Source organism: Spermophilus citellus (genome assembly GCF_964194105.1).
Source record: "Spermophilus citellus genome assembly, chromosome: 4".
Taxonomy (NCBI): Eukaryota; Metazoa; Chordata; class Mammalia; order Rodentia; family Sciuridae; genus Spermophilus; species Spermophilus citellus.
Genome location: NC_138185.1, coordinates 120,084,035 through 120,156,123, shown reverse-complemented (window position 1 = coordinate 120,156,123; position 72,089 = coordinate 120,084,035). Strand labels below are relative to the sequence as shown.

Genomic DNA, 72,089 nt, shown 5'->3' with positions numbered 1-72,089 from the left:
TGGGGTACAAATATTCCTCCCCCCGATAGTGTTGGGAAAGATGGAGCCCAGTTTTGTAACCCACAAGGCCAGAGTTGATATAGGGATGCTACAGGAGGACATGGGAAATTAGAGTAGAGCTGAGTTTCATACCAAGGAAAGAGAGAAGGGCACTATGACCTGTCAAAAAGTCTAAAGAACAAGGGCAGATTCAAAACTGGCAATGAAACTAAGACTCTGAAGCTGGAAGAACACAGAAACCAAGAGTTGAAAGGTAAAAAGGCTGAGTCCTCTGCCTCCATGCAGGCGTGGTTGGAGGGAATAGCTGGTGTGGATACTAAATCATCTCTGCCACTTCTTCAAACAACAATGCCAAAAGAGAAAAACAGGAGGAGGAGGAAGGGGAGGGGAAGGGAAGACAACAGTGGTAGAGAGGGTCAGGAGGACTGATGCTGTCAGATTATGATTTAGAGGGAAAAGGACAGAGAAAGTCCACATTCCCAACCTCAGTCCTTCTGGAACTTTTTACAACTGGATGTTTTGGTCCAAATCCTATAAGTTTCTTGTTAGCTCTTAAGTTTGGAAGATAACTGCTAAAACAGAATCTCATATATTATAGGACTTTATTAAACAAACACTGAAAGATTTATAATCCATTGTTATTACTCAGGCAGCATGTCTCATTTTACCTCCTTACCACATAGGCATCTAGGTTTCCTGGGTGCGTCCCTGATTGCTTTCTAATACGGTGGTCTCAGGGTTGTACTGGGAGCAAAAGGCAAACAGTTGGGGTTGCCCTAGATGCAATTTTTTCTATTTTCTCTTAAAACCAGTTCAGTCTTCCCCAAATCCCAGGGTTCCACTCCCTAATTTGGAGATGAACCAGATGATTTCACTGGTCTTTCCCTTCTCTGGTTTCTATGATTCATCAGCTATAGCAACAAGGGTGGGGCAAAAAACATAGTTCAATCTTCAGGTTCTTTCTCAGCTCAAAAGGAAGGAATCAGAAAAACTATTAGGACTGTTAAAGAATGAGAAAAGGGGGCTGGGGATGTAGCTCGGGGTGGTATACCAGCCTAGCAAGGCCAAGGCTCTGGGTTCCATCCCCAGCACTACAGCAAACCGACCAACCATGAGAAAAGCTAAATAAATAATAATGCACCTAACTCAAGAAATATTTCCTTGGTATATCTCATATCCCCTATTTTCCTCTTTAATTATCAATTATATGAACTTCCATATTTATCAATTGTTTCACAAAATTTTTAATGAAATATGGAGGGAAATGCTTATTCTGATACAGATGGAAGCTTAGTTGGTTTTGATCATCCACGTATCTAAAAAAGCTGCTAGGATCTACCTGAGTATAACAATCAAGGAAGTCTCAAGACAAATTCATTCAATTTAGCAAACAGTAAGTTTCCACTAAGGGCCAGAATGTTGTCAGGGCTGTACAGCAGATACAAAATAGGAAAAAAAACACCACAATTCACCCTTCAGGTCTCATGGAATTAAATAAGTGAGTATAATTTGACAAAGGTATTGGAAACGAAGTCAGAGTGCAAGGGGAGCACAATAGGAGAGAAACTAATTCTGTTAGGATAGTTAATCATTAGAGAGAGAGGAAGTGGCCAACGCACCCGGTTACTCAGAATTATTTGAAGTCATTGTGCAACCATAAAAGAGGAAATGTAACATATACCAATTTATTATGTATGGGTAGGGAGTGGCAATATAGAGAGGTATGACCGTTGATTTTTAAACACACCATTTGGTATAAGAACTAGTAAAGATTGTTAATTAAAGATATGATTTATGCCACCATTGTGTGAACATTTTTGGAACTCCTTTACTTAAGTATTTCCCTCAAAGTCAAAGACAAATCCTAGTGACTGAATAGGAGTTTTGAGGAAAAGTTAACAGTGGCTGGGAATGGGGTACACACAATCATAGCTACCTGGAAGGCAAGTTGGAGGACAGCCTGGGTAACTTAGTGAGATCTTGTCTTAAAATAAAAAGGGGTAGGACTGTGGCTCAGTAGTAGAGAACTTGCCTAGCACGGACATGGGTAAGGCCCTAGGTTTAATCCCCAGTACTACAAAAAAAAAAAAAAAAAGGAAAAGGAAAGCTAACGGTCATTCTGAGCTAAGGCTGGTGACTAATAGGGCAAAGGTTAGTAGGAAGACAGAATACCGTCCAACTGGGGTTAAAGATAGCTACATAAAGCCACCACTAGGCCCTTACTTGATAACGTTATTCCATGAACTCAGCAGGAATTTTCTAGTTTCAAGAAAATTTGATTATTCTGGTATGAGGTTTGAAGTAGAAATCTATCAATCTGATGAAACTTTTAGAATTTTTGAGATACTAAATATTCAAAACACTATCTAAAAGTTAATTTGTTTGGAAGGGAAGAAAATGTTCAAAAATGTAGTGGAGAAATGGAATCTTTGATGATGACACGTCTATGAAAATGAACATTACCAACAAGGGTCTCAAAACAGCACTTTTTGGAGCAAGGGAATAGCCAAGTGTGTTGCAGTTTCCAATGAAGACATCAGCCCCAGGTACTTGTTCTTTAGAAAGGGGTTAACCCAAGGGCGTAGCGCAGTGGTAGAGCACTTGCCTTAAAAAAAAAAAAAAAAAAAAAAAAAAAAGCAAGAGCAAAACAAAACAAAAGCCAGACATAGTATGCCTGTGGTCTCAGGCACTTGTATAGCTGAGGTGGGAAAATGGCTTGAATCCAGGTGTTGGAGGCCAGTCTGTCTCTTTTAAAAAAATGGTTGGGGAAGTTTTTCTTTCACTGCTGCAAGTATCTTTCAACTGAAAGTGAGAAATGATTGGTCAATAGGTACTAAGTTATGTGTGGATAGAAGAAAAAAAAATGCACCATAGTGTTATAATGATAAAAAACAATAATATACCACATACTTCAAAAAAGCTCTAAGAAAATTTCTCTCTCCCAAGTTTCCCTTTGAAGGCTGCAGCATGTACTATGAACATTTAACCAACAACATAAATATAAAATAAATGCTGAAGTCCCCTGAGGAGCTCAGGTCAGGACTCTGATCTTGAGCCCCTCAGGGAAGGCAGTTTGGGTTTTAGGTTTAGGCATCTGGGCTCAGTTGCTTGACTCAATTTCAGTTTTCTTTCCTCTATACTAGAGTCCAAGTTTTAAAAGATTGGGAAAAAGACCAAGTTGGTAAAAGAGTGTATCACAGAGTCAACTACTATTTTTTAAGCAACTTTCTTGTGTGGTCAATGATCCTTTTCCAGATTCAATATTCCCTTCTAAATTGGAATTTTATTCTCCAAAGAAAAATTTCTGAAAGGAACCCGGAATCCATTTAGGTCTGGGGCCTCAAGGGAGGAGAGACATCTGACCCATCTGCGTGAGGATCTGCAGGACTCACCACCCTGTTACACAACCCACTCCAACGTGCTTGCCATCTGTGCTGTCAGCCTCATTGGCCTAGCTGCATTCTCTCAAATATGTCAGGCTCATTAGGCATCAAAGAGACAAGAGTGAGCAACTTGCCAGTTAAGAGTGGTCACTGTGCCTTTAGGTTTAAATGGAAAAACAGCCTTTCCTGACCTCTCTGCCCTCAGACTTTCCCCATTTCCACTCTGTCCCCTACCTACCTCTCCCTATTACATACGGCCCTACTCCTTGCTATTGTAGATTCACCATGTTTCCACCCCTACTCCCACCTCCTAACCAGCTTTTGATCACTCTCCATCTCAGGATAATGTCCACCATCTTTACCAAGACCCCAAGACCTCTCATTCACAAGTTCTCCCCAGCATTATGGCAGTTCCTTTTGTTCTCCTTGCCACAGGCACCTGGCTGGGCCTGAACCTCCCCGGAAGACTTGCCGTTGTCTACTAACATGCCCTGTGTGTTCCCTTCACTGCAATGTTGATCCTACTTTGTCTCTCAGCTTGAAATTTCCTCTCCAGTCTGGCAAACTCCTTTCAACTTTTAGCCCAAATGGCATCTCTCATTGATTTGATCTGATAATTCTCCACATTTCTACAGTGACTTATAACCTAAAAGAAGCTTTTATATCCATTTTCTATTGGGTATCTACTATAGTCTGTAGAATAGACCAGGAAGGCCTTACTATTCATTCCAACGTTACAGATGAGAAGACCAAGGAAGGATAACGCCTTAGCAAATGGTGGAGTTGGCAGCCTACCTCAGTGCTCTTCCCCTCACTCCTCGTACTTCCTCTTCCAGCAAAGTCCAGCGCTGGGATGGCTACTTCTAAGACTCCACTTTTCACACTTGTTTTCTTCTGGAAGTTGCAGCTGACGGTCTTAACATTCTGAAGATGTCTCCACTGCCAGATGCCCCTGGGAGGCAGAAGGCTTGGCTGACAGCAAATTCAGCACTCCCCTGTATGCAAAATGACATTTTGGCCTTAGGCACTGACTAAGTTACATAGTCCTTGCTCCTTAAGAAAAAAAGTTTTCAGGCACTAGAATGTAGCATTAAAAAGAGCCAAACTGAATTAGGGGCTGACCTACTACTTTATTAGGCACCTAACATGCACATATAGAGAGACCTTTAAGCCTAATGTACTATGATTTCACAATTTACCTCACCACCCTTTCTGAACTCAAAAGAAACTAACTCATTGTGCAATTTCATGAGACTGAAGATTGGAGCAGGACAGAAACTATTTCCAGCTGCCTAATGTGGCACTTGGGAATTAAAACTCACATCACTTTCAGTGGGGCAGAGGGCAGACATTATACTTGCAAAATGTGTTCAATTATTTATTTTTCACAATAGTGAAAGTGATGTTTGTATATTATTGGGACCAAGACTAAATAGTTAAAGGTAAAACACAAATTCCATGAGATACAAACTGGACATACAATACATACTACTTCTTAGTTATATAGAATATTAACTTTCTCAGAAACAAATCTCAATCACTTGATTTTTTATTCTGGATCCATTTCTTTCTTTTTAAAAAAATTTCTAGCTTCTTAAATTTTTGAAGATTTTTCTAATCAAGAAACATAATTTTGGTGCCACTATGGCCTCATGCCTTTTTTCCCCCTCTACCACTTATTGTTTAAATTGACATATTATGTATTATGTATTGTATAACACAAATTGTATTATGGAGTACGATATAATATTTTGATTCCTGTATACATTCGGTAAAGTACAAATCAAAGCAAGCATATCTATCATCTTTAGCATTTATAATTTCTTTATGGTAAGAACATTCAAAATCCTTTCTTCCAGCTGGATGTGGCAATACCAGCTGCTTAGAAGCCTGAGGCAGGAGGATGGCACGTTGGAGGTCAACCTGGGCAACTTAGTGAGACCCTGTCTCAAAATAAAAAATAAAAATGGTTGGGGATGTAACTCAGTGGCAGAACACCCCAGGATTTAATCCCCATTACTGAAAAACAGAACAAAACAAAAACTTTCTTCTAGCTTCTCTGAGGTCTATGGTACATTACTGTTTTCTATTATAACACTACTGTGCAACAGAACACCAAAATTTAGTTCTTCTATCTACCTGTAACTTTGTACCCATTGACCAACCATTTTTCACTTTCAGTTGAAAACTTTAGGAACAAATGTAAATACTATCTCAAGAAATGATTATAGTTAGTGGAACTCTTACTAGTAAGACAACATTCTCTTTGTTTATTTGGAATCCCATCTAACAGGTTAAACTAGAAAACTTTATGGTTCAGTTTCAGCAGTTTAAGCTGGATAGAGGTCTTTTTGAAAGACCTGTTAGTAAAACTGTGGATGACTGATGAGTACTTGGCATTAGAAAATATTATCTGCAGAAGGTGAGGCTTCAAGAGTTGAATAAAAGAACGGGTTCTTCTTTTCAGCACACCAGTGATTAGAGATAAGCTTTTTGCTGTTATTGATGTTGTTTCCCAGGGAAGAATAGGAAACTAATATTCAGGTCTAGACAAGTTTTGCTGCCAGACAGAATGTTTTTAAGAGCTTTTGAAACTTTGTATCTTCCAAACTGTTTACTGTGAGTTTGTATGTTTTCATTGCTCTTAAATGAGCTGGAGTAACATTAAATGAGTTAGTATTATAAAAATGTGTCTAAAATAAGAAACTTTTTTCTTTCTTGGGGGATGACTTCTGTGGCCTTCATTAAATGCAGGGGTTTGTTTGTTTGCTTTTAATTTAGTGTTCTATAACTTGGAATGGTCCTAGAATGCTTTCCTGTCTTTCATGGGAAAGAGAATTTTTGAAGATCACTGACCATTTGTTTTATAGACTGTCTTTTAGTTTGGTTTCTCTGGTATTTCCTCATGATTTGTTTATTTGCCAAGAATCTATCACACAAGTGATACTGTGTTCTTCGTGGTATATATTGGGAAACACTCCATTGACTTGTCTCATTGCTGGTGATACAAAGTTTTTTCTCTCTTGGTTAAGACACTTTCTTCCAGGTTCTGTTAGCACTCAGTAAACTAGTAGGTTATGTTATTCTAATTAAATAAATAATGAATTATGTAAAGCTATGCAAATTATGTTGTCAAATTTTTACTCATTACATTGGGCATCTACTGATTACTAAACTATGACTCTAATGGTTGAAAATTGGTGATTTCTCTATATCTATCATTCCATTTATTGGTTGGCAGTGTACTCTAGAAAAGACTGTTTCCTTCTTCCCTAATTATTTATTCATTTTTATCAATATGGACTCAAGGATTCCTATTTTATTCAAAAGATTCCAAACTCTTTCTATAGTATATGATGCTCTAATTTTCTCTGACCTGGGACTCCCTTAAGCTAGCTCCTGTGTTCTTCTGATATGCCCCATCATTCTTTGGATACTTTCTGGTGCAGCATGAGTTCCCAGTTAATCTTATACTTTCCCTGACCCAATCTTGAGAATTAGTAATTTCTTCAAGCACTTCTTGTTTCTTTTAGTGATGAATGGGATTTAGAAACCAAGATCTAGATGCTAGGTGTGCTAATTGCCTCAGCCCCTCTGCTGCTTCCAGATCTTTTCTGTGAATTATGGAATATGCATACCTATAACACGAACAGCTGTAACTGTTTTTCCATCTCTCTTGATGTATGAAGTACCATGCACTCACTCTGATATTTCCAATTCCAATCCAATATGATGAGGTTAATTCTTGTCTTTCCCTTTCCCAATATTCTCAATGTATTTATCTAGCCCAAACAAAGGCAAGGTGAGAGTCTTATCTGTTTTGTGCTGTTTTAACAGTATACTACTGACTAGGTGATTTATAAAGAACAGAAATTTAGTTCTCATGGTTCTGGAGTCTGAGAAGTCCAAGATCAAGGTGCAGGTACCTAGAATTGAAAGGAAAGTGACCACAACACTCGGAGCGACCAAGAGATCTTTTTGCAGCAGTGCAACAGAGGAGAAAGAGAGAGAGAGAGAGAGAGAGAGAGAGAGAGAGAGAGAGAGAGAGGAGAGCATGCACGCAAGGGAGACAGAGAGATCAAGAGAGAGAGACAGAGCAAGAGAACAAGAGAGCAAGAGAGCAAGAGAGAGAGGGGCCCAGCAGGAGGGAGTTTTTATAGCCCAAATCTAACGGGGCCTCTGGGTCTGCAAGCTGCCTTGTTGGCACAAGCAGGGATTGAGTGTTCAGCCTTGAGTGGGGGTTGAATGTTCAGCTTTGATGCAAACAGGTGATAAAGGACCAGACAGAGGGGGGTTTGAGTGCATGGGCCATCCTGCAGCTAACATTTGTTCAGCCTGCCCTGCAGATAACATAGTTCAGCCTGTTCTGCACCTAATATTCCTTCCTTTTTGTTTTTCTAAGTGACATGGGGGACATCATAAAGTCCTCTAGCTACTTCCTGCTTAATGGTGGGCGGTGTAAAATCTAGAAGGGAAAGTGGAGGAGAGGATTCCAACATGGCGGCGGGCATGGAGAGATCAAGTCTCTGACCTCTTCAGCTGTGCGGGCATAGGGAGTCGTAAACAACCTAAATCTGTTTGCTCAGGATCACTAGGCAATGCTGAGCTGACGTGGATCTGGGGCGAACAGTCTGGGCCTCTCAGAACACACACTGAGCCCGGATCGGCTGAATTCAAACTCCCGTTCGCCTGCTTCCCGCAGACAAACAGCTGTGACTCAGCATTAATCCATCCGGCTGAAACAACTGGTCATCCCTTCTCATCTTACGGAGGTAAATGCCTACCGAGCCTTCATAAGTAGTGGCCACAGGTTTGAAACGGGGCTTGGGAGAGACAGTAAGGACCCACCCGTTGCATTGGTCGCCCGGCAAAGGGAATCGAACTGTCGCCATTTGCAAGAGACACCACTATGGCAGAGAACTGACGTCATCAGACTGCGGCGGAGGAGATAACTTCATTGAAACCTGCGGCTACAGGTGTGTAATCCCCTAGCCTTCCCTCTCCACACATCGGGGAAATCTTAAGGGCCCCTCCCAGCTCTCCCGTAAGGGCCCCTCCCAGCTCTCCCGTGAGTGCGACAGCCAGCCCAAGGGAATCAGAGGTGGCGTGGGACCCTCAGCGCGGAACTACCACTCCCACCAGGGCTGACTGCTGAGGTCTCTTGCACCAGCTACCGGGAGAGTGGCTACCGGAGGGCAAGTAAAATTCGCTGAGGATTCTCAGCCCCAAGCTCTACAAACTTAGGGTCTGAGGGAATGGCAAACAGGGAGAGTGTGCCCACTCGTTCATGAAAACAGGGCTCCCGGGAGCAGCAGACCTAGCGTGTAGCCAGCATTGTGATGAGTGGCACCATGAGAGGGGCCTGGCTAGAGGAAAAGTGGGAAGTGACTAGACACAAGAGGAGGCCCTAGACACTCAGGATTGGAGACTCGCCCAGTCTGGGAGGAGCTGCTGCACAGTGATTGGTTCCCGTGTATTGACAGGAGAAACTTGGCCTGGTGGGCACAGCGCCACCTACTGGAAGAGAAGTTAATCAAACTCTAAGACTGCATTTACTATTTTTTTTTCTTTTTTTCTTTTCTCTTTTTTTTGATTTGGGTTTTTCTTTCATTTTCATTTTTCTTTATTGTTGTTTTTTTAAATTTTTTTTACAAATTTAAAAAATTTTTTTTCTTCTAATTTTAATTTTAATTTTTTAAATTATTTTTAAATTTTTTTTTCTTTTCTTATTTCCTATTTTTTTCTTCTTTTGTCTTTTCATTTCTTTTCAATTATCTTATCCCCCCATCCTTGAATTCTACCTGCCTACTCTCATTCTCTTTAGTGACTTCTTCCCTTCCCTTCTAATACCTTTCCTCCCAAGCATCAAATAAATTTATAGGAGTAAACAGTAACTCAGCAGTCAAACAGAACAAGAAGTAACATGAGCAGCTTTAAAAAGCAAGGAAGAAAAGGAGTACAAACAATGCAGGACAGCCTAAATATTCAGGAGGACCTGGAGTCATCAGAAAAATGGTCATATAAAGAACTCAAGGAACACCTTAGACAGATGGAATGGAACCTTAAAGAGGATACAAGACAGCAAATTCAAGCAGCGAAAGAACACATTGAGAATGAATTACATAAACAGATAAAAGAAGAAGTTAAGCATCTTTATCAGGAGATAGAGATTATAAAAAATAATCAAACAATAATTCTAGAAATGAAGGAAACGATAAACCAAATTAAAAACTCAATTGAGAGTATCACTAACAGAGTGGAGCAAGTAGAAGTCAGAACATCAGATAATGAAGACAAAATATATCATCTTGAAAAGAGTCTAGCCAACTCAGAAAGGCTGGTAAAAAATCACGAGAAAAACATCCAAGAGTTATGGGATAACATAAAAAAACCAAACTTATGAGTCATCGGGATAGAAGAAGGTACAGAGATTCAAACCAAGGGAATGAGTAACCTTCTGAATGAAATAATTAAAGAAAACTTTCCAGAAATAAAAAAGGAAACAGATATACAAATTGAAGATGCATACAGGACACCGAGCACACAAAATCACAGTAGACCAACGCCAAGACACATTGTTATGAAGATATCCAATATACAGAACAAAGAGAAAATATTAAAAGCTACAAGAGAAAGGAGACAGATTACATTCAGGGGTAAACCAATAAGGTTAACAACGGATTTTTCATCACAGACACTGAAAGCAAGAAGGTCATGGAACAATGTATTTCAAACACTGAAAGACAATGGATGCCAACCAAGAATTCTGTATCCAGCAAAATTAAGCTTCAGGTATGACAACGAAATAAAAATATTTCGTGATAAACAAAAGTTAAAAGAATTTGCAGCCAGAAAACCAGCATTGCAAAGCATTTTGAGCAAAACACTACACGAAGAAGAAATGAAAAACAATAACCAAAACCATCAGTGGGAAGTGCCTCAGTAAAGACAGAGGGCGAGGGGAAAGACAATCATGGAGAAACAAACTAATTTTTTTTTAAAAAAAGGATAAACAATCAAACATGGATGGAAGTACAAACCATATATCAATAGTAACTCTGAATGTTAATGGCTTAAACTCTCCAATAAAGCGACATAGGTTGGTATCATGGATTAAAAAAACAAATCCAACAATATGCTGCCTCCAGGAGACACATCTGATTGGAAAAGACATACACAGGCTGAAGGTGAAAGGATGGGAAAAAATATACCACGCACACGGTCCTCGTAAGCAAGCAGGGGTGGCCATCCTCATATCGAATAAAATCGACTTCAAGACTAAGTTAATCAAAAGGGATAAAGAAGGTCATTATATTCTGTTAAAAGGAACCATTCACCAACAAGACATAACAATTATCAATATTTATGCACCAAATAATGGTGCTGCGACATTCATAAAACAAATTCTCCTCAAGTTCAAGAATCAAATAGACCACAACACAATAATTATGGGTGACTTCAACACACCTCTCTCACCATTGGACAGATTCTCCAAACAAAAGTTGAATAAAGAAACTATAGAACTCAATATCACAATCAATAACCTAGACTTAACTGACATATATAGAATATATCAACCATCATCAAATGGATATACTTTTTTCTCAGCAGCACATGGATCCTTCTAAAAAATAGACCATATATTATGCCATAGGGCAACCCTCAGTAAATATAAAGGGGTGGAGATAATACCATGCATTTTATCTGATCATAATGGAATGAAACTGGAAATCAATGACAAAAGAAGGAAGGAAAAATCCTACATCACATGGAAAATGAACAATATGTTACTGAATGATCAATGGGTTACAGAAGACATAAAGGAGGAAATCAAAAAATTCTTAGAGATAAATGAAAATACAGACACAACATATCGGAATCTATGGGACACAATGAAAGCAGTTTTAAGAGGAAAATTCATTGCCTGGTGGTCATTCCTCAAAAAAAGAAAAAACCAACAAATAAATGAGCTCACACTTCATCTCAAAGCCCTAGAAAAGGAAGAGCAAAACAATAGCAAATGTAGTAGAAGGCAAGAAATAATTAAAATCAGAGCGGAAATCAATGAAATTGAAACAAAAGAAATTATTGAAAAAATTAACAAAACTAAAAGTTGGTTCTTCAAAAAAATAAATAAGATCGACAGACCTTTAGCCATGCTAATGAAGAGAAGAAGAGAGAGAACTCACATTACTAACATACAGGATGAAAAAGGCAATATCACAACAGATGCTACAGAAATACAGAAGACAATTAGAAATTATTTTGAAAAACTATATTCCAATAAAATAGAAGATAGTGAAGACATCGATAAATTTCTTAAGTCATATGATTTGCCCAGACTGAGTCAGGAGGATACACACAATGTGAACAGACCAATATCAATGGATGAAATTAAAGAAGCCATCAAAAGACTACCAACCAAGAAAAGCCCAGGACCGGATGGGTATACAGCGGAGTTTTACAAAACCTTTAAAGAAGAATTAATACCAATACTTTTCAAGTTATTTCAGGAAATAGAAAAAGAGGGAACTCTTCCAAATTCATTCTATGAGGCCAACATCACCCTGATTCCGAAACCAGACAAAGACACCTCAAAGAAAGAAAACTACAGAGCAATATCTCTAATGAACCTAGATGCAAAAATCCTCAATAAAATTCTGGCGAATCGAATACAAAAACACATCAAAAAAATTGTGCACCATGATCAAGTAGGATTCATCCCTGGGATGCAAGGATGGTTCAATATACGGAAATCAATAAATGTTATTCACCACATCAATAGACTTAAAGATAAGAACCACATGATCATCTCGATTGATGCAGAGAAAGCATTCGACAAAGTACAGCATCCCTTTATGTTCAAAACATTAGAAAAACTAGGGATAACAGGAACTTACCTTGACATTGTAAAAGCTATCTATGCTAAGCCTCAGGCTAGCATCATTCTGAATGGACAAAAGTTGAAGGCATTCCCTCTAAAATCCGGAACAAGACAGGGATGCCCTCTATCACCACTTCTATTCAATATAGTTCTCGAAACACTGGCCAGAGCAATTAGACAGACAAAAGAAATTAAAGGCATAAAAATTGGAAAAGAAGAACTTAAATTATCACTATTTGCAGATGACATGATTCTATACCTAGAAGACCCAAAAGGGTCTACAAAGAAACTACTAGAACTAATAAATAAATTCAGCAAAGTGGCAGGATATAAAATCAACACACATAAATCAAAGGCATTTCTGTATATCAGCGACAAAACTTCTGAAACGGAAATGAGGAAAAACACTCCATTCACAATATCCTCAAAAAAAAAAAAAAATACTTGGGAATCAACCTAACAAAAGAGGTGAAAGATTTATACAATGAAAACTACAGAACCCTAAAGAGAGAAGTAGAAGAAGATCTTAGAAGATGGAAAAATATACCCTGTTCATGGATAGGCAGAAATAACATCATCAAAATGGCGATATTACCAAAAGTTCTCTATAGGTTTAATGCAATGCCAATCAAAATCCCAATGGCATTTCTTGTGGAAATAGATAAAGCAATCATGAAATTCATATGGAAAAATAAAAGACCCAGAATAACAAAAGCAATTCTAAGCAGGAAGTGTGAATCAGGCGGTATAGCGATACCAGATTTCAAACTATATTACTGAGCAATAGTGACAAAAACAGCATGGTACTGGTACCAAAACAGGCGGGTGGACCAATGGTATAGAATAGAGGACACAGAGACTAATCCACAAAGTTACAACTATCTTATATTTGATAAAGGGGCTAAAAGCATGCAATGGAGGAAGGATAGCATCTTCAACAAATGGTGTTGGGAAAACTGGAAATCCAGATGCAACAAAATGAAACTGAATCCCTTTCTCTTGCCATGCACAAAAGTTAACTCAAAATGGATCAAGGAGCTTGATATCAAATCAGAGACTCTGCGTCTGATAGAAGAAAAAGTTGGCTCCGATCTACATATTGTGGGGTCGGGCTCTAAATTCCTTAATAGGACACCCATAGCACAAGAGTTAATAACAAGAATCAACAAATGGGACTTAATTAAACTTAAAAACTTTTTTCTAGCTGTTCTTGTCTTTCAAAACTCCCAGGAATGACTGTTTTGGCTTAACTGTTTTTGGTAGGTGTTTAAGATCAAGCTGGTCAAAATTGACTTTGTTTTTATCTATTGTTAAGAGTCAGCTGAGTTCCCATAGGGGTCACCTGTGGGGGAACTTAAGAACAGCTTCTTAGTTCTGCTAGTGCCATTTGCGCTAGGATGGGTCCAGGTCTTGCTTGACCATGTGGCTTCCCTTGGAAGCATCAGTGATGTCTCCTGTCTCCAATGACCCTCCTATTCACAGCAAGTGCACCGATTGGCTTTTCATTCTCCAGTGGTCTCATTAATCTCCCTGATCAGGAGGTTATGTGGCCCAGAGTTGCAAAGCTCTTTAGAGAAGTTCCCTGTTCCCTGGATTTCAGACTGACTCAGAGGGTAAGAGCGAAATATTTTTTTTTTGGCCATTTTAATTTAAGTTTTGATCATAAACATCCAGCAAAGTCAGTTTCACCTTAAATTAAGAGTACTGGGCTTTAGCTGAAGTCTGGCCTACTTTGAAGTCATTCTGACATATAGTAAGATGGGAGGCAGAGCCTTATCTCAGGTAAGGCTAAGATTTATAAATCTTAGGTAAAGTGTTCTGTTATTGAACTGATCTTTGTTTTTAAATATCATTTTATAAAGTTTACATATATTGTTGCTTGATGTCACATGAATACTAACTAATACAATATGATATTTCATTTAAATTGTACCCAGTTTATAGAACTTTATATTATAATCTTATTGATAACAGGTCCAGTTATAGAACATTAAGTGATATAAATAAATCTCCAATATGTTATTTTTATAAGCCTAAAATTACCATGCAACCTTTCGGAGAACACCAGCTTGATATAATTTTTTTTAAAGCTTCTATCTTAAAGACTTATATGCCTGGAAAATATGAACACATTTAATATACAAAGAAGAGTAATAGTACCACAATTACATTGATGTTTTATATTAATCAAGTTTAGCTCTTAAAGAAATAACATATTACAATATTGTAAAATAACAGTTGTTGTTTAACCATAGTTGTATACACAGACTTTCTTTAGCACTTACACCTATATAGCCAACGTACACAGACCTTCTTTATCACTTGCTTAAACCCTCTTATTTACTTAATAGACTCTCTTATCCAGAAACACATTTTCCTTCTACTAAATCCATACCTAGAACCTTCTAATTTCTCTTTCCTATCTGTTAACTCCTTCTTTATTCACATTTTGAAACAATCCTTGTAAATTTCTGGACTTAGGCAAATTATTCCATTTTAATAAGAGATATTTTGTTATTTGCAGCACAAAATTCATCATATCTGTTGACCATTTCATGAAAATATGAACAATGTTTAAGTATATAGAATTATATTGTTGTAGGGATGGACAAGGCAAGGCACTTAAGATAGCAGCGAATATAGGGAAACAGTTTTATTTGGTTGCAGCCAGATTCTGTTGTAATCAGTTAATCCCCTGAACCCCAAGTTTAGGTAGTTTCAGAATTTTGTACCCAACATGTAAGGGGGGGGGGGGCTCAGAAGTTCAGAGTCTGCAGAAGTTCACAAAAAGCAGTTGTTTTTTTGTTTGTTTGTTTGTTCTGGGCAAGTTAACTTTTCAAAGACACTTGATGCCGCAGTCTGGCTGGGCACAAATCATGAGCCACTGAAGCAGGAACAAACTTTATTTCTGAACTCCACCAGCACACTCCACACACACTCCCTGGGAACTCTCCTGAACGCCACAGGGCTCCTCCAGGAACCACCCACCAGAAATCCCTCCTCCAGCACTTCCCCAACCAATGCAAACTCTCCAGGAATCTCCGTGAGAACTCCAAAGTAGCAGGCCAAGATGGACAGCAGGGGTCTCACATACACAGCTTAACATAACCATTATCATCTCAATGGCTTGCTGGCATCACCTCTCAACCACTCTGTTCTGGCAAAAATGCCATGCATCATTCGGACTCAGCTATGGCTCTTAGCATCTTGGGAGGGGGAGAGCTTTTTCTTCCCTTTCTTTCCTCCCCCTGCCAGCTGTTACCATGGAGCCCAGTTGGTAACTTCCTTATCTTAGAAATGTAGCCATCTCTGTGAAGCCCCAGCTCAAGGCCAGAGGTCTTGTTCACATATTTTGTGAAAAACTAGTAAGGGGGGTGTCTAGCTTTTGGAGTGCTGATTTTTTCAGCCAGTGGCCAAGTAAAACAGGGCAATATGAAAAGAGGAAGTTTATCTACATTAAACTCTTTTGTAGAGATTTTTTTGCTGAAAGTCCTAAAATCAGCTATGGTGAAGATTTCTGGAGAAGGTCAGTTATGACTTTTCTGTGGGCCTGGGTAGGGAGGGGGAAAACGGGAAGGTGGGGCTGAGAGTAGCTCCGAGGTGGATCTGAGAATGAGGAAGGAGAGATGTAAAAGAATAGGATTTTCCCTAGCAAGGAAAACTTGAACAGTAGAACAGGATGGGAGTGAATATCAAAAAAAGCCTATAAGGGACTTTAAATTCTTAGTAACCTGTTTTCAGTGATGACAAAGCAACTTTAAAGGCCATTTAATCCCAGATCTTGGATAGGGGTCTGAGGGCTCTCCTCAGCTCATTTGAGCTTTGGGTTAGCTGGTAAGAGGACCTGGTGGGACCCGGTGTGGGTGCTGACAGTAGAAGAGAGGAGTGAGTGGGTGGAGGGATTCCTTCAGTAACTGCTACCTCATTAAGGGGTCAATGGTCTGAGAACTGGCCGAGGTTTGGGTTTTTGATCTAGTAATTGGAGGGGAGAAATCATGTTGCTGAGGTGGTGGGGGTGACCGCTTAGGGGCTGGGGCAGAAGGTTGAGGGTGAGGACCTTTTTGAGCCAGGTGATAGAGTGGAGGTTCCTCAGCAAGGTCAAAAGAAGTGGATGAGTCCAGAGGAGGAGAAGATTGGGGATCAGTGGTTGTGGGTGCTGGTTTGTAGGCTAGAAGAATTTGCAGAGGTTTGCAAGAGGTGCAGAAAGCAGGATTGAATTGGAGCAAGAAGAAAGCCTGGACGTAAGCCATCTTTACCCATTTATTGAATGCTCCCAGTAATTGTAGAGATCCCTTAGAATGGAGGGACCCAGGGACCCAAAAGGTACCATCTGTTTTAATTGTTTAAGGGATAAGTGGGCCAGGCCTGGGTGCTATATTTGATTAATTTTGGGGGTTTGATGTCTGGTGTCAAGGAGAGGGTTTTGAGGTTATCCAAGAGGCATTGTAGGGGAGAGTCGACCGGCAGAGAGGACACATTACCCATGTCGAAAACGTAGTATAAGGAGGAGGGAAGAGGCGCAAAGTAGTATAGGGGAGAAGGAAAGAGATGCAAATGTAGTATAAGGGAGAGGGAAGGAGATGCAAAGATAGTATAAGAGAGAAGGAGGAAACTGATTTATTGGCAAAAGGGGCGTCCCCGCTAGAGCCAAAAATCAGGAGTGCCTTAGTGGCAGGTTCGAGCTGCAGGGTTTGGTCGTCACCGAATCCTGACAGTTGAGGTTCCCGTCCGTCCTGGACTGAGCCAGAGCCGTGGGAGACCTTGGCCAAGGCTTTTTGGGACCCTTCCTGGAGAGGCCGGATACTCCCAGGGCCAGAAAGAGGGGAAAGAGAGAGACAGGGGAAGAGAGAGGAAGGGGAGGGTAAGCGTCTCCCTAGCGGCCGAGTCTTGAAGGTGAGAGGACTAGGACTTTATGAGAGCCACCGAAACCATGAAGGTCTGGGTGGGGTGATGTTCAGTTCTCTGTTGTGTGTCCCTGGAGGTTACAGAGTCCTTCGAGGAAGACCTACAAAGCCTATGCTGGTAAACTACCAGATGGGAAGGGAAGGGAATAAGTTTGAACCTAGGAGTCTATTCTGCCCATGGAAGGAGTCCCTGGGGACCACCGTGGCCTTGAAGGCTGTGGTGGGGTCTTTTCCTCCCCGCAGGTGGGCAAAGAGGTTTGCCGGACAATCAAGGTCAAATCCTCCTGACACCTCCATTGGGTTTAGGACTCCAGAAAGGGGAAACTCACCAACTGAAGGCCGGTGGTGGAAGTAGTTCTGGCAATTGAGAAAATGGGTTCAGGTCGTACGGTGAGTGGCACTTCAGAAGGAAGAGGGACCTAAAAGTGGGTTTTAACCCTCTCCTGGGTTTTGGCACCAATGAAAGGAAAGTGACCACAACACGCGGAGCGACCAAGAGATCTTTCTGCAGCAGTACAACAGAGGAGAAAAGAGAGAAAGAGAAAGAGAGAGAGAGAGAGAGAGAGAGAGAGAGAGAGAGAGAGAGAGAGAGAGGGAGGGAGGGAGGGAGGAGAGAGGAGAGAGAGCATGCGTGCAAGGGAGACAGAGATAAAGAGAGAGACAGAGCAAGAGAACAAGAGAGCAAAAGAGCAAGAGGGGGGCCCAGCAGGAGGGAGTTTTTGTAGCACAAATCTAATGGGGCCTCTGGGTCTGCAAGCTGCCTTGTTGGCACAAGAGGGGGTTGAGTGTTCAGTCTTGAGTGCGGGTTGAATGTTCAGCTTTGACACAAACAGGTGATAAAGGACCAAACAGAGGGGGGTTTGAGTGCGTGGGCCATCCTGCAGCTAACATTTGTTCAGCCTGCCCTGCAGATAACATAGTTCAGCCTGTTCTGCACCTAACAAGAATGGTTCTTCTTACTGTGTCCTCATGTGGGGGAAGTTGGAAGAGAAGGAAAGGGTGAATGCTGAGCCTACACAGTGGAGAAGAGCAGGAGAGGGCAAACCTGCTCCTGCAGTCCTTTTTATAATAGCTTAATCCACTCATGAACTAAACACCTCCCAAAGCCCATGCCTCACAGTGCTGTTCTTTGGGAATTAAGTTTCCAACACATGAAGTTTGAAAGGGGATTCATTTGATCCTCTGCAAAGAGGGAAGGGGGAAAAAAAAAAAAAAAGGAAAAAGGCCAATTTGATGTCAGACATGCTAGCCCATCTTTCCAGGTGTGTATTACCACAGAAGTGGTAGAAGCAGTTCCTATATCTTCACAATCCTTATACATTACATAAACTAATTACAAAACTTACATTTTGGGGGTTCTTGTTTAGATATCACTTTTTATGAAAGTATAAATACATGAAAACAAGGTCTTTTAAGTCATCTTTATATTCCCAGCACCTAGTACTGTGTCTATTCTCACTTGTGACACAATGTTACACGATTAAATACTCATTCTGGGGATGAGGTCAATCTATTATCTGCTACCTCTTAAACAGCTTTCCAATCTATGCTTTTGTATCCACCTCCTATTTGTACAATTAACACCTGTCATTCATCTTTCTCCTCCCAAAATAATCTGTTATACTGCAACCCTTCTAACAACACTTTACTTGAAAAGACTTCATTGTTTCAGTGCTTTCAAATCAAGTAAGACTATCTGGATACAACACTCAATAACTTCTACAACTGAGATCTAACTTACCACTCCAACCTTATCTCCCACTCCCTTGCTTGTTATATATTTGCTATTTCCTAAAACCAGCATCTTTCATGACTTTCCTTCATGCAGTAATCCTCTACTTCCTTTTTGTCTACATTGATGTTTTACTTGTTGGGAGCTGCCCTGGATACAGATGCCTTTAAGTCCTGATACGCCGAGTTCTGAAGAATTTTTGTGTTCAGTTTGGCATGGCCATACTAGGTCGAAGTAACCTGGGCGTTACCTCAGCTCAGATAACAAGGCGTGGCTCCAGGAGTAGGCGTAACCCACTGGGGTTGAGTTACTCTCACCTATTCCTTTGTAATCCTACCGCTTTGCCCTTTTGGGATAGTGTATTCCATGGAAAGGTCTCCCCCAATAAAACCCGGGTTTGAGGTGTGCTTTCTTGCCCACTTGCCTGCTTTGTGGGAGCTGAGTCAGAGGAGCTGACACAGAACCCAAAGAAAAAGGTATATCTCTATCTCTGTGTGATTATTTCATGCAGGCCCAGTTCACCTGGAATGATTCTGACTGGTTTAGTTATGTGTTGCAACAACTTGTCTTTCAAAAAGCCTAAAGGCCATTTCTGCCATGCTTTTTTCATTTCTGGGTATCCCCTTTACTTATTCCTTTGTACTGTGTAAATTGAACATTCTGCCCTGAATCATAATTAATTGTGCATAACTATTTCCTCAACTACATTAGCACATGACCTTAAGGCAGAAATCAACCTTATTTACTTTTAAATTCCCAGAGAGAAATATAATACATTACATCCAACAGATTGCTCAAAATACATTATCAATTCCATACAGGACAGGCAAGGTTTTGATAGGTGATAATAAACCCAAGTAGACATTGATTCATGTGCAAAAGCATGCAGGCAACAGGTACAGTGGTAAAGGCAGCTAGAGAATGTTAATGTAGTGCTTGGAAGGGCCTGGAAACCTCTGGCATCTGTGTGGTTTTGCCCTACTGAAGTGTGAATCTTAAGATTTTTTTTATATATATATATATATATATATGTTTGTGTATATATATATATATATATATATACACACGCGCGCGTGCGCGCGCACACACACACACACACACACACACACTTTTCTGTGCTGTATATTTTTAGATAATCAAAACCTAGGATAGGACATGTAGTAAAGATTCCTTTCCCCCAAAGAAAAATGTAGATTCTTCAGAAAAGGGAAAGAGAAATTCAACCCACCTATCATAGAATCTTTAGGGTTCTTCAAAACAGCAATCAATTTACACTCAGGATTTTGCACCCCATTCCTGAGAGAATAACCACATTATACTATGTATGTATAGTAATAATAATAAACCCTTACTTGATCACTTTTTAACATCTGTCAAAGGTAAATCCTTGACTAGTTGATTTCTTTAATATAGCCATCTGGAGACCCACCCAAGAAACAGATCTAAGCCTTGACTTTGCATGGCAGGTCAGAAACAAACTCCACATACATACCTTCAGCGTGTCTGCCATTATTTACCTTGGTAAATAGTCTGGACATTAGACAAGGGAACCCAGCAAGTGGAAAGATCAATGAAATGAATCCCTTTATCTCTACATCTCAAAGACAAACTCTATAAAGCTTCATATCAAATACTTTGAGTTTGATTAAAAAGTACCACTTATATAGTGTATAGCAAACATCTTAATATCTTTACATCATATCCATTAGGAATTATAGATTTAGCACATTGATAAAAAATTATAAAAAAATTATCTCTCTCCTATCTTTACTCAAGCTTACTGTTTCTTATATTTTCAAAATGTTCATGGTATCCAAACTCAGAATACAGAAGAATTAAAAATGAACTGGTTAACTCCCTGCAGTTGACAAAAATCTAAATCACAAAAACCATTCCCAAGTTTTGCGGATCAGTTGGCAGTGAAGGAGTCCATTGTTTTCACCTTGCATTCTTATTCCTTCAAGTTTATAAGTCTGACTTCTCATTAGCCATATCAATGAAACTTCTCCTTTCAATGAACTTGTATGGTTTCCCCTGTGGTTCCATCCACAGCCCTTTCCTCATTCCACCTGTTTCTGCTGGGTCATCTTACACTTTGCTATGATTTCAATAACCACAGATACACCAGTGACTCCTGAATCTGTACTGATGAGGCTTCTTGCTTGAGTTCAAGACTTAGCTTACCAACTACCTATAACATATCACCTATTTCTACATCAAATGTAACATGTTGGAAGTAAACTTACCTTTAAAAAGTGTTCTTTTCTTTCCACCCTAAGCCTAATTCTTCTTCTATCTCCCTAAAGTTTTCATGGCACATATGGTGGTTTAAAAAGATGTTCAGGAATTATCTTCAAAGTCTTCTCTTTAAGAGATGGAGTTCAAAACTGGACTTAGTGACTTATTTATAAAAAGGAAAATATGGCACAAGGGACAGTGTTTGACCTCCAAGACAAGATGATAAAAAACCCTGTGGCTTCCTCCTTAGTCTTTCCATGGTACAGCTCACTCTGGGATAAGCCAGCTATCACTCAAGCAGATGTATGAAGAGGTACATGTACACTGCAGCCAGCCACCAATGAGAAACCAAGGCCTTCCACCTACCCCACATGCATGAACCTTCTTGGAAGTATATGCATGCTCCAAGTCCACTTGAGTCTTCACCTGACTCAGCCCCAGTCAACAGCTTGACTGCAACTCATGAGAGGATTTGAGCCAGAGGCACCCAGCTAAGTTGCACCTGGACTCCTAACTTGCAAAACAAAGATAATCAATTCTGGTTATATCAAGTAACTAAGTTTTGGTTAACTTATTACTCAAAAAATACGTTACAGATAACCAAAATAACATCCAAACCAAAAATCCAAGGGGAAGAAATGGTTAAAAGAAATGGATATTTTAACTGAACTTTCTTCCCATTCTAACCACACTTCTCCTATTTTCACAATGAACAACACCATTATTTACCTAGCTTTCCACATGAGAAACCTAGAAGCCATACTCCACTAATCCTACCAACCATATCAACAAATTGTCATTTTTTATCTTATATATTGTTCAAGCTCACTCCCACTTTTACTGCTTTAATTCTGGCTGTTTTCAATTACTGTAACACAGCATCCTAACTTCTATTTTAGTGTTTTTCAGTTTCATTTTCAACACATACTGTTATTTATTAAACTTTACTACTAGTTTTCACAATGCATAGGAAAAAATACAAATGTCTTACATAGCTTGTCTGTCCCTCTCCTATCATTTTCTTTCTCACCTCCCACATCCATAGCCCACAATCTGGCCAGTTTTCACCTTTGCATAACCTGCATTCTTTGTTTGTGGAAAATATTTCATTCTTCCTTTATAACTCCCACTCTTTTTTCTTTTTTTAAAACCTCAGCTTAAGTTTTATCTCAGAAAATCTTCCTTATTTATCAGAACCTGGTTAGGTGACTTTTTTTTTTTTTCCTTTCTTTTTTTGGTGGTGCTGGAGATAGAACCCAGTGCCTTGTGCATGCAAGGCAAGCACTCTACCAATTGAGCTATAGCCCCAGGCCTGACTTTCTTATTTTACTTCATCAGAGCCCTTATCACATAGATAAGTAATGTGCTCTCCACTAAAATGTGAGCTTCAGAGGAAAAAAAAACTATCCTTGGTGTGTGTATTCATTCATTGAAGACTCCAACTTGTTAACTTATTGAGTGACTACATGACAGGCAATAATATTAGGTATCTGTTACTTAACAATCAACAAAACAAATGTGCTCCATTCTTTCAGAGATTACTGTGTGTTGAAGAAGGGCCAGGTGGGGTGGTCCCCACTTGTAATTCCAGCCATTCAGGAGGTTGAAGCAAAAGGATCACAAGTTCAAGGCCAGCCTTGGCAACTTATTGAGACCCTGTCTCAAACATAAAAAAGTTCTGTGGGTATAGCTCAATCCCCAGATGCACCAAAATAACAACAATAATAATAGTTATTATGGCATGGCACATAGCTGCAAACACTCATTGAATTACCTTGTTTTCTAAGACATTTGTATAAATTAAATGCTTCCCACTAGAGTTATAAGTGGCCCAGGCTCATCACATCCTCATGTCTTTTTTTTTTTCCTTGTACCGGGGATTGAACTCAGGGATACTTAATCACAGAGCAACACCCCAGCCCTTTTTATACTTTGAGATAGGACCTCACTGAATGGCAGAGGCTGGCTTTGCACTTGCCATCCTCTTGCCTCAACCTCTCAAGCTGCTGGGATTACCGAATTGTTCCACTGAGCCTGGTTGATTTTTTTAACATCTTTGCTAATATTGTCAATGTCATTTCCTTGTTTATAAAGTCTCCATGTTAAAATGTAAGAAAAAGGATATAAATCATGATAAAATATATGCTTAAGAAGTTACATTAAGGAAAGTGAAAAACTAGCTTTATATATTAGGATTATCCAAATATATAGCTTACATAATTTAAAAGTAATCACTTGCAAGACACATATTCTACTAAATAAATTGAGCTAAGAAGCCTGTAATCCCAGTGATTTAGGAGGCTGTGGCAGGATTACAAATTTGAGGTCAGTCTCAGCAACTTAGCAAGACCTGTCTCAAAATAAAAAATAAAGAAAGGACTGGGATGCTGGTGTTGTGGCTCAGTGGTAGAGCACTCGCCTAGCATGCATGAGGCACTGGGTTTGATCCTTAGCACCACATAAAGGTGAATAAATAAAATAACGATATTGTGTCCAACTACAACTTAAAAAAAAAAAAAAAAAAAGGAAGGAAGGAAGGACTGGGGATGTAGCTAGTGGTAAAGTACCCCTAAGTTCAATCCTCAGTACCAAAGAGAGAAGAAAAAACAAAAACCTCAAGTTAAAAATGGCAAAAGCCAAGTCTTTCTGGCACTCAGAGATTTAAAGCAATCATTGTCCAGATTTTTCAAAAGACCTAATTCCAATGGAATCCCTCCCTTTCCTTTGGCTTGCTGACAAATGAGGCATAACTAAAACATTTCTGGAATATGTGATAAAGTTTAAAAAAGGTGGGGGGCGAAGTGTTTTATAAAAGATAATGGCAGGATGAGGAAATGATATATTAAAATATACAAAATGGGCTGGGGGTTGTGGATCAGCAGTAGAGTGCTTGCCTAGTACATGAGAGGCCCTGGGTTTGATCCTCAGCATCACATGGAAACAAATAAAAGTAGAAAAAATAAATTAATATACACAAAACAATTTGTACTAATAAAAATGCCTTATAACCAATAAAAAATAAATTCAAAACAAAACTTCATAGTTGAAGAAAAAATTTCAACTGTTATTTATAATATATGAGAAGATATTTAGGTCAAATTTCTTATATTAGTGTAGAACTCATAAATAATAAAAACAAGGCAAATATTGTCTTGAATTACAAAACTTATATTTTATAAATGATACATATTTCTGATACTTTTAATGTATATTAAAGAACAGGGTTACAAAATTAAACAACTCTGCTCCTTCTTAAATTCAAAGTGGTTATAGTAACATCAGCAAATTATGCCAGGTTTTAAATTAATGTATGGTCCTATAAAATTTAAATTATTTAGAATAAATGAGGAAAAAAATTAGCTTAGGCTCTCTACATCCCATTTAACCCCGTCAGTTTTAAACAACAGAAATTTTTTTTCCTGGAAAATATACTCATCTCTACTTCCAGTAGCATATTTCAACAATCATCTGGAATTTGTGCCAAGAAGCAGGGGCATTCATCACCAAACCTGTTATACAACTAGTTTTCTTTTAACAAACTGATGGTTGCCCAACATGAAAACATTAACTTGTGACTTTTCAGAGGCAGAAAGTTTTTCTCTTTACCTTTAGTGTCTACAATGAAATTTCAAAAAGTTTTTAACCTTTATTAACCTTCAATGACTTATCATTTTATAGCAATACAAAAAGTGTCAAAATCGATCAGAAACAAGGTTTACAATGCTCATAATCATTTCTGACAGTGATAATATTTAACCTTTTGAGCTAGTCTCAAAGACCAGCAATATAACTCAAAATTAAACAATACATAACGATAAATGTTATTCCTAAAAAAAAAAAGTTATTTCCCTGTTTACAATTTTTAGAAAACGGTATAATATAAAAATATTTTCTTCATTTCCCTGCCATGGTAATCTGAAACCGTACCTAGGTTCTCTCAAACTTCAAGGGTAAAGACTGAAACATTCCATTTTAGTAGAAACACTCATTTCTCATAGCTAGCATTTTTTCAAGGCACTCTAAAAATTCTTAAGAATGCTAAAAGAAAAACATTCCTTTGCCTACTGATCTTTTGATCATGTTCTCCTCAAACTTTTCAAAATTAAACATAAGTGGTTCTTCTGAATTTTTCTTTTCCATAGTACAGTCCTTAAGTTATTTTTCTTTTATTTGGAGCTACTCCTTCATTTTCAACTTGCTGAGCAGGCAAGCAACTGCTTTTGGTTTCCATGGAAACTGGAGTCCTGCGGCTGCGTGTAGGCATTCTGGTTCCACCAACCTAAGAGATAAAGCAAAGAACAAAATAGCTTAATATATTTACACATACCTACATATAGTAAACTGTATTATTTCTATATGTACTAATTATCAATGGATATAATCTTCTAAATTTTTGGTCACCAGTCACATGGTTAACTGTTACTAAATAAGTTTTAATCTGATATAGTTTTAAGTAGTACAATTTTTTCAGATCAAGATAGATAAGTGAATGGAAAAGCTACTATGTTTGGGGCTGGGGATGTGGCTCAAGAGGTAGCGTGCTCACCTGGCATGCATGGGGCGCTGGGTTCGATCCTCAGCATCACATAAAAAAAAAATAAAGATGTTGTGTCCACCGAAAACTAAAAATAAATATTAAAAAATTCTCTCTCTCTCTCTTTTTTTTTTTAAAAGCTACTATGTTAAATTTGGAAGGGGCTGAAATGTTCAATTAGAATAAAAGGGAATGACAGGGCTTTTGAATAATATGTTTGCACTAATTATGCTTAAGGAAAGAAAAAAAGAAATGAGAAAAAAAGAAATAAGAAATATGAAGGCAAAAGAAAGAAAATATAAGCAAGTCAGAGGTGCTGAAGAAGGAGAAGAAATTACATGGAAAAAAAGGACAGACAATAAAATAAGGAAGAAAGGGAGAGACAAAGAAAAGTCGTTGGGCACAGTGGCACACACCTGTAATTCCAGTGGCTCCAGAGGCTGAGGCAGGAAGATCACAATTTCAAAGCCAGCCTCAGCAACTTAGTGAGGCCTTAAGCAACTTAAGAAGACCCTGTCTCAAAATAAAATATAAAAAGGGCTGGGGGTATGGCTCAGTGGTGAATTGCTCCTGGGTTCAATCCCTGGTAACAACAACAAAAAAAAAAGCCCAAGAGGGAAGAAAGAAAAAAACAATAAACATAGAAGAAAACAAAACAAAACAAAAAAAGGAATACAGAGGATGGGCAAAGGGAAAGAAGGATGCTTGGGGGACACCCGTGGTGCTACTTGCACCTTCATGTGTACTATTCTCCTCACTCTCCTTTTCTAGCTCACTGTGTAAGGGAGGAAGGTCATTCTTTGGACCCAATCCCTTGCTAATCATAGTCCTGTTTAAGAATAAGATCTGGAAATACTGTCACCTCCTTGGCTAGTAGGAGGGAGGGCAGAAAGTTTTTAAAATATGTAAAGGAGAAAGCCAGCCCTCACAGAGAAGGATGAAAGCTGTGTAACCTGAAATTATTTCCACAGAATCTGCCCGTATCTTCCCCAGCCACCACTCACACTTTGTTTCATCACATCCTATCTAGAGAATCCCATACTTGGGCACACTAAGGGTGATACTGGAACTCCAAGCACTCTCTCATATTCCAAACCCAACAGAAGCAGTGCTGGTATTGCTTCAATGGGTTACTGGTTCACTGAGAAAGGATCAGACTCCAGTGTCCCTCATCTATTATTTACTGCCTCTTAAAGGGACTTTTTTTTCCTTTAAATTTTATTTATTTATTTAGGTTTAAAATGACATGATTAGAAAGGACAAACTTAAGGATTTGAATCTGCCAGACTGTCTGAGGTTGATGAACATTTATAACATTTCTACTATAAAGTGCTATGATTTTTAGATATCTATATCACTCTCTACATAGCTGGTATTTCTTATAAAGATATACTGACTATACTAATTGTATCTACTACATCTTTGAGGAAAGTCAGCATTGAAGACTTCCATTGTAAGATGGTATGTGTGTGTAAAATAAATGCTCATTACAGAAATTGTAGGAGAAAAGGGTATGAAGTAAGAAGCTGCTGCAAAAAGACTGCAAAAGTCAGAAGTAGCACAGGAAGTAAAACGAACTCCTCCATATATCCTCTGCTGGATGCAGCAGGGAGGCAGACACAGGGTCTACTGGGGTCTCTTCAGGGTTAGTGCCTTAAGGCACTATACAGATGTGAGTTCTATGTTCAAGTAGATTAGGGTCTAAGGAATCACACTGGGGCAAAAACATTTGTTATATGAGTCTGTACATGGAGAGGATATGCAGATGATTTATGTTTCATACAGGTTTTTTCTTCCCCAGTTTCCTTAAAGTTGTGATTTTTCCCTATTTCTGCTAAGGCTAAAAAAAATCCCTATTGGTGCTTAGCTGAAGGAAAAGAAAAAAAGTAGAAAGTCTTATTTCCATGGTCTGCTTAGGAGCAAAGCAGGAAGGTGGGGGTAATCCCCACTAAATGTAGGGCTAGATTGTTATATCATAATTATATCCAAAATGTTCTATTGACTTACACACACACACACACACATATATATATGTAAAATCTCAAACTAAGTTTGGTTATCTCATTGTCTATAGTACCTAGTGTTGGGCTATGTAAGAGCCTGGTCCTGGTTAAACTCACTAAATATTTATTCCTAAATTGAATACATGAAGTATCTTAAAAATACAAATAAATATATCGCTGTGCTCAGTGATATACAATTGTTAAAATATATATTTACATAATCAAACCCTGAACATATAGAATTTTTCCTTTTCCAAATAAATTATTATTATTTTTTTTATTATACAAAATCACATTTTGATGGGAACAGAAAAGACAGTAGAATGAACCATACCTAACTTTCCTATGGTTATATATGAATACACAACCATTGTAACTCCACATCATATACAACCACAAAAATAGGAAGTTATATTCCACGTATGTATGGTATGTCAAAATACACTCTACTGTCATGTACAACTAAAAAGAACAAATAATAAAGAAACAAAAGCACATTTTTGGACCACATTTTTAAAAAAGTAAAACATGATAGTATTTCAAAAACATAAGGTACTCAACATTATTCTACTGTTAATCTGTATCAAAAAGGGAAGAATAAAAATATTACTCAGTTCTTTTTTAAAAACACCTTGGGCAAATAAATTTATCCTTCTATTTATAGTTGTTTGAAGTCAAGACATTAAACCATTAATTTTCACTTAAGAAGAATAAGCAACCCCTGCACAGAATTATGTGTTATGGTTCAGAAACTATAATCAGTGTTTCTAAATTAAAGAAAATCATTCTTCTAGAAAGAATACATATCTTCAAAAATGGTTTTCAATTATTATTTCCTTAAGAGGTTATAAAAACCACCATTTATATTGTATGTAAACTAGGGATAGTCAACCAAAACTGTAGATAAAATAACTTAAGATGCTAACAGTTAACTTTCTCCATTCTTTTTTTTTAAGAGAGAGAGAAAGAGAGAAGAGAGAGAGAGAGAGAGAGAGAGAGAGAGAGAGAGAGAGAGAGAGAATTTTTTAATATTTATTTTTTAGTTTTAGGCAGACACAACATCTTTGTTTGTATGTGGTGCTGAGAATCGAACCCGGGCCGCACGCATGCCAGGCGAGCGCGCTATCGCTTGAGCCACATCCCCAGCCCTCTCCATTCTTTCATTGATCTCAACTGGTTAACCATATTTATATTTTCTTGGCCAATGTTAACTAAGAATGTACAAAGAGCTCAGTGTTCAATAGCTGCTTAGCATGCAGAAGGCCCTGGGTTCAATCCCCAACAGAAATAAATAAATAATAAACAAACAAATCCTTCCAAACTCTAACATTAAGGTAAAGAACTAAAAAACATAAACAACCCTATTCACTGTAAATTGTTTTTAAAAAAGTCCTCAATATTTGCATTCTAGCTATTTCTCAAAAGGACTTAAGGACATTTACAGATTAATTTACTGTAATATAGAAGGGAAAAAAGAATAGAACATTCAAAAGGTACACAAGTGATAAATTCTCTGAGGGTAATAACATTGAAAAGATAAAATTCAGTAATTTTGATTCAAAGATTTTTTTTTTTTGGCAGCAGAAAGGAAAACACACTAGGTTTTGTCTCCTGAACATTCAGATAGCAAAATTTTTCCTACAACTAAACTTAAATTGAAATTTCTTAAATTATATACAGAGAACAAGTGACATGGTGGAAAGTATTTCTAGCCACAGCTTTGTAGGTTTTAGATAAATAAATTATTATTCAAGTGAGATTTCTAGGAGGAATTTAATAAAGAGAGCAACATTAAAGTGTAATTTAATAAATATTGAGTTTAGCAGAACATAATATAGTCATTAATACTGCAGCAATATTTATAACAAAGCACTCCATTAACTACTACATTTTAATTTTTCCATATCCTAGCAATCAATTTTAATTATAATTTTATTGTATATATTCTTTTGCAAATTGTCTCAAATATTTAATAAAACTGAATAGAGTGGGCATAAATAAAAATTGCAAATACAACTTTTTATTTTATAGGAACATCGAGATTTAACTATGTGGCTGCCTTACCCATGCACCCATGAAGCAAGCTAGAATTTTCTTTTGTTGGTTTATAAACCTTATAAAAATAGAAAGTTCCATTGACAAAAAGACTGGACATGGTAGAGCATACAACTTTATCTACCCTTCTTATGGATATTGGTTGTAGAATAGTAGTTGTAATTAACTTGGAAATGTGGACCTCAGGTTGAAGTACGGTGAATGAAACAAATTAATAATAAACAATCTAATAGAACATTTGATTTCAAAAAGACTTTACCTTTTGCTGTGTTGCAGGACCCAGTGATTTGGGTGGAAAAGTACATGGTATCCGTCCATGATGAATATGATATGGTAATAGGAGACTGGGATCTAATGGGACCCAAGGAACTGAGAGACTAGAAGGTACACCAGGAGGGTCACAATGTGTTTTATGCAAATTATATGCTGTTCTAGTAACTTTTCCGTCAGAGGTCTTATAGATCAGGAGTGAAGAATCTTCTGCTGCATGAGACAACAAGTAGGAACCCTCCTGCAAGCTAAGTACACCATTGAAGATCAATCTATTAATAAAACTGAAAACAATTATAGGCATAGAACCACAACCTCTAAAATATAAAATAGACCAATAAAAGTAGACTTCAGATTTAAAGTCTTTTCATGCCTTTTAGGCAACTAAATTATTTTGGAACTTTGGAACTTTAGTACAAAGTTCAGAATATCTGATCATTTTCTTTTTATTATGTATTAGGCAATTTGCAAAATTTCAATCATCTAATAGAAAAACAATCTGCCTATTTTTCTAATCTATAGAGAACAGATGCTTCCTGAAAACATCTGTCTCTCAACATTTTCATCATTCAACATCCTAATTTTTATTTTTAGTAATAGAAGTTAATAGGTAGAAGTAGAGGATTAACAGATAGTAATTGATAGAAGTAGACACAGGTTAATGTTAATACTGAAATGTACACTTAAATTTTAAGAAGGTAGAGCTCATGTTAAATGATCTTATAATAAAAATTATTTTAAATTATAAAAGTGACAAAAGACATGAGAGAAAGTTAATGTTACATGTTTATGACGTCCAGTACTTTAAAATAAAGTGGCAGAAACTAATGATGGAACAACCAAGATATAATATGAAGTATTATTATGAGATAATAGTAGCAATAGCAGCCAACAGATATTGAATTTTTATCATGAACCAACAAATGTTATACTGCTTCATATCCATTTTTTCATTAAATCCTCTGCAACAAATCTTCAAGGCATAATATTAATTATTAACTCCACATAGGTGATAAATAAACAAATTAGAGATGTGAAGCAATTTGCCCAAAGTTGTGAGTATAGTAGGGTTTATATATAAACTCAGGCAGTCAAATTCCAAAGGCCATACCCTTAATCACGATCCTCTACTGTCACAATAATCAGTTATGTCAAACATCCAATCCACATTTTTCTTTTTTTTCTTAGAAAGCTTTAAGGGATTCAATGTATAACCATAAAGAGCTAATAGGATGATTAATACACTGTGCTTTCTTGGGATTACACATTTTCTGGATCAAAGGGGAACAGTTCTTTCTCACATTAATAAAAAAAGAGATTAATCATACTTCAGTTATACAGATCTCCTACAAATCTTTAAGTTACATTTTCATTAACATTTTTTTGGTGCAGGGGATTTTACCCAGGGGTACTTAACCCCTGAGTTCCATCCCCAGTCCTTTTGCATTTTGAGACAGGGTCTTGATAAGTTGCTTAGTACTTTGCTAAGTTACTGAGGTTGGCCTTGAACTTGGGATCCTCCTGCCTCAGTCTCCCTAGTCTCTAGGATTACAGGCACATATCCCCACACTCAGCCATTTTCATTAACTTTTTAAATTAAAAGTAATAGATGTTGATGAAGAAGGTCCCCAAAATTATTCTTATCCTTTAGGAACTTTTTTCTCTTGATCACTTTAATATAAGGAAATAATAATTGATAAAGAAGCAGGAATAAATAACATTTCAAAGATTGAGATTTTACTAATGAAAATCACTAAAATCACTAAAAATGAAGAAAACTTTGGTTTACAGAAAAATGTATACATATTTTTTGAGATGGGTTTTGCTATGTTGCCCAAGTTGGTTTTGAACTCCTAGGCTCAAGTGATCCTCCTGCCTCAACCTCCCAAGCTGTGCCATCCTGCCCTGCTCCAGAGCAATGTATTTAATTTATGGAGAATGAGACACTCCAAGGACAAGTATCATACACATGCCATACGAATGCAATGCACATGAAAAAACATAAAGACATACAACTCTGGTAGGCAGAATAGTGGCCTCCTAAAAATGTTTTTTTTCCACACCCTGGTTATCTTACATGGCAAAGGGGAAAGGTAGCAGATGGAACTATGGTGATTAATCAGCTAATTTTAAAATGGTCATATTTTCCTGGATTATTCAAGTGGGCCCAATGTAATCACAAGAGCCTTTAAACGTGGAAGGAGGCTGAAAAGACTCACAGGGAAATCCTACTGAGAAACAAATTCAGACAAGTGAATACTATGATTTTAAGCCAGTATGACCAGTTAGATCTCAAGATCTACAGAACTGCAAAATAATAAATTTGTGTTGTTTTACAAAACTGATATTTTACAGCTATGATAGAAAACTAATATAAGAACTGGGGAATATAGCTCAATTGTAGAGTGCTTGCCTAGCATGTGTGAGGTTTTCACTCCCCAGCACCATAAGTAAATAAATAAGAAAATTAGTAACAAATGAAATAAGATTGACAATAAAAATTCAAAAGCATCTGGCAAGTTTCATATATAAGTACTGTACCTGCTTAGAACTAAAAAGTACTCAGGTACTTACTGTACCCGACACCATTATTTTACAAATAAGGAAATTCACATCTGGTTGTATAATTTAAGTGGAGAGTTAGAACTTGAACTTGGAAATTTTGACTTTGAGTTCAGACTACTAAATTGTTGTCTATTTCTCTTTTCATGACAGAAAGTAAGTAAAAATTCATATAAGTTGGACAAATAATCATTTGGAGAATTCATATTCTTAAATTTGCCACAGAGTTAAAAACTTTGGTTACTAGTTCTCTGTGGCTTCTTTGTCCTGAACAAAAACTTTGTTAGTCTGAATAACGGTCTCCCATGATGTCTGTATCCTGTCTCCAGACCTGTGAATACATTAATTTTAATGGCTCTGCAAAAGTGTTTAAATTAAGGATTCTGAGATGAGGAGATGATCCTGGATTACTTGAGTAGGGCCAGGGTCCTTACAGGAAGCAGGCAGAGGAAAATACTATTACAGTAGGGACAATGCAGTGTCACCTGGATGCAGACATCTGAGTGATGAAATTTGAAGATGGAAGAAAGGGCTGCAAGTCAAGGAATACAGCTGCGTACTAGAAACTGAAAGAGAGAAGGAAGGCTTGGCAATGTACGCCTGTTATTTCAGCAACTTTGGAAGTTCAGACAGGAGGATCACAAGTTCAAGGTCAGCCTGGGTAATTTGGCAAGACACTGTATCAAAAGAAAAGGAAAAAAAAAAAAAAGCTCCAGAAAAAAGCAGGCCTGCTGACACCTTGACCTTAACCATGAAACTGATTCTGGATTTCAGGTCTTCAGGACTATAAAGAGAACTATAAATTCATATTACTTTAAGCTACTTGTAATAGGGGCAATTTGTTATATGGACAATAGGAAACCAATACAATGGCCTTTTAGAAAATATATTTGCAAGTTCATTAAAGCAGATACTATCACATTGTCTTTTTACTTGTATTTTTTACAATTTCAACTTCAACAAAATAATTCTTGTACTTCTAGTCTTTCTCATTGATTGTTAATAACATATTTTCAAAGTTTCTAAGAATATTTTCCTAAGAAAATCAGACAAATCAGCGCAAAGTGTCCAAAAAATACTTACCTACTTAATTTCTTTAGAATGTGTTGGAGAATGTTAAATAAACTTGAAACCCTATTAAACAGAAGAAATTTATGTAAAATTAAGCCAAAACACTTAATTATTAATAATTATAGCTTCTCAGGAAAAGAAATGCCCTCAATAACATAGGAAAACAGAAGTGACAATATAAAACAGAATGCTAAACTTTTAAACATTTGAATGAAAAAATGATAAATTTTTATTTTTGTTATTTCTTGATTTTCTTTTATAATCAAAGTATTGGCCTTGTGTTAAGCAGTTATAAAAAGATCACTGTTGTATGTTGAAATCACATACTTTTAAAAATACAGAAGAGTATGGCTTTTAAAGATGGTGTAAATTAGTTTTCAAATATTTGATGGGTACTTTAAATATGCAATGACAGAGAAGCTACTGATTGTGAATGGGATAACTAAAGGGAAATTAAATGTTATTCTGTTTTTTTTTTTTTTTTTTAGTATCTCTTCTAGATCCTAACTTAATATTTCTTTAAAAAAAATCATTTTCATTGAGAGAAGTGAGGCAGGCAGAGAGTGGGGTATAGTAGTTTTTCTATTCACATGTGTAAAGAAAAGTTACTGCCCAAGAAAAGCAATTCTTAGAAACAAAAGTGGATATATTTAAAGCAGAGAGTTCAAGTTTGAATCTGGGACTCTTAAAAAAACATCAAGCCTCAGAGCTAGTACTACTCAATTAGTGTAAATTAAGACAATTTCTCATTTAAGTGGTGAATTCAACATACCAACTAAGACCTAGACTGTCTGACATTAGCTCAGTAATGTGCTCTGGAGGCAAAGACCTATAAATCCTAGTTCTCATATATAAAATGGCAAAGACACTACCACCAGCCTTTCATAGAAAGTTGTGAGATACAAATGAGATAATATTTATAAGTTATTTTCCTTTGCATTTAGGCATTTAAAGTTCTGAGTACAATACATTCATTTAGTTTTGGTATACAAAAACGCTTGGTAGGATGGGCAAACTTAATATTTAAAAGTAAAGGAAAACTAGTTATCATACTAATAAGTTTTTCTCAATTCTGTCACAAAGTGAACTTTCTTACTTGAGTGCTGAAAGTTTTTCTTTTAATTCTTCTGAGGTAATTTCTTCTAGCAGGAAAAGCTTTGAAGTAAATGCATCAATATGCCCTAAAAATAAAATATGAAACTTAAAAAAAAGCAAATAAGGTATTTAAAAAACAAAAACCCAACAAGTCACCCACTCTCCTTCAAGAAAATTTTTACAAAATTTTAATAATTATAATACAAATTTCATCAAGTCTATCAAGCAAAGCTATATTTTAAAATTACAAAAAAATCAAATTATACAAGAAATACATATTCATTTAAAAATCTTTGCTGAATGTAGAAAAGTTTATACAAATATCCACAAACACAAAATAATCCCTAAGCCAACAATTTAAGAATAACTGTTCAGGGCTGGGGTTGTGGCTCAGTGGTAGAGCCCTTGCCTAGCATGTGTGAGTCACTAGGTTCAATTCTCAGCACCACATATAAATAAATTACTTAAATAAAGGTCCATTAATAACTGAAAAAAATTTTTAAAAGGTTAAAAAAAGAATAATTCTTCTAATATTACTATTTCTAATTTCCATTAAAGTTGCATTTTTATTGAGTTTTTCAAGGAAAATATATACTTATTGTTAAAACAAGCACTTAAAAATCAAAATTTATAGACTGGGCATGTTCTATGTATCTTTACACATGTGGTTTTTAAGATGAAAATTAGATTATAAAAAATATAGCTAATTATTTAAAGTACACCATGAGATTTCTTGTGGTTTAAGCAGTCTGTTTAGTCATTTTTCTTTGCACTACTGAGGATTAAACCCAGGGCCTTGTACATGCTACCACTGAGTATATTCCCAGCCCCTTTAATTTTATTTTGGGACAGGATCTCACTAATTTACTGAGGGTAATCCCTAATTACAATCCTCCTGCCTCAATCTACTGAGCACCTAAGATTATAGGCATGCACCTATAATCCTATAGGTGCATAGGATTATGCCTGATTCAAAGTCTTTATTTTTTTATAAGCATGATATGAATCTAGAATTCCAAAAAGCAAAACTGTACATGTCCAAAATAACACTTCTATTTTAAAAAGTCATGTTTATGTTTTAAACAAAACAGGGTTGAGACACATCACTGATGCCTTATGATATACCAAACCAAGGAAGAGTGAAACAAAACTTAGCCCTGAGACAAATGTTATACAATCAAGTCATGGTTTATTAAGGAGAATAAGAGAAACACTCACCATGACTAAAAGTGATATTGTTTTAAAATAATACTGTTTTTGGATTTTTATTTTTTTAAACTCTTAATATTGGGTTGTCTAATTACCAGGCATATTGATGTCAATCATAGGAACAACAAAAAATACATATAATTTGATATCTCATTTTTATATCTAGCCCACTTTCATTTGCTTTATGCTCAAAGAATTCAATTAGAAACGTTATTAACAGATGCCTTCCTTCTAGACAACAAATCCATCTGTTCCAACAGCCTTGTTACACAAAATTTGAGTTTCACCTCTTTTTTCCTAACAGTCATTATACAGTGACATTTTTTTGTAACTTTAAATTTATGTGCATTTAGTTGCATAGCCTAATATATAATGTAAAAAACTAAGATAACAGATTAAAAATAAATATTCATAATTTAGGGAGATTTTAACATATCTTAAGGGATTGGTAGAATATGCTGATTAAAAAATGAGTGAGTATATAAAAGACTTGAGAAAAAAAGGATTAACCAAATGAACATACAGAGAATACTATGCCCCAAACCTGCATAATATATAATTTTTTGCAAATATTTTCCTATGACATATGGTTATTAATATACCTATCTTTAACAATTATCGTTTTAGTGTGGTTGATGGCTTAATTGCACTGTCGTCCACGAACATACTGTCATCTTAGTCCTTTTGGTCTATTTTCATAAGTATATGTGTATATTTGCAAAAAATTATATAGTGACATTTCTAATAACATACTTGTACATTTTAATGGTTTAATAACATAGAAAAAGGATATTAAGTGCTATTTTATTTTTTGGTACTGGGGACCGAACTCAAGGGCACTTAACCATTGAGCTACATCCCTAACCCTTTATATTTTTTATTTTCAGACAGGTCTAGCTAAGTTGCTTAGAGCCTAAATTGCTGAGGCTGGCCTCTAACTTGCAATCCTCTTGCCTCGGACTCCTGAGTTGTTGAGATTATAGATGTGTGCCACCACACCTGGCAATATTATATTTTTAGATGCTTACAAAATAAGCCTTGAAGAGACTAACAGTTCTTATATTTTTAAGGAAACTCAATAAAAAAGTACATATTATAATATACATCAAATACAGTCTGTCAAAAAACTATACAGACAATCATCCTAAGTACTATGAAGGTCTACCTCCTTAAGATTACAACTATTAACCTTGAAGCTTCCTGACCTGTGAGCTTAAAATGAATTAACTATATGCCTGAGATACTTAAGTTCTTAGCCCTTGGGGCAGCTGAGCAGGGCTTGGGAGGATAAAAGCTTTCTAGCCAATGCCCTTCACTTACAAGCAATCTTGAGATCTCTATACATCACCGTATGTTGTACAAATGTTTTTCAGATGTGTCAAAGTTGGGAGGCACTGTTTATATAGTACAAATAAAGGCTTTGTATGCATGCGTTCATACATGTATACCTATATATACATAGGTAGGCCTTGCTTTGTTTGCAGGGCAGGACCATACAAATGATCATACTGGTGAAAACTATGCAAGCAATTTTTAATAATATATGATTCTTATGTATGATATTATATAAGTAATCTAAAAACTATGATTATTCTACCACCTTTAAGTATTCTGTCAAAACAAATTTTCCATCAATTATAAGTGCATAGGGAAATGAAAAAAACAGCAAAGTATGTATTTAGTTTATTTATAAAACCAGCCTGGCATGGTGTCACATGCTTGTAATCCCAGCGATCTAGGAGACTGAGGCAGGAGGATCACAAGTTCAAACCTAGCCTCAGCAACTTAGTGAGGCCCTAAGTAACTTAGTGCGACCCTATCTCAAAAATAATATACGGCTCAGTGGTAAAGCATTCCTGGGCCAAATTCCTGGTACTCCCCCACCGCCAAAATTCCTTATCAAGAATATTTTGAATAGTGCTTGTTGCATTCTTAAACAACTCATGTAGAAAGAAAGCATCTTTTCTATGTCGTGGTGAAATAGCTTCAAACAGTACATTCTTTGAGCATTCAATGTCACGAAGTATCCCAGGAGTTCCTTTAATATAAAATCTTATGCTGCTGTCACTTCTTCATTTTTTATGTCACAAGAATTTTCCTCATTTATGTCAACAGAGTAGCCTTCACTAAGTTCCTCTAGCAGAAAATCTAGAGTTTCTTGAGGAGTAGGAGTGTCAACACTTGTACTGTCAGTTATTTCTTCTATAACTCCAGGTAAGTATGATTCAAATTTCATTTCTAGCAATATTAATTTTTATTTCTTTATTTTAATCTGTGTTGGCCAATTCCCTCTTTTGAGTATCCACTTTTACAAATATTATATGGGTTTAACACTGGAAGATAAGGAGGTAACACAATTGTATGCTTCGTTTTCTGTACACGAACTCAATGATAGGTGAATAGTGATCAGTCACAGATCATGAATGAGGTGGCACAACTTGCCAGTGATTATGATGTGCATCTATTATCTATGTAGTGATCAGAGCAAACAGTGAAGATTGTATGCAATTACTCACTGTTAATATGCTGTCATAACTGGTATTTATACTTATAAGAATTGTGCACAGTGAGGACTGCCTGTACACCAACTATATAGAATTGATATACATTATAGGACTGGAGGGTGATACAGAAATTGTGGTAAGACTACTTTGGATGCTTTCTTAAAGGAGTAAATCTTAGCCAGGCAAGGTGGTACACATCCTTAATCCAAGGAGGCTATGGCAAGAGGATTCCAAGTTTGAGGACAGATTCTACAATTTATTGAGAATCTTGTCTCAAAAAATAAAAAGGGCTGAGGTTGTAGCTGAGTGGTAAAGCACCTCTGGGTTCAATCCCCAGGACCACACACATTAAAAATCAACCAGTCAGTCAATCTTACTGTTTTTAATGGGGCATGGGGCAAGTAGGAAAAAAAACAAGTACTGTAATCTAGGGAAAGAGGGGAATGTGCTTATAGTAAAGCAAGCAAACAAACAAAAAACAAAACAAACAAACAACAACAAAAAACAAGTGTACTTGAGCTTCCTGAAAAAGAATCTATGAGCTATAGAAGTGGTTCTCGAAGTGTGATCCCTGGACTAGCAGTATCAACCTCATCTGAGAACATGTTAGAAATGGAAAGCCTTCTATTTCTAATTCAGACCTATTAAGTAAGATGTTAGAAAGCTCCATTTTAACAAGCTCTTTAAGTATTTTTCTTGAAAATTTTTCTTAAGAAGTACTATAATATTAAACAAAACAAAAAACACCTCAAACCTCATGTGCTTTAAAATACATTTCCATGTGAAGTATAGCTCAGTGGTAGAGCACTTGCCACTACCACTAGAATATGGAAGGTCAGCATCAAAACAACAAATATGTGGTGTGTGTGTGTGTGTATCCATATAAAAATGGAAAACAAGCCCAAAACCCACAACCATACATGTTTTTCTTTTGATTTAGTCAAACCGTTGTCACAGAAACCAAACATATTATCCCATCACACTAAAATGAATGGCTCTTATGTGGATAGGTTCACTGAGGAAAACCAGAACATGTGGCAATGATTACTTAAGACTTTTTAAGAATACTGTAGATGAAATAATCCACACAGTCAATGATGGTAGTTTTATCTGTTAAATTGTGCATTAAAAAATAAAAAATGAATCTTGGGGCTGGGGTTGTGGCTCAGTGGTCAGTGGTAGAGAGCTTGCCTAGCATGTGTTAGGCACTGGGTTCGATTCTCTGCACCACATATAAATAAATAAAATAAAATAAAATAAAGGTCCATCAACAACTAATAAAAATATTTTTAAAAAATGAATCTCTCTCATCAGTCAGTTCAGTTCACTGATAAAGTTTTGCTGGGTCTTTTCCTAAAGTGGATGTGGTTGGCAATTACTATCAAGCAGCCGACATGAAGACTATTAGTGTGAAGTCTCTGGAGAAACATTAAGATCCTGGTTACTAATTAAAAAACTACTACAATAAACTTCCAGCAGTGCATATGAAAGAGGTGGAGTTAGGCAGAGTGAATTAATTATTTCATTATTATGTTATTAGATGAATAGTGATCAGTCTATATTTCATAAAATATGAAAACAAAATATTGGTTAGCCAAAATAAGGGGAAAATTCCAAGTGAACAACTTTTCCTGGATTAGGCGAGAAAAATACACAGCACTTATTACATACATGCTACCCACTGCATAAATACAGAATTCCATCAGACTAACCTCAAACCACATATTGTCTAACAGGAAAAAGAGATAAGTAGAAGACAACAAAAAGAGAGTAAAAGATGAAAGGTGAAAGATGGTACACTGAGTGATGGAAAAAAGGAAAAGATCATATGGAGGGGCAACTTGGGATGATTAGGAGGGACTGAGACATATGGAATGAACTGAGCTATATAGGATTAGGCATTCTAATGGGAGAAAACAAATGATCAGCAAATAATCTATCACATGAGGTATGTTCATTGTAAATGAACCCAGCCAATCAAACCCCTGCCCAATTTCTAGCCCTGTAAAACACAAAAACAAAAAAGTAAAAAGTCACTTCATTAATGTGAGATTTAAAGACAGTGTTATTATAATTTTATGAAAATTTCAAAAAAGTATGAATCAATTAAATAGTAAACCAATTAAATAGTACTTTTAAAAGTAGCTTGTTAGAATATACATCTATTATTTTTAGTTAACTATCTGTTAAATAAGAATTTAAAAACAAAAGATTATTTTGACACTCATGTATAGTGAGATTGATATGAAATAAGAGGAAAAAATGAAACATTTGTTATCACTAATTCCATTTTGCAGGTTAAATCTAGAGTAGAAATGGGAGTTTAAGAGGAATGTTAACACAATTAGAAAAATAAAAACAAGCAAGTTCAAAAATGGAAGTTTTCCAATTGAATTTAAATGTATGTATTTACAAAAGAATTAAAAAGAAAGCCTCTTATATAACTTACCAACATAAAACGAGCAGTTGGAATGCAATAAACTTTCTGTCCATAAGCGACAAAGTTCACTTTCTGTTAGAGCTTCAACTCCATAACAAGCTTGATATTCTACTTTTGGTAGTACATAAACTGGAAATTGCTGAAATTCAAGATTATAGTTTTTCAAAGCTCCATTATTTACTATTGATAACAAATATATTTGCCTACATAGCTTTGCAGCTTTTAAATGCTTTCAGGTAATCTTATTTCATCCTTTCATACAGAATAGGATTCAGACAGAGAGATGAACATATCTGCCCTTGATGGGCAAAAGAAGCCTTGGTTGATTCAGGCAAGAAAGGATAAATGGATAAGGAAGATTCCTCACCACCACCTCATCCCCAGTGTAAATCACTATACCTGTGTGTGTGTGTGTGTGTGTGTGTGTGTATTTTTTTTTTTTTTTAATTTCTGTCAGGGAATGTGATTGACAGACTCCTTGGAACAGAACCTATCATACATAATTGTCCAAAGATTCAAAGCTAGATGCTGGGAAGCAATGACTATAATATATACTAAAAATTCTCAAGAGGAAAAAAACAGTAAAGTTTTTTGTTGTTGTTTGCCCTTTTAAGCATTAGTTCCATTGTCTCAGGCTAAAATACTCTGAGCAGCTTGTTTTAATCCTATGAATGAATAAGCATTAATAACCACATTAACAATTGTGGATGTCATTTATCTTCATTAATATAAAAGATTTTATTCTAGATACTAAGTATCTGAGAAATTATCCATTCAGGGTTTACTGGTCAGAATTCCAAACAAATTAAGTAAAATGACTATAGCCAAGCACAAGAAATGACTATAACCACTAAAGGAGAATATGTAAAAATATACATATTTGTGAAATAATAAAACATTATTCTTATTCATTGTCCTCATGTTTGTCAAAGAAAATTCTTTTTTCCCCCCTGCTCTGCAGTGCTGAGGATTGAACCCAGAGCTTCCAGCATGTCAAGCAAGCACTTTACAACTGAGCTACAACCCCAGTCTAAAAACTCTCCTCTTAGCAGAACTCTATTTCCAGTTGCAGAAAAAGAAACATGAGATTTCAGTAACTTACTCAGAGTGATATGGCTAGATAGCACTTTTGAAATTATACTAAGATACTGCACTCACAAATACATCTGAAAATATTTCATCAATGTTGCTGAATTGAGCCATGTTGCAAGTTAGTCAAGAAGTGACTAACTTGGTGGACTTAACATAATGGTAGTAATAAGAACAATTCAAATACAATAAAATTTTTGTTATCAACATGTGAAACAGTATGGTTTATATGATTACCTCTGAATTTTGTAAAACTTTAAAAAGTAGTGATTCCTAAATGTCAATATGCACATGAATAACGTAATCATTCAAAAATGTAGAATCTGGGCTGGTACTCAAGGTTTTGCATTAACTATATCCTAAATTTGGTTTTAATTTCTATATGTATTCTACTGCCATCTCCAGGAAGCCATGGGAAAGGAAGGCCTGAATATTTTATCTTTCCTTAGCAACCCAAAATTGAAGTAAAAATTTAAAATCAAGATTCCTGTACTATAAAAACTAAATTCATTATTTCCCTTCCCATGTGATAGGTGGCTCCTACTCTGTTCTCCCCCAAGTGAAAGCTTTTCTTGGTTCTGTCTTCCTGTTTTTCACATAAATCTCTTAAATCTTTACATATATTTCTAAATAGATATTCCATAGCTAGTAGCTTTTCATCAAAATTATTAATTATCTTTTATTTTCCTCAATATTTAGCACCTTCAAGATCCCTTTTTCTGCTTGGTTAAGTGGATCATGCTTATAATCCCAGTGACTTAGGAGGCTAAGGCAGGATAATTACAAGTTCAAAGCCAGCCTCAGCAACTTAGTGAAGCCCTATGCAACTTAACAAGACCCTGTCTCAAAATAAAAAATAAAAAGGGATGAAGCTCAGTGGTTAAGTGCCCCTGGGTTCAGTCCCCGGTGCCAAAATATTTAAATAAACAAACAAATAAAACCATTATTCTGGTTCTACAATGCCTATATAAATTTTAAATAACTGATTCTGAACTTTTTAATCATTTTTCAACATAGCACTTAGGATATGTGGTTAACTGTGACAGACAATAACAGATAATATCAAATTATCCAGAGTTACTCAGTCTGGATTTCATAATTATGCACAGAACTCAGTGAATTTCAGTTTTATCTTAAGATCCAAATTAGCCTCTTTGTTTCATCATTTGAAACTGGCTGCTGTTTTAGGTTCTCTAAAATGCAGCTCTTGTTAAGCAGAGTTTTGATGAGGAAGTTTAAGTGATACTGGGAATTAAAATCTCAACCATGATAACAGAACTGAAGTATCAGAGGAAAACAAAGGAGAGATGTATTAATTTCTTTCTTTTTCCTTTTCTTTTTTGGTAGTACTGGGGATTGAACTCAGGGCAATCGACATGCTAACAATCATGAGCTACAAACCTCAGCTCTTTTTTTTGTTTGTTTTTGTTTTTTGTTTTTTTTTTTTATTGGTTGTTCACAACATTACAAAGCTCTTGACATATCATATTTCATACATTAGATTGAAGTGGGTTATGAACTCCCAATTTTACCCCAAATGCAGATTGCAGAATCATGTCGGTTACACATCCACAATTTTACATAATGCCCTATTAGTAATTGTTGTATTCTGCTACCTTTCCTATCCCCTACTATCCCCCCTCCCCTTCCCTCACATCTTCTCTCTCTACCCCATCTACTGTAATTCATTTCTCTCCTTGTTTATTTTCCCATTCCCCTCACAACCTCTTATATGTAATTTTGTATAGCAATGAGGGTCTCCCTTCAAAACCTCAGCTCTTTGGAGATAGGGTTTTGCTAAATCGCTCAGGGTGGACTTGAGCCTCAGGCCCCTGCCCCCTGAGTAGCTGGGATTATAGGTATGTCCCACTATACCTGGCAAGGTAAGGTTCTTGAACAGCAGAGGTTAAAGAAGCTTCTAAGTATTTTTAAGCTTTAAGCTGGTTTTAAGATAGAAATATTTATGAGAATGTATCCTTACCTACTTAAAAAGTAGCATTAAAAATATTTTTTGCTGGGCACAGTGGCACAGGCCTATAATCCAGAAACTCAGGACGCTGAGACAGGAGGACCACAAGTTCAAAGCCAGCCTCAGCAATTTAGCGAGACTCTGTCTCAAAAGTAAAATATTAAAAAGGCTGGGGATATGACTCAGTGAATCTCCAGTACCAAAAAAAGAAAGAAAAATTTCACACTAGTGCCTCAACTTTCCCCGAAGTACCCTTCTTTAACAATGTTCCTGTTCTCCCAATTCCTCAATTTTTCTCATTTTTTCAGAATTATTTATTGAGTTCCTATGGCATAGAACATTTAAGAAAAACAAAGATGAATGGGACATGATTCCAAGGAGCAGACATTCAACTCTGGGATTTAAACCATGTGTAGTGAACATCACATACAGGTGTGATAAGCATTCATTGAAAATTTTAAAATTTTTCTCGGTTTGACACAATCAGAAATATGAATTTCTTTTTTTAAAATATTTATTTATTTTTAAGTTTTAGGTGGACACAATATCTTTATTTTATATTTATGTGGTGCTGAGGATCAAACCCAGTGCCTCGTGCATGTTAGGTGAGCAATCTACCACTGAGCCACAATCCCAGCCCAGAAATATGAGATTTCTATCCAGACATTCTTTTGGGGCTCAATTGTTTTGACACCATCTTGATGAAGGATGAATCTTCTCCTATAAGGTTATGTCTGGACATTTATCAATTTCACTTGAGTCCAGTGAATGATAAAGTTCTTGCCAACTTGTATTGTTTAAGAAGTAAGTTAATATCCGAAATTTCCCTACGCTATTCTTAAGAGATACTAGCCATCAATAATTTCTAAGTACTATAGGCTAAAAGAGAAATACAAAGTGCTAGCTGGGCAGGGTGGTACATGACTGTAATCCTAGCAACCTGGGAGTCGGAGGCAGGAGGATTGCAAGTTCAAAGCCAGCCTTAACAACTGAGTGAGGCCTTAAGCAACTCAGCAAGACTCTGCCTCTAAAAATAAAATATAAAAAAGGGCTGGAGATACGGCTCAAGTAGTAAAGTGCCCCGGGGGTTCTATCACTATTACCAAAAAACCCAAAACAAAACAAAAAATAAAGTGGTATGAGTTCAGAGGGTAGGAAGTAAAAGAAGCAAGGGTAGTCCCAAAATAAATAAGAGACAGAAAGTAAGAATTATAGAATTAAACATTGAAAATACAATTGATAGTACTGATACTATAAGTGTTCAAGTTTATACTTATTAAATTCATCCCAGCTAACTACAAATGAGACAAGAAAAATAACAAAGTAAAATTCTTAATTCAGAGATTATCGGCATTTATCTGAGAGAAGGCTACCAGAAAACCTATAGAATTTGTTATTCCTTGATTTTTCCTTTATAAAAAACACTTTCCAGGGGTTAGGGATGTAGCTCAATGGTAGAGCATTTGACTAAAATGGGTGAGGCCCTGGGTTCAATCCCTAGCACTCACCTCTGAGAAAGAAAAAAGCATTCCTAGATACATGTAATTCAAAATTATTGGTCTGTAAAATTTCACGTTTTTAGCACTTCTTTTCCTTTAGTTATTCTTTAAAGTCAGGGAATACTCTACCAGGATCAGTACTGGAAAATATCACTATTCTTTATTCATCTAATCACTATTCCAAAACACACTGACAACCTAAAGTGGTCAACAATGATTTTTATTGGTGCTGGTTTAGATAGCAAGACACGAAAATTAAAAAAAAAAAAAAAGTATGTGACAAATAAACACAATGGAAAAAATTTTTTAAGAAAAAAAAAAGGCAAAATACTTTAATACTTCTTACATAATCAATTATAATATAGAAGCTTCTCTTTACTTACCAGAATTCATTCAATAGTCACACAAAAAATGCTAACTAGTCTGAAACAGAACTTCAAATATCAAATAGAGAAGCCTTTTGATTTAAGAAGCAATTATCAAAAATTTCTTAAACTGAAGAAAATGTTGATACCTAATCCCCAAACAACAGCGAAAAGAGATTTGGTCTTCTAACAATCCTGAAAACGCTTCAAATGTGTGTGAAAGCCTATCTATCAAAACTTGTACTTTCAAATAAACCAAGAAAAGTTCCAATACCCCATTTGATTCAAATGTATGATATGTCAAGATCATTATATTGTCATGCGAAATAAAAAAGGGGGGGGCTTGTATGTCATCACAGAAATCCAAATTCACATAGAAAACAGGAATAAATGTGCCAAACTAGGTCAAATTTATGATGATGAACTTTTCATAAGTTGGTATGGTCTATGTAAGGATGTTACTGGTATTAATGACTATTATGTATAATTAAACACTTTTCCTTATTAAAATTGATCTCAGTATTTTACTAAAAAACACTATAAGAATGATAAACAATTTAAAATTAAACTTCATATTAATGGTATTTTAAATATTTGCTGTTGATCTAACTTTGCTATCCCATTTTAATCCCCCAATAACAACTTACTCTTCTGATTTTCTTCCGTTTTTTAGAACGTGGTCTTGTCTCTATTCTCTGGACACTGCAACGCACAAGTAATAACAGGTCTTGCAGGCTAAACAATTTATAAACAAAATTTCCTTCTTGAGGAGCAAGATATTCTGATGTATCTTCAACATAGTCCTGAAGTTCATATGGCAATCCTTTAAAAATAATATTTCTCATTTTTATTTTAAAATACATTAGCCCTTTATTCATCATAATTCAGTCTACAACAATTCAGTTAACTATTTTTTAAGCTTTTACCAACTTTACTTTCTACTTCCTCCACCTAATTGATGCTCACACTATTACCATTTCTATTTACTGGAACTGTTACAAATCTAGCTGAAATCAAAGCTTTAAAGTTTTTTTTCTCTCTCTCTCTCTCTCTTTTTTCCCCCAGTGCTGGGGATAAAACCTAGGGCCTCATACATGTTAGATAAATGCCCTACCACTGAGTTACAACTCTAGTCCAGTTCTCTTCCTTCTAGTATTACCTTCATTAACTTTAAGCAAAGTATAAATTAGTGAGACAGTACATCAAATTAAAAGAAAAAAAGTTTAAAAAGTAACGTTACGCCTATTCTAGGCAGAGCTGGGGAAGAGATTTACATTTATTTCACAAAATTCAAAAGTAACAAACTATAGTCTAACACAAGTACAAATATTGGTCTGATCAATGTTTATAATTGGTGCATTTCCTCTTCTTCAGTTTGCTAAACCACATTACCTATAGCTTAGCAGCCACCTTACACAGTGGATAAACATTAAGTTATAAAACCCATAAACCTCTGGTACATATCTAGAGAGGATATTCAGGAAACTGAAATACTGATCAAGAAACTAAAAGATTCAGTATCAATGACTAGATAAAGATTACAGCACAGGCCATAATAGAGACTGTGAAAGAATGAAGGAGAAAAAGTTAAAAAAGGAATAGATAAAATAGTATAAGTTCTTTGTAAATATTTACTTACGTCCTTTTGGCTTCTGAAATGCAGAAGACCATCCAGATTTTGGCCAACTGGAGGCATCTGAAGGAGCAGAGGGTTGCTCAGAAATAGGTGGTTGTTTAGAATTTTCTAAATTCATTAAGGGCAATTCAGGTACTTTTCTGGAAATGGGCTTTAAGAGCTCATCCTGCATTTTTAAAATTTCTCCAACTGGATCAAATTTTTTATATACCCGTTTGATAGGTTTTTTTAAAACACATGACTCTTCAGAATTACAAGTGGTAGTAGTAGTAGTCTGGTTTCCTACAGAAACTTGTTCTGAAGAAGAATTTGGACTCGCTGGTCTAGAACCTAAACTAGAACCCACAACAGCTATTTTTTCATCACTATTATTTTCACACTGTGTATCAATGATTAAACAGTCCTCATCTGTATCACTACTGCAAGGAATTACTTTTTCAGTTTTAGTTGTTTCTGATGTAGAAGACTTTTCCTTTGAATTGTCTATGTTATCTAGAACATTCAGTCTTTCATCTTTGGTATATACTGTATCTGTAGTCATATCATTTTCATTAGAGTTTTCAATTTCCTTGGAATTTTCAAACTGTAAGGCATTAGATGTTTTCAAGTCATTATCTTGCATCAAAGACTTGTCAGAACTGGTTACCGTTTCACCACATGGTACACATCCCTGATCATCTTTATTTTTGCATTCTTCAGGGCCTCTTTCCACACCAGTGACCAGTTGTTTCTCCTTCTGCAATTGTTCCATTAGAATCTGAGTTAAACTTCTAGAATTAGCAGAAATGTCTGGTGCAGATGGTGCTACAGGTGTAGCTGCTGCTTTGGGGGCTGTGGAATCAGTCAAGATGGGTACCGTGGAAGTATTTGCTGGACTTGGTGACTTTGATGGTTTGGTAGTAGTTACTCCAAAAGTTTCAAGTTCTGTGACATCATCATCAAAATCCAGATCCAAATTTTCAAGAGTCTCAATTTTTCGGCACTCATTAACTTCACTGGATGTCTTAGAAGAAAATACATTGGTAACTTATTAGTAAAAATTTCAGAGCATGCTTCACCTATTTCTTAATGTCCCTATCTCTCAGATATATAGTTGTATTTTTAAAAGTAGAAAGAAAAGTCTAATGTTTCTAAATGATTCTTGCTTAAGATGACAACAAACTACAATCACTATTTAGCCTGACTTTCCCATTGAAATATTCAGGAAAACAATTTGCTAAATTTTAACGCACAGAAAACAGTGAATTGTGAAGTACTGCATCTCAAGAGGATTTTACACTAATCAAAAAGAAAAAAAAGATGATCACCAAGAAGAAATGCAGGATCAAACAGGAAGACAGGTTTTCATTTATGCCCACCTGTGCACTCTTGCAGACACCTGGACTTAGCTGAACTGTAGGAAAGCCTATTTGCTGCTGTGAGGAAGCTATTTTCTAACATAACCAGAGAAATGTTGCTACCTCTAGTGCGTTCCTAATATTACCCAGTAGCTTTCTTTCCATACCTACTCAGTGAAAACAATTTTTGAGTAATGTAAGATGGGGCAAAAATGGACAGGGTGGTACTGTATCTGGGACATGAAGTCACTGAGTTCATGGTTCTTTATGTACTATTCTAGTCACTTAAGAACCACACGCAGGGCTGGGGATGTGGCTCAAACAGTAACGCGCTCGCCTGGCATGCGCGGGGCACTGGGTTTGATCCTCAGCACCACATAAAAATAAAATAAAGATGTTGTGTCCACCAAAAATAAAAAAATAAAATATTAAAAAATTCTCTCTCTCGCTCGCTCTTAAAAATAAAAAGAACCACACACAGCTTTAGTTTATTCAGGAATAAAATGTCTCCTTCCAAAGTAGACAAAAAGCATCAGAATAGCTCTCTTCAATGTGGCAGAAAACATTAGATAAACACTATGGAAATTTGGTTATAAGATATGAATACTACTAACCTTTCAGTTTAAGATTTGAGAGAAAGATTCTAACAACAATCAAATAGTAAGGAAAATCAAATAGTAAGGGAAGTTAACTAACCTCTCTAACCTCAAATTCCTCATTTCTAAAATAGGAATAAGAGGGTTAGTTCTCAGATTTATTCCAAAGTTTAAATGAGAAACTATATATAAAAAGTTTCCTTGCATAGTGCCTGGCACAGAGTAGGTAGCCTCCAAATAAATGGTAGCTCTTAGTAAAACAAAAAGTTCCAAATTTAGTAAAAAAGTAAAATTAAACTATATGCTGTTTACATCAGACATTCCACCACAAAAAGTTTGAAACAAAACAAATGAACATGACATTAAGAAATAAAAACAGGAGGAATAACAATGTTAGTGTTAGACATACCAGAATTCAATGAAAAAAGCATTAGACAGAAAAAGGAAGAATGATGTGTTGAAAAAAGATGATATCCATGTGAGAATAGATAATGGTCATGAATTTGTGACATACCAAATATGAGGTTAAAATATATAGTCAAAAAGAAAAATAGAAGAAAATTTCGACAGAAACACAAGTGTACTTGGTCAATGATACCCTGTCTCTTAAGTGAAAATAGAAATTCATTAAGAAAATTTTAAACAATAAACCCAAGCACTTGCAAATTAAAAAGCACTCCAAACTATTGGATAAAAGGAGAAATAAAAATAATTACAGAATACTTAGAAAGCAACAAAAATTAGAAGAGCAGATGTTAAAAATTAGAAGTATCATAATTTGAGGATCCATATAACAGTACCTTCTTCTAACAATTATTTTGATTTCATTTTGCTAGAAGTGTAGTGGAGACATTAGCAATCCAGAAGCATCTTACTCCAAATATGGGGCCTGAAAACTTAGGCTACAAATCTCTGAGAAAGCTCATTTACTTCTGGTTTACTTTTTCTCCTGTGGTATCTAAGTCTTTGGTGGAAAAGTGAATTCTGACTTGTAATCCCCTAATTCTGTGATGCTGCCAACAGCACAGCTCATTTCTTGGTTGCCACTTTGGAATTGGCAAATACCATCCAGGGCAAAAACGACCCTAAGTGACAGGCTTACACCTCCTATATTCCTTTCTTCTCTGTTATTTCAGCCCTGGCTATAATTCCTCACTATCTTATTAGTAGTTCTTTGATGCTTCTAAGAGAGCAAGTTTTATATTTAGTCTGGCTCTTATAGTTAGTCTTATAGTCTTGACATTCACCTCATACCAATATTAGGTAGATATTCAAAAGTAAATGTAAAAGAATAAAACATAAGAAAACTGGAAGTGCTGTGCTTTGTGATACTATACATCATAAAAAGTATTAGGCCAAAAACAAACAGAAAAAAACTTAAAATATATAAAAAGCAAAAGGCCAATATACTTAAAATTGTGTGATCTCTTAAATGTAAGAAAGACATTTTCATATTTGACTTTAAAATTTTGTTTCTTCTTCACTTTATTCAAGTTTCTATTCATATGGCTTGTTCTCAGGCCTTCTTGGTCATGAATGTAAAACAGTCTTGCCCCTATCCACCTATCTCCCTTTAACCTATTCTATTTTTCTTTATAGTGTATCACTATCTGCTTTGTGGCTGCTTATTAAGAATCTCTGCTACTAATGCAAGCTCTGAGAAGAGACTTTGTTCTCATTTACTGCTGTATCCTCAGTGCATAGAACAGCATCTATTCAATAACTACTTGTTAGACTGAATTAATGAAGTTTTCTAGAAACAGAATAATCATAGAGAAAATACTTTAAAACACACTGAATAAAAGCTAATATATGCAGTGTCAACTGTCAATCTAATACTTTATATGAATTAACTGCTTTAAACCCAAACTACCCAAAGAGCTAGGTAATATCATACTCGTCTTACAGATGAGCAAAATAAACAGATTATATAATTTGCCCAAGGCCACATAGCTACCAAGTATACTGAAAAAGATTAACAATCTAACCAAATACTTTCTGTACCAATCAAATTAAATTCATCTGTTCCCTTTCACACTTAAAATTCTTGAATAGGAATGAGGCCAATTAAAATCTCATATTAACCACTACCAAGACGAGAACATTATTAAGTTTTTAGTGTATGTACACTGAGCATCTTAAATAAATACCAAACTTAACCCTCACAACAACCTTGTGAAGTAGGTCCTACTACTTTTGTTTTATGTGAAGAAAAAACGGAGGTTCAGGGAGGTTAAATCACTTAACGTCTTCTAGACTGAGAATTCAACTCTAAATTTGAATTTAAAGACTATTTTATACACTTACAAATATACATACCCATTACATACACACACACACACACACACACTTTATTTTGTGGGTTACTCCACATCTGTGGAATTTAGATCAAAGCACATTCATGTTCACCTGGATTTCAGGGTTGAGGGCTCTAATCTATAGACATAAATCTGCACATATTTATTTAGTATTAACACAATCACAATGGGGATTTTTATAACCAATAACATTTTGAATAAAAATTTACTACGTTTTTACACTAAGAAAATTAAACTCCACATACAAGCTTTAAGAAAATTTATCAAAACCAGATCTGATGGCATGCACTTACAGTCCTCAACATTTGGGAGACTGAAGTGGAAGGATCACTTGAGCCCAAGAGTTTGAGATCACCAGCCTGGACAACATAATGAGAGCCCCCTTTCTCTTAAAAAAAAAAAAAAATTAGGGGCTGGGGTTGTGGCTCAGCAGTAGAGTGCTCACCTAGCATGTGCGAGGTGCTGGGTTCAATCCTCAGCACCACATAAAATAAATGAAATAAAGGTATTTTGTGTCCAGCTACAACTAAAAAATATATAGTAAAAAAAAAATTTTTTTTGTCTAATTTGTGACACCTTTGTAAGTCAATAAAATATTTAGATGAAGGACCTAGCTAGGAGATTTGAAATCTATTTGGATTGAGTCTTTGGTATACAACAAAGTGTTTTATAGCTCTGCAACATATAATTGATACATGACACGTGTAAACTCCTTGAGGTATGTATGGTGTGATGTTTTTGTACATTTATGTTGTGTACTGATCAACTAAGTATATATGTTATCCATCATCTCAAAAATTTACCATGTCTTTGTGATAAACATTAAAATTCTTTTCTTCTAGCTATTTTGAATACTAATCAAATTTTTGTCTTTCTGTACATTGTCTTTCTGTGCGCCTGGCTCATTTAACTTAACACTATGATCTCCAGATAGATACCATTTGTATCTATCCTGATACAAATGACAGGATTTCCTTTTTTTGTTTTGTTTTGAAGAGCTGAATAGTTTTCTAATGTGTTTACATATCACATTTTCTTTACCATCATAAATCCATTAATGGACCCTTAGGTTGATTCCATATCTTGGCTACTGTGAATAATGCTGCAAGAAACATGTTAGTACAGGGATCTCTTTGATACACTGTTTCTTTTAAATATATATCCAGAATTATGATTGTTGGATCATATGGCAGTTCTAAAATTTTTGAAGAACCTCCAAACTCTTTTCTGTAGTGACTGTACTAATTTACATTCCCACAAACAGTATATAAGGTCCTCTTTCTCTACATCCTGACTACTATTTGTCATTTTTTAGTCTTTTTGATTATATCCATTCTATAAGAAGATAATAATATCTCATTGGGGTTTTAATTTACATTTTCTTGATGATTAATAATATTGAGCATTTTTTCATATACTTGTCAACCATTTCTCTTCTTATGAGACTGTCTATTCAGATAATTTTCCTATTTTCTTAAATTTATTTTTAAGTGACACATGAAAACATAAGAATTATACACATTAATGGTATATGATGTAATGTATATATATATATATGACCATTTTGCTACTAAGTTTAGAGACACATAATAAAAATAATACTTCAAAAGGATAAACATGTACATTCTCTTAAGGAAACAAAAAACCATTACATACTTCCATTTCAGATATACACTCTTCAGGTTTGTCCATAAATACTGCAGAGACTGGAACAGATGTGGTTTTGGACATCATAAATTTTAATGGAACTTCATGGAAAATTTGATTTCTTTCTCTCATTGTCATTTTCTTCTGGGGAAGTGGTGAGTTAATATAAATTACTTTAACTGGTTTGGAACCTTAAACCAGAAACAAAAGAAAAGAAGTGAAGAGTAGCTGGTAGCTTTATTCAAAACAAATCAGAATACATGAAAGATCACTAAACAAAGAGACATAGGGCAGAGGAATTGCAACTCATATATTTGCCAATCTTGAACGAAAATATTTTTCAAATCCCTAAAGACAAACTCAACTGGCAAGACAAACATGCTCTTTTCTAGCCATGTTTAAAAATAATTTTCTGGTTTTTAATGTTGTACTCTGTTATTATTACTCAGTTCTTAAAGGAACTTGCAAAAAGTGATGAGATTTTTACCACAGAGAATACCTTATATTTGATTTTAATTTGTAGTTTTGTTTCATTTAAAGTCTTTAATTTATTTATGTTATAGACATAAAATTTTAATTTTATTGTTAAAAGAGAAACTAGTATAGACCTACTTTAAGTCTGATTTTCAATAATGGACAAGTAAATAAATCCTGGAAATTAAACCATTTGAAGTTGTGTAAAGAAGTACAGCATTCCTTCATTTAAATAAAAGACAGAAGTACTTCACCATTTCATGTATTTCTGGCAACCTAAGTTATAATTACTTTTCTATCTTTCACCCCTTAACAAGACTACAGGTACTGTAGACTTAATACTCGTCACTTCTTTAGTAGCTTCATATTTGAAAAAGTTCTACTGAGTTTAAGTGTTAAGGACTGGGGATACAGCTCAGTTGGAAGAGTACCTGCCTCAATCCCCAGCACCACCCACCCACACCCACACCCACACCCACACCCACACCCACACCCAAAAAGAGTTTAAGTGTCAAATTGACATTTCCCCTAAACCAAGACTTTTGTATTTGACAAATGACCACCTATGTTTGAACAATTGAAATGGAATGGTTCCAATATCCTTTTGAGAGCATTATCTGACATAGCAAATCACAAACCTGCAACAGGTATAACTTGAATACACACTGGAATTTCCCATTGTTCCTTATAGCTTGGTCCATGATTATTTAACAAAGTGAATAATGATTGACTAGTTAGAGCTATCTGAGGATGATATCTTGAAACAAGCTTCTCTGCATTTGGATCCTTACTAATATCCTGAAAAAAAAACACATAACTTGTTAATTGGTTATATTCATTGACAATTTGACAAAGCAATGAAAAGAAGGGAGGAAGCAATAAAGGGAACTTCAGATTAACCAAGTTATATGTATTTTGTGAGATACAGATTACTGAGATCCAAAGCCACCTGGCTACTTACATAGTGCATAGCTTCAGCTCTTTGTTCTGGTGTTTCAATGGAAGACATGTTATCTTTTGAGAGCTGCAACTTTGCAGGCATTGAGGGAAATACTGTTTTCACAAATTTTACATTGCCCTAAAGAAGCCAAAAATGAAAATATTATTGCAAAAATCCTGATGTATTTTTCCCCTAAGTATCTTTCATCATGAAAACTCTTAGCTGAAAATTCATTATTCTACTAAATGCAAATGTGGAAACTCTTTAAGCCAAGATGTTCCCTAATGTTTTCTCTAAACCATCCCAATTTTTTTTAAATGTTCAAAAGAAGGGGTTCATGAAATTTCTCTGACACTTTAAATTCCATCTTCTCTTTTTATGAAGCACAAATCATAAAAAGCAATAGTGGAACCCAAATATCTTCTTCACATATATTTCTAGTATGTTTGTGAGTAAATTCCCTTTAAAGAATAAGGGCTTCCTCCTTGTATTTAGGAACATTAAGGAAGATGGGAAGTAAGAAAAGAAAAGAAATAAAGTTACTAGTGATATTTTTTAAAACATCAAGAATTAGTATCCATGAACTAAAAAGAATGGGACACAGGTTGGTATTATATATTCAAAAAGTTATCTCTTTATCATTCAAATTTAAATAATACAATAAATACAGGAAATACAGATGATGTTTCAGACCAAAAAGGCTTATACTTTCATATGATAAATCTTACCAATACTAGAAGAGTTTTTTCTAACTTTAATCCCATCTCTATTCTGAATGGGAAGAATCCCAGTAAGCTGGTAACTTCATGGAGGGTATAAAATTCTGGATACTTTTTTACTTGTTCAATGCAAGCTCTTAAAACTTGCTAGGAAATAAAAATCAAGAAAAATTCATTTGTATCATACTTCATTAACACTGCAACAGTAATGTTTTAGTTACATGTGATTATATAATTATTTAATCATAAAAGTTAGCTTTGTTTTGTTAATCAGACTTTTACCAATCTGCACATTATATATTCTTTGATTTAATTTTATTTTTCAAACAAATTTTTAACCTAGTTTCCTAAAATACTGATTTTAATAATACTAAAATTAGCAATCTTATTAAAATTAAAAATTAAAGACACACATTTTCTATGCTACTTAAGAAACCATCAAATATAGCCACATGAAAATTTCAACAATGTATTTCAATAAAAGCAGATGCATGAATTATTAGAAATAAAGTTTAATACTCCAAAAAAATTCCCAAATACATGAATTAATGGAGAAGTTACATATACAAAATAAAATGAACAATTGTATAAGTAGTTTAAATGACAGAATACTTAGTATTTACAGATATTTTGAGTTTGAGATAGACCATATTCACATAACTTTTATTGTAGTACATTATTATAATAATTCTGTTCTATTATTGTTTATTGTTGTTAATCTCTTAGTGTACCTAATTTAAAAATTAAGCTTTACCATAAGTATATATGTACAGAAAAAATGTAGTATATGTAGAGTTTGGTATTATGTTCAGCTTCAAGCACCCACTGGGGTTCTTGGAATGTATTCTCCATGGATAAGGATAATCTAGATAGATCATTAAAAGATACAAACACATGAATATACTACAGTACACAGTTTTGAGATGTTAATATTTCTACTATTCAGCACATGAATAAAAGACCTACATACAACTTTATATAACTTGATTTTCTAAACTGAAAATACTGACAGTTCTCTAAGCTTTTTGCTAGATAATCACACATTTTTAGAATGTTATTACTGTAATCCACTTAGAAATTTACATAAATGTAATTTTGTTTTTACCTCTGTGAAGAGACGAGCATCATCAGAAAGCATATTATAATCCTGTGCACATTTCTTTGCAGAATTCTGTAAAAACTTTAGGAATTCAGCAACTTCTTCATTCACATGTTTCTTCATATCCTGAATTTTTAAAAAGCAGACAAGTCTTGGAATAAGAAGTTTCATTAAAAAGCAATCTCTTCTCAATCACTGCTCTAATAATTTGAATTTAATGAACAATTAACATATCAAATCCAAAGCAGAAACCACAAATAAAAGTTAATATAAACTCTAGGAATGGGGTGTAGCTCAATGATAGAGCATGGGCTTAGCATCTGTGAGGCTCTAGGTTCAACACCAGCAAAAACTAAAAAAAAAAAAAGAAATCCCCAAAACTTAAACTCCACAAAAACAGAAAAGCCAATGTCTGATACTATAATATTCTTAGGAATTAATTTATTTTATATATTAAAAATAAAAAAGACAAACATCCCTATAGAAAAATGAGCAAACAATATGAACAGGCAAGATACAAAAAAAAAAAAAAAAAGAAATAAAAATGGCTGAAAAACACATAGAAAATACTTATTTTCATTAGTAATCAATGTAAATTAAATTAAGGTAAAACAAGAAATCACCATTTTACCCATATCCAATTAGAGGCAAAGAAGGTAATGTACTACCTTAATGAAGGCAGTTTTTAAAAAGATTTTCATACAATAGTGGTACAAACAAAGTGGCTTAAACTTGTTGCAGAAAAATTTATCCTGGTGCATGTGTAAGTCACTTTGAAAACATGCATGATCTTTGATCTGACAATTTTATTTTAAAAATTTCATCTTAAGGAAGCAATCACAGATAAGAACAAAGAGTTTGCTAAAACGATGTTCAGCATAGCATCACATATATAATTGAGAATGTGGAAACTACTTAAAGTAATAATTGAGCAATAATTTGAAACTGAAACAATAAGGTGTGTAAAGTTCTACTATAACTTGAGAGAGACATGCTCAGAATGCCTGATCTATATGAAAGGACCAACAAAAAAGGCACCAATGCTCTGCCAAGTAAACTTCTTACTTTTTCATTTTTGTAAATATGACTGTACCTAAAATAATAAAAGAAAATTTAAAATAAAAATTTTTCCTGATTTGTAATTTTTGTTTTTTTAGTGAAGCTGAAGAATAAAATACATACCAAATACTGCAAGTATTCATTTTTATTTATTCCAATAGCTTTTGAATTTGTAGAAATCTTTGCATATTTAACCAACAAGTCCACATAACTTCTTTGCTCTCTCTGTGAGAAACGAGAGAAACGAGGATAAGGAACTCTTGGTTTTGGGAGAAGAACCATTCCAACTGCGGTTTTAACTTTTTCCTCTGCTTGAGCTGCTGAACTAACTGCCGGCTCATTTTCTACAGAACTTGCTGAGGCATTCAAATTTTCCCCTATACGTCTGGAAAAAAAAATACAATTTACAAATATGTGCTTTTCACATGAAGATTACTATCATGGAATTTCAAGATTCTCAATCATAAGGGAGAATATAGCATGATTAACAGAGTAAATTCTGGATTATTATCTAACTCTGACACCTGCATTTTGATGTTTAGTCATTTAGTACAGATTAAGTATTTTGCAGGAATGAATCACATTGCACACTTACCTCCAACTACCTGATGAAGAGGAAGAGACATACTATTACACTATTCAATTTAGAAGTTTTATCCCTTTTATTGAAGAGGGAAAATCATTCTTGCTCATTATATTTGTATTTATATTTTATTACAATGCTAGTTCTTTTTTAATGTTTAAATTCTCCAGTAATATATATTAGTTATATAATGAAAAAAAGCTACTAAGACCAGTTTAAAATAGGGTTACAAACTTAAAGTTAGTAAATTTACTGCAATTCTAAATTCTCTGGTTTCCTTTGCTTATCTCAAAATTTAAACAGAGCCAAGTAAAGTGGCACACACCTGTTATCCCAGCAACTTGGGAGGTTGAAGCAAGAGGATGGAAAGTTTGAGGTTAGCCTCAGCAACTTAGGGAGACCCTCAGCAATTTAGCCAGACTGTCTCAAAATAAAAAAGTTAAAATGTTTGGGGATGTAGCTCAGTGGTAAAGCACCTCTTAGTTCAGTACCAAGCAATAAATTAATTAAGAAAATTCCAACAACTATAAGTTATATCTTAAGGAAGCAGTAGTAGTTTTAGAAAGTTGTACAATCCTTTATCAGTCTTGTACATGTCTAAGTCCATGAAAATGTCTCTATGCAAAAGTAAAATCCTAGCATAAAGTAATGTAATATACTAGAAGAAAAAGTAGTGAATAGCTAGAGAACCTGTTATCAGATTTATTTATAAAGTGCTAATCTCAATTTTTAAAGAGGTCACCATACCACCTCAATTAATGCATATGACTACAAATTTCTTATCTTGTTCATAACTGTCTTTATTTTTGCTATTCAGTTATTGTAATCAACATTTTCAAGAAGAGAATTTATAATTCCACCAAAAACTTTCATTTTCTTGGTCTCTATAACTCTAATTTCCATGACAGCCATTATTTTTATAATTTAGCTCCAAATTAAACAATAATCCACAGAGGAAGAAAAACTAATAAGAAAGATGGATGTCTATATTAATTCATTCTTCATTCCATTTATTAATATTTATTGATGTTTATATGTGCAAGTCTATGCTAGATACTGAAAATACAACAAACACTGAATACAGTACAGTCTAGGCTTTCGAGAATCTCAAGATCAAGTGGATTAGACAAATGAATGGAGAAGAAAGGTAAATATGTATATCAATCCGAAGTGGCTATGAATATTCTAGGTTTCCAAATGGAAAGTATCAAATAGGAGCCTGAGAAGAATTCTAAAGACATAATAATCAGGGATTAAGAGGGAAAATGGGAAGGAAGGAGAAATATACAGATACAGATGGGTTATCACAAAAGGGGAGGTTTAAAGGTATTCAGCGGAGAGGAATACTGGATGCCTACAATGTGTAAAACTGTCTTGCACAGCTTTTAAAGTGTTATCCTAACACTATATTCTATTTTCTCTTATCATTCTTTTGTGATATAGTTTACCTAACTTCTCTTAAATACAATCTTATTGTTTTAACGCAAAAATCACACGTTAAAAATGTGCTCTACCACTGAACTACCTACCCCAGCCCTCCCAACCTTATTCATAAATTTTAACTACTGCATCTCATTACATTATTATATCATCTGACATAGTGATTTCATTGCAATTTACCTATTAAAATACATATATAATGTAAATAACGTTCCTTTCATTTTATATTCATGTACTTAGGATGTATTGTTTTTTTAAATTATGTCTATGGTAATTATTAGCTATTCATTTCACTTCAGGCTGGTAACAGAAGTGTCTTATTTCTTACATACATTTGTTATGAAAAGTTGAAGTTATTATGTACAGCTACAATGCACCAATAAAAAAAGTGGGAGGGTTTTGGCCTGATCAGGTTGCAAAGCATTAATTTAGATCTATGTCTAGACAGAGGATCAGTTAAGCCCCATCCAAAAGCAGCACTGACTTGCTTTAAATCAACTTTATAATACTAGAATAAATATGGTAAAAATTCCAAAACTTGAAAATAGTAATTTGTGGAAAAGATTTAGGCCTCCCCCATATAAAACAAAATATTCAAAAGTACCCTCTTAGAGCAAACCATGAATAAAAAGCTAATTAAAAGCACTGATTTTTTAATGGGGAAAAATTTTTGGAAAATAAAATTAGAATGCTCAGGTTGGCTCTAGAAACAATACATGTGAAAGAAGACATACTTGGTTACTAAGTTTCTCCAATAACTATACAAAAATAAGCACATTTTAGGTTAACAAAATGAATATTAACTGCTCATCTTGGGAGAAATGTATTACAGAAAATTGATTTTTCACTAGAAAATGTCTTGAGAGCTATTCAAACTTAACAGTATTGTGTCCGAAACTCTTAACAATACTGCTTCACAGCTGTCTCTCTGAATATGAGAACATGTCTGTCCTTGTGGCACAAACTGGCAAATTTAATTAAGCTGCTGCAGCAACAAGATGCTGACTCAGATATGCCAGAGTAGGAATGTCAAGAAATTCTAGCAGTTTAAATTGGCTACATTCAGCAAAGAATGAAATGGCAGCACATCAAGATCATCTCCAAGTGCAGTACTGTCAAAATCTTCATCAGAGTGCGAACCAAAAGCATCTGATAGGGTTTTTCTATTCACATTTACAACATTATATTTTATTTCACTTGATAGTTTGAAGCTTCCTCCCTTTGTTTTGTCAACTACCCAGTCTCCTTTTTACTTAACATGTCTATGGGGGGAAAATTCCCAACTGTTAGTTTCCTATACTTTTATCTACCGATTTGGCAGCTTCTTTATAAGTAGCATTTGGAAATTATGCTTTTGGCCTCCAACTCATGTCTACCTGTTATCTTCTGTGTTTGATTTACTTTTTATGTTGAAAGGATTAAAACTTCATTTCTTTTCTATTTTAAGTCGTTTCCTCCTTGTTAGTTTAAAACTCAGTTACAAATGTCTGTAAACAGAATATTTAATTTTTAAAAAAGGCAAATGTTTATAATGGTTATTTCTACATAAATGGCTCACAGGGCATTTTAATTTTCTGGTTTATTCTTAGGTAAACTTTCCAAACATTCTTTAAAAACATAATTTATTTGTAATGTTTCATATAAAAATAACACTGTTAACTTTTTAATATTATTATATGCAAAACACTGTTTTAGCAGTCTTTTCATTTATAAACACATATGGTGCAAAAGAAAAGCTTTTTATGTTGAAATTAGGAGTAAAAAGCCTTTTGTGGAAAGATGAGGAAAAGGGTTAAAGAAAACCTCCTAGTTTTGAAAGTAGCAATAATAAGGGTATCAATATTTTTCCAACTGTCGATGAGCACAAAAAAAAAATTCGGGATGATAATAATTTTATATTTCTTCCTGGTATTTCCCCAAGAAAACAGTTGTAAATTAGTAAAGGCTCAAATCCATTCCTTACTGTAGTAATACTTAATAAAACTTAAGGCTAGGAAAACAATCTAGAAACACATTTCAATTTCTTATGTCTGTTTTAATACTAAAAAGTAAATTATCCTAATGAATTATTTTGTACTGCATAAAAATGTAAAGAAAAGCAAATATAGTTTAAGAAAAAAGATTATTAGGAGTTTGGAATACTCACTTGCCAGCAAAACGTCCTCTCCTTTATACAAAGCTGGGCTATATAACCCACACCTAAGATATGGTGAAAAAACTGGACTTGAAAAGAACGGTTAAATTAAGAAGCAGTGGCAGGATGATGAAGATTAATAATAGAAAATTTTTAGTTTAAAATGATGATGGCTGAGATAAAAAGTTCAAAAAATGGTATGAAGTTTTTAATTTTTTTTTTTTTTTTTGGTACCAGGGATTGAACCCAGGGCGTTTAATCACTGAGCCATATCCCCAGCTACCCCCACCTCCTTTTTTAAAACTTTGAGATAGGTTCTCATTAAGTTGATTAGGGTCTCTCTAAGTTGCTGAGGCTGGCTTTGAACTCCTGATATTCCTGCCTCAGCCTCCTGAGCCACTGGGATTATACGAATGTGTCACTATGCCCAGCTGAAGATTTTTAATAAAAGGTAAAGATATGTTTTTTAAATCCTAGTATACTAGAATTTGATAGGCATTCTTTGATTCAAATAATCAATGGCAATTCTTTATTTAACTGCTAAGTTTATGAAATCAGTTATTTCTAAGAAATGATACAAGTTGAATCACCAAAACATTTGAAAGTGGTTTTTGTGTGTGTGTGCGCGCGCGCACTACTGGAGACTGAATCCAGAGGTGCTTTTCTGAGCTTCATCTGTAGCCCTTTCTTAAAATTCTTTTATCTTACTGAATTGTGGAGGCTGACCTGGACTTATAATCCTTCTGCCTCAGCCTCCTGAGAAGCCAGGCATGTGCCACTGAACCTGGCTGTTAATGTTTTTAATACCAATTTGGCAATATACATTAAAATAAATGTATGCATACCCTCCACTTACTACTATACATACTATGTTCCTGTTGTGTACAAAAAAGAACAGTTATATTAATTTTTGTGTGTATTACAATATGCATATACCTATTATAAACTAAGTCAATTCCACAAATTCATCATTCATCCTAAGAAGTTCAGATTCAAAAGGCTGAGTTTAGAGTGCAATATCAGTTGTTGTTAAAATGTAAGTGTCTTATGATCAGCCACAATGAGAAGTCTGGAGATGAGAATACCAAAATATTTTGAAAAATGCCACAACCAAAATACTATGAAAAAGATAAGAGAGTGAGGTCGCTCTAGAGCTGAGAGCTCATTGATGCCTCTGAGAGGAGCAGTTTAGTACAGTAGTGAGGTTGGACGTCAGATTAGAGTGCAACGTGGGTGGGATATACAGTGAATGGAAGAGGTTTTTATTTAAAAAAAAAAAACAAATAAATGTGTTTTCTAATGCATTCTGTCAATCTGCCTTTTGAGTGGGAAGCTTAATTCATTCACAATAAAGTAATTGTTGACAAGGAAGAACTTACTATTTTCTGCTAATCATTTTCTCTGTCTTAAAGCTTTTTTGGCTCCTCATTTCTTTCCAGTAAGCATATATTAGTCTTTAAATAAGTCTAAGAACAAATGAGGGAAGAGTAAGAAAGTAACTGGTGGGGGTCAGGCATGTGGTGTTCATGGATTATTTTAAACAGGAAAAAAATTAAGCACATACATACACTGATTGAGATGATTGAAAATGAGAGAGAACAAAGATACAGGAAAAAGAGGGGGTAATACTGATAAGGGGGGGGATATGCTTAGTCCATTATAAAAGGAAAAAGGATAAAAGTGAATGCTGAACTCCCCTAGGGGAGTTCCCTAATTCTGCATCTGCTGGTTTTCAGATTAATCCACAATAGAGTAGAAATAGTCGATCAAAAAGAAAAGAGCTGCTACAGGCAAGTGAACAGTAAGAAGTGAAAATTACTACTGAGTAGTGATTTTCATACCAGAAAGGAAAAAAAATCTTTGGCAATTTGGCACTATCTATTAAACTCTAAAATGTATTTACTGTTTAACTAAACAATTCAATTTCTGTGGATTTATCTTCTAGAAATAACTGCAAAAAAAATTCACCAATATATTGTTTGTAACTACAAAAAAGAGGAATACAACATAGAACTAGCTAAATAAATTAAAAACACATCTATACAACAAAGCGATATATAACCATCAAGACTAGGGGGAAAAGATTAAAATACATATATATATGACATGGAAAGAAATACATTATTTCATATTGACTTCTTTTGTTCTGTGACAAAATATTATTTTCAATGGAAAAAGCAAACTATAAAACAGTTTTAACGGGTTTAAAACAGTATTTTTCAGTTTTTATAGCATGATCCCATTTTTTTGTGTGTATATGTTAATATATGAAGAAAGGCAAATACCAAAGTGTTAACAATAGCTTTCTTACATTTTATATCTTCTATAATTTGAATAATGGAGATAATTATAAAACTTCAAATATCAGGAAAAAAACAATTAAATATGAAAATAATCAAATATTTTACCTGTTAGATAAAATACAGAGTTCTTTTAAACTTGGAGCCAAGGAATGGTCTTTATAATTTTCTCGAGAGAAAAATGTCTTATGGCCATTTTTTGGGGAAACATCCCTAGAAACAAAGTAATTTACTTTCATTTGACATTTCAAAATCTCAAGTTAGACAAAGAAACATAATAGTATCTAATTTCTGACTATATACCCTCTATCCAAACCCTTTCCCAATCACTTCTTAATATTTAATTTCATATACCAGATCTGTGAACTTAGATGTTTTACTTTTCAGACACCAAGCTCAGGTGGATTATGATATTCTATAACTCCAACAATCAACCTTTCTTTTTCTATAGTACCCAATTAAATAACTGTCAGAGGTTTGAGTTAAAGATAGAACAGAATGAAGTACAATCAAGAGTCTGTCATGGGCAGGACTCATCTCTGGTTGTGAGGCATAACATTAAGATGCTTGATTATTGAAAAAAAATGCTTCTCAATTTATTTTTGTTTCATGCATTACTGTTCTAGTCCAAAAGACTGAACATCCAACCTATTTTTCTGAAACTGGAAAATGGGATAAATGGTGTGCCTTTGCTAAAAATCACCTCTATAATAATATATGACTTTTCATAACATTGTAATTAATTGAGGCTAATATAACATAACCAATGCTTTCCAGATAGTAAGCTTTCCCCCAAATGATGGCAAGTGAAGTTAAAAAACTGAAAACACAGAGAATCCAGGGAGTACAATGATTACCAGGATTTTGTGAAAAAGGACAGTTCCAAAGCCTGTGCAAAGGTTCTAAACTACAATTGGTTTCACAGTCAGTTGCATATATGAATAACTGCACATCATCTGAACACTTACTTTACAATATTAGCCAGGAACACAAATGTGCATGTCACTTAAAACCTACAACAAAACACTCCAATCAAATGCAACTTCTAGTCCCATTTCCAAATGGGAAATCCTAGCATATATGGTTCATGTTTATCTTTTACTGTTTTAAAGGTATTTACCCAAAAAAGAGAAAAAAATAAAACTAACACTATGATTAAGGTATTATAGTAAAATCAGAATTTCTTACTTGCTATGGACCATGGTAAAGTTTCCTATTATTTCAGCATGGTAATATTTCCATAACATCTCATTAAATTCTAAGGTTTCCTCATATAATTCTAAAACAAAGTCAAGGGCCTCAGGTATTATGGAATTCTTTGGAGATGCAAACACTGTTCATTACTGAACATATTGACTTAAAAGTTCTTTAAGTCAGGCACTATTTTAAAAATCTTTGTCATCTCTTTGTGACTTTTGTATCCTCCTTTGCTGGCTTAGTAAATGTGTGTTAAAATGAACTAAGGCAGCAATGTAGTATAGCAATATGATAGTTACATAAAACCACTATATTTGTTAGATGCCTACAAAACCATGATATTACTTACCTGGGTTCTCTATTAGCAAAGTTCTCACATTTCTAAAATACAGAATACAGTCTGCATTTATATAATCTTTTGAGATAGATTCTACTATAACAAAAAGAAGTGTGTCTATTCTTAAAGATGGTCTTTTTATTATTTGCATGGAAATGGGAAAGTTTTTAGAACTAAGAAAATTCCAGCACCTCTCCTTCACAACATACCAACAATAAAGACATGATGGAATTATATCTAATAAAAATTTGAGTGCTCAATCGTCACTTTAGGAGTGGAAGTGCAGTAATTATATCTCAAAAGTATTTATTACATGAAGATGAGAACAGGATAAATTCTGAGATCCTGATCTTTCCTCTTTTATTTCTTCCAAACCTGTTTGGGCCAAAAGCTCTCCTTTCCTATGTCAACCACCAGCTGGACTTCACTCCTATTCAGTTGATTAGGTAGAGAGAGAACTCACCAGTTTAGCCTTGGTTCACTCATGGTCATGCTGGAGCTCATCTTCCTAGATTTCTGCTTCACTCTAGCCCACGATTTGGCAGGTGGGAAGTAAGGTTTTCAAGAGGTAGGATCCCTCCAGATTCTACACTCAACCGAGGAAAAACAAAAGGTCAAAATCAAAAGCAAGGGATTGGCCAAGGCCCAGCTGCACTTTATTAGGTGAGAAAGAACATATGCCCTAAAATGACAGTGGCCACCTACAACAGACAGATGAACGTTCCCAAGGTTCTTTGCATCAGAGCAGTACAATAAGTCCTTTTCCATTTAACTTATGCCAGGAGGGTCAGTCTTAGGATACTCACTGAGGAAATAAGAGCCAAAACAGAATGGTGTTCTCACTGCTTACACACTAGATCATTTCATGGAAGGGAGATGTAGGTCTTAGCTCTGCCTAATTCCCTTATTGCCAAAATGAATCCTGCTTCCATTTCCCCAATCATATACTATTACGGGGCATATTCTGACAAATGCATGGCAAAAGCTGCCTAGCTATCAAGAAATTTAGATCTTTCAAAGAAAACCTTACATTTGATGAAACTCAGGTTCAGGAAACTTAAAGTGACAATTCACAGGATCACTCACAGGTATTATCAGGCCTCAAAATCGGGCTTGACCTCTCCATGTTACCAGGGTAGGCTGATAAAATGGCATAGGGGGTAAAAGTCAAATTTAGGAATCTGTATCTTGGCCCCTGACGGGCCTGACCAGCTCCCACTCAATGCACCTTTCATACTTAGATCAGGGTGGGGCTGGGGAGGATGTGCAGATGAAGGCAAAAGGTATGTCTGACAGAAAAGAGAGGGCAGAAAGAAAAGCAAGTTGCAGGAAGGCAGGTAAAGGAGTGGGCAGAGCAGGGTAAGAAGCCGCGCCAGAACCGGGAGCTGAGAGCCCGGAGCCGCCATATTCTTTCCTCCCGCCCCTCAAGAGCGCTCCCGGCGCCTTCCCTGCCGCTTCTGGACTGCAAAGCAGCCTTTCCGCCCACCTCACGGTCCGCGGCGGCTCGGCCCCGGCGCGGGCCCCACGCCACACTCGCTCCGCCCCACTCGGCACACTCACGCGCGTCCCGAGAAGGCTAATTTAAAGGACGTGGCCGCGCAGACTTGGCTCTGCGTGATGACGCCACCCGAGACGCAGTGGGTGGGGCCTGCGTGCCTAAGGGGCACGGCTCGCCTGCGTGAGTCTTGCTGGTGGTTCTGGCTGCAAAACCTCTGGTTCTTGAAGGGTAGAGGGGGTTGGGACTTTTCGTTATTATAGAAAGCCCTGATCTTGGTGTGTTTCTGTTGGGCTGGGCGCGGGGCGGGGGTGTGGTGATAAATTGGAAAAAGCACAGATTTGATTGTGACCCTAGCCAAGCTCTTAATTTCCCTATAACCCTAATTACCCATCTGTAAAATGAAGATGATATTATGTACTTCATAGGGTTTTGGAAATGCCTAAATGGAGCAAGGGATGAAGTTGTGCTCAGCACAGTACCTGGCACAAAGTAGGGCTTCACTACATGCCATTTCTCCTCATTGCCGCTCCCCGTTCCATTTTTGATGTAAGGTTCCTCTAATGGTCCCTTGGTTTTTAGTCTGCTTTTGTTCTCATGTTTTATGAAAGACTTATTAAGCACTTTATACAGCGTGCTTGGTGCTGGGTACACATGAGACTAAGCCTCAATATAATTTTTTCTAGAACTTTTGATCTCTGGGACTCTTAAGGTATTTACATTAAAATGAAACAATAGAAAATGATAAACTACACAAGAAAGTTGTTATGTTTTGGATCTTAACTCTTCCCCCAAAGACCCATATGTTAAAGGCTTGTTGGCTAGCCTGTCGCACTCTTAGGAGACAGTGCTTTCTTTATGTGGTAGGGTCTTGGTGAAGTTAAGTCATTGAGGGCCTGTCAATGAAGGAATATTGGGACCCTCAGCCCTTTTCTCTTTGCTTCTCTGCCACCATTCTACTGTGCCATGATGTTCTGAGCAGTACATGATGTTCTGCCTTGCCAGGGTAAAAAGTCACCAGGGACTGAAAGCTGAGCCAAAATAAACCTTTTCTCCTTCAAATTGTTTATCTTAGGTATTTTATCACAGCAATACAAATCCAACACAAGAGGTAAATAGAAAACAGTTGGAGAGGGAGAGAAATTAACGTGAGTTGTGAAAAGCAGCTTTAAATGTGCAAAGACTTGGTCAACTTCCTGCAAGACAGAATCTGGTCAGTCCAGAGGCAAGAAAAAGGAAGTAGAGAGATGAGCTACCAGACTGAAAGAGAAGTATCTCTCTAGAGGACAATCTTTAAGGAAAACTGGTTTAGGAGCGGTTCATATAGGAGATTGATGATTGCAGACTGGTGGGTGCCTGCTCACAAGTGGAGGCTTATAGCCAAACGACACACATCTGCTCTTAATTGCCTGGTCGCAAGATGTTTTTCAGTTCTGCAAATCTTAAGAAAAACAGTGATGATTTTTGTCAACTTCATTATTTCCACAGGTTATTCTTTGAAAAGTAACTAGTTTAGATTAAGGCATGAGGGTGGAGCCTCTATGATGGGATCAGTGCTCTTTTAAGAAGAGAGACCAATGTTCAACAAATAGGTATTAGTATATGCTTTTCTTTAAAATATAGGAAATGAATAAATCAGTGGAGGTAGCATTGTAAACAAACATTATAATACAAAGAGGAAACGGCATACAGACATATAGAAGATTCTATGTGAACATCAAAGAGGAAGGAACTCATACTGATGAACACAATTTACAGATTGCTTTAGAGAATTTTAATATACATGGGCTCTTTTAAATTGTTTAAGGTCTTTATTATATTAACATATTAATTGTACATATTAATTGGATTTACTGTGATATTTTCATATATGTATACATCATATACTTGTGTATGCATGGATCATATCCATTCACCCTTCTATCCTCACATCACCCACCCACCCATTCCCGGTTCCTAGTAATTACTGTTCTATTTTCAGACTGACTTTCTTGTTTTAATTTCCACATAGGAAAGAGAACATTAAATCCTTGCCTTCCTGTGTCTGGCTTATTTTTCTGACATGGTATCCTCCAGTTTCATTAATTTTGCTGCAAATAACAGGATTTCACTCCTCTTTATGAATGCAATAATATTCTGTTGTGTATATATACCATATTAGTGCATTTATCTAATGATATGGACTTAGGCTGATTCCATATCTTATCTATTGTGAATAGTAGTGCAGTAAACATGGGCATGCAGGTATCTCTTTGCTGACATCAGCATTGTGTGAGGGGAAAAGATCATTGGACTAGAAAGGGGAAGGGAGGCAGAGCTGGTCTTCATGCCATTCTAAAAATTTTGGACTTTATTCTTTTGGTTATGGGAACCTCTGTGTGTGTGTATATTAAGCAGCTTCACTGAACTGTAATCTACATACCATAATTCACTCCTTTTAATTATACCATGAAGTAACTTATAGTAGATGTACAGAGTTTTGCAACCATCAATACTACCCACTGTTAGAACATTTTCATTACCCTAAAAAATTAATTGTGCACAAAGCAGTTAATCCTTTTTACCTTTATCTCCAGACAACTACAAATCTACTTTCTGGCTCTGTATATTGTCCTTTCTAGATGTTTCATGTAAATGTAGACTATGTAGTCTTTTGCAGCTGGCTACTTTGCATAGTGTTTTTAGGATCATCCATGTCTCCATATGTATTAGTAGGCCATTCTTTTGTGTTGCTGCTAAGTGCTTGTTTATGGATGTTTCTCATTCTGTTTACCCATTCAACATTTGATGAACATTCAGATGGTTTCCACTTTGGGGCTATTATGAATAATATTGCTGATAACATTGACATAAAATCTTTATGTGAACTTTATGTTTTTACTTCTCTTGAGTAGTCTAGGAGTGGAGTTGCTGAGTGGTAAATTTTTTGTTTAAGTTTTTAAGAAAGAGCCACATTGCTTTCCAAAGTGAGTGGAGTATTTGTGTGTGTGTGTGTGTGTGTGTGTGTGTGTGAGAGAGAGAGAGAGAGAGAGAGAGAGAGAGAGAGAGAGAGAGAGAGAGAGATTTTTAAGTAAAAGAAAGATCTGGTTTTCCATTTCTGCTGAACTAAGGAACAAATAAACCCAGAAGTTGAATGAGAAACTTGGAAAGAATTTATAACATTCTGTATTTGTTTTGAGTTTATAATGTTTCATGGGACCAAAATTTCAAAAATTCTTAAAGCTACAAGCACTGGCTAAGTGAAATGATCTCAGTTGTTACTGGGTGTATATTTCTTCTTGTAGTCTACATAAAGACAGAGAAATGTGCAAGATTGTCTTTTTTAAAATCACTTTATCAATACTGAGTCATTTTCCTACCCCTCTGATAATGCTTCCTTTGCTTGATTTGGAGTGAACACAACCTTGGAGAGTTTTTAGCTTGATCACTACTTCATTCACTGAATTTCTTCATAAACCATACATAAGATGCTTGCAGAATGAGAATCCAGAAATGGTCCTTTGGCAAAAAGGTTTTAGTCTAGTAATTGATTAGAAAATTTGAGGAAATATTGTTGCTAATACCAGTTTGTCAAATCAAGATTGTCAGTAATGGTATTTCAGGTGGGTAAGGAGCCATCGTCAATCCTAAAACCCAGCAAAATACTCTGGCTCTGTGTTGGATTAGAATAGCTAAAGTGTTCAGATTGTTTTGCTTACAAGATTTTTTTTTTTTTTTTTGGTACCAGGGATTGAACCCAGAGGTGCTTAACCATTGAGTCGTAGGTGCTTAACCACTGAGTCACATCCCCAGCTCTTATTATTTTTTTTTTAATGACAAGACAGGGTCTCATTAAATTGCTTAGGACCTTGCTAAGTTGCTGAGGCTGGCTTTGAATTTGTGATTCTCCTGTCTCAGCCTCCTGAGAGGCTGGGATTACAGGTGTGTACCATGGCTCCTGGCAAAAGATAATATTCTCTAAAATATATTTTGGTGTGTTTTGTATTATATAGTCCTTTGGCTTAAAAAAAAAGGCCCAGCTATAATTGTTCATGTGAAAGCTGAGCTTTTATAAGGAATACTTAGTATCCCAAAAAAGAAAGGGCAATGATAGCAGAGATAATTCCAAGTAATTTAAAAGTTATGTATATTTGTCTTTTGGATGTGGTATGCATTTTACTTGGGTAAAAAGACAAGGGTAGAAGTGGTGGCCATGGGACTCAGTAGGAGATCACTTTGTTAGTTTGGGGTGAGGCTAAAATTAAAATGAATTGTGCATGAACCATAGAACAATTGATAGATGAAGCAACTTCTTCTCCACAAAGGGGAAGTTATATGAAATTTAAGATATTTGAGAAGTCCACCAACAAAAATTATAAAATATTTAATGATTGCTGAGAGATTACTATGTTTTACTAGTATATTTTTCCTCCTAAGGATAAAAAGTTCCAGAGTCTTGCAAAAAGACTAGATTGTTAACTCTTTCCAATATTAGAATTAAATGGCATTAGGGAAAAACAGGATTTTTCTTAGCTCACACCTGGAGATATGGTGAAAGAACAGCATTCCTGTTAGTCTCCTAGGATGAGGTTTCTGCCACTGTTTAGAGGTGGAGGCAGGGGACAGTGGCTGTAGATGCCATTAGCGTGATTCTTCTAGGAATCAGGAGGATCCTTTTGTCAAAAAGTCCCTCCTTTCAACATTTTAATTTCCACATAATTGTACACATTGATACAGTGTGACATTTGGATACAGGCATACAATCTATAATGATTCATTCAGGGTAATTGGCATTTCTGTTGCCTTAAACATTGATCATTTCTTTGTGTTGGGCATGTTGAAAATCCTCTCTTCTAGCTATTGTTTAATTTATAGTAAGTTGCTGTTAACTATAGTCACTCTGTTCTGCTGAAAAACACTGGAACTTACCTTTTTATCTACCTCTATTTTGATACTTATTATCTGCCCTTTCTATTCCTGCTACCCTTCCCTG

The 72,089-nt window shown here is 35.5% G+C and overlaps 1 protein-coding gene across 5 annotated transcripts; it reads right to left on the bottom strand.

The window, feature by feature from the left end:
* Window positions 1-24,311: 24,311 nt before the first annotated feature.
* On the bottom strand, window positions 24,312-67,254 carry ICE2 (interactor of little elongation complex ELL subunit 2). Of its 5 annotated transcripts, none has more exons than XM_081291088.1 (16): window positions 67,183-67,254; window positions 66,086-66,208; window positions 64,197-64,301; window positions 57,755-58,016; window positions 56,579-56,698; window positions 55,483-55,620; window positions 54,776-54,892; window positions 54,453-54,612; window positions 53,350-53,531; window positions 47,446-48,445; window positions 46,454-46,629; window positions 40,894-41,023; window positions 34,733-34,817; window positions 33,649-33,699; window positions 29,993-30,251; window positions 24,312-25,420 (listed from the first exon to the last, which is right to left on the bottom strand). In XM_081291088.1, exons 2-16 carry the CDS (start codon window positions 66,124-66,126, stop codon window positions 25,292-25,294), a joined length of 2,955 nt encoding a protein of 984 aa, XP_081147214.1. In that variant the 5' UTR covers window positions 66,127-66,208; window positions 67,183-67,254; the 3' UTR covers window positions 24,312-25,291. The 5 variants fall into 5 exon arrangements, with proteins under 5 accessions (XP_081147214.1, XP_081147217.1, XP_081147215.1 ...); XM_081291087.1 differs by having other exon boundaries at window positions 24,313-25,420; window positions 67,109-67,237; XM_081291091.1 differs by lacking the exon at window positions 67,183-67,254 and having other exon boundaries at window positions 57,755-57,856; window positions 66,086-66,119.
* Between the last annotated feature and the right edge of the window lie 4,835 nt (window positions 67,255-72,089).

Bases quoted from the DNA above. Each gene is read 5' to 3' on its own strand.
- ICE2 (XM_081291088.1), bottom strand. From the start codon at position 66,126: ATGAGCTCCAGCATGACCATGAGTGAACCAAGGCTAAACTG. The intron at 53,532-54,452 runs GTTTGTGATTTG...TTCTGGTTTAAG, and splicing joins TCAAGTTATACCTGTTGCAG to GTTCCAAACCAGTTAAAGTA. The intron at 46,630-47,445 runs GTAAGTAAATAT...TTATTTTTAAAG, and splicing joins ATTTCAGAAGCCAAAAGGAC to GATTGCCATATGAACTTCAG.